This window comes from Vulpes vulpes, chromosome 12 (assembly GCF_048418805.1).
Source record: "Vulpes vulpes isolate BD-2025 chromosome 12, VulVul3, whole genome shotgun sequence".
NCBI classification, from domain to species: Eukaryota; Metazoa; Chordata; class Mammalia; order Carnivora; family Canidae; genus Vulpes; species Vulpes vulpes.
Window position 1 is genome coordinate 140,173,201 of NC_132791.1, and position 72,089 is coordinate 140,245,289.

General features: G+C 44.8%; 1 protein-coding gene across 2 annotated transcripts; it reads right to left on the reverse strand.

The window, feature by feature from the left end:
• Positions 1-21,375: 21,375 nt before the first annotated feature.
• Positions 21,376-53,660, reverse strand: PMP22 (peripheral myelin protein 22). 2 transcript variants are annotated; one of them, XM_026005532.2, is made up of 5 exons: positions 53,472-53,660; positions 49,072-49,183; positions 47,499-47,598; positions 30,143-30,283; positions 21,376-22,692 (listed from the first exon to the last, which is right to left on the reverse strand). In XM_026005532.2, the coding sequence occupies exons 2-5, from the start codon at positions 49,147-49,149 to the stop codon at positions 22,529-22,531; spliced, it is 483 nt and encodes a 160-aa protein (XP_025861317.1). In that variant the 5' UTR covers positions 49,150-49,183; positions 53,472-53,660; the 3' UTR covers positions 21,376-22,528. The 2 variants fall into 2 exon arrangements, with proteins under 2 accessions (XP_025861317.1, XP_025861316.1); XM_026005531.2 differs by lacking the exon at positions 53,472-53,660 and adding an exon at positions 50,808-50,946.
• Between the last annotated feature and the right edge of the window lie 18,429 nt (positions 53,661-72,089).

A 72,089-nucleotide genomic window follows, 5' to 3' on the forward strand; every position in this document is an offset into this window, starting at 1 on the left:
GAGAGAGAGGCAGAGACACAGGCAGGCTCCTGCAAGGAGCCCAATGTGGGACTTGATCCTGGATCCCAGGATCACGCCCCGAGCTGAAGGCAGATGCTCAATCACTGAGCCACTTAGGGGTCCCTATAAATAATTTTTGATGACCAAAACAAAAATTATAAATCATCTGATATTCAAGATTTTTTAACAGAGAAGGTAAAAGGATCTGGATGAAAATAAATTCTCCATATGTCATTCAAATGTTGAAATGTTGATATCAGTTTATATCAGTAAAAAGTTTTATGCAAATTTCAATACCCAGAGAATACACTAAAAAAACTACACATAGATATACAAACACTATAAAGATATCCAAAATAATTGAAATCAGCATCTCAAAGAGATATTTGTATGCATGTTCATTGCAGCATTATTCACAATAGCTAGGACGTGGAAGCAACCCGTGTCCCTCATGAATAAGCAAAATGTGGTATATGCATATGATGGAATATTATCAGTCTTAAAAAGGAAGAAAATTCTGACAGAGGCTACAACATGGATGAACCTTGAGGACATTATGACAGGTGAAATAAGCTAGTCTTAAAAAGATAAGTACTGTAGGATACCATTTATATGAGATACTCAAAGGAGTCCAATTCATAGAGATAAAAAGTAGAATTATGGTTGTCAGAAGTTGGGGAGAAGGACCAATGAAGAGTTATTGTTTTTAATAGGTAGGGAGTTTTAGAATTTATAAGATGAAAAAAGTTGTGAAGATGAATGGTAGTGATGATTGTACAACATTGTGAACGTATATAATACTGCTAAACTGTATACCTTAAAGCAGTTAAGATGGTAAATTTTGTTATATGTATTTTACCTTAAAAAGTTGGAGGAAAACACTATAAAAGATTATTGTTTAGATAAGTACAACAACATAATGTGAAGTTGATAATATACGTAAATATATAATGTTTAACAAGAAAACTACAGAAGTTGGGAGAAGAGAAACTCAAGTATACAATTGTAAGTTTCTTATACTGTATATGAAGGGCATAATATCAATTTATGTTAGGATATTATAAGTTGAAGATGTATCTTAAAACCCTAAAGCACTAAAAATGAAACAAAGAGCTGTAGCATATAAGCCCACGAAGGAAATAAAATCCTGCAATGGTTTTTGATGGGTCAACTTGGCTGAACTACACACCAAGGACAGGAGGAAGAACAGCAGTCATTTTGTGGCATGCACATACCTCTCCCAGTGTTCAATAAAACATTAATGGGGTGCTGCATTGAAGGAATTTTGCAGATATAATTGATGTCCCTAATTAGTTGGCTTTAAAAAAAAGAGATTATCCTGGTAAGCTTGACTTAATCAGTGGAAACCCCTTAAAAGAAAGCTTAGGTAATTCCTGAGGCAGTTACTGAACAACAGTTCACTCTATACCTGCTCTCCATTTACTGAATTTTCCTTTCTTAACTGCCTGCAGATGACAGCTTTTACCTATGTTCATGGGGTTCTAGGCTACTTATCATTTTCTCTTCTTGACTGCCGGACTCATGGACTCAGACTTACTTAGCCAAGCTCCATAATTATCTAAGCCAATTCCCTGGCTGGTCCCTAAGACCAGAAAAATACAAGACATCAAGATCAGAAATAAAGAAGTAAAATAGTATTTATTCACAGATTACATGATTGTTTACATAGAAAATCTGATGGAAACCGCAAAAAAAGCCACTAGAATTAATTAGTGAGTTTAGCAAAGTTGTAGAACATATGTGACAAATAAATCGATTATATTTTCATATACTCACAACAAATTTTTGGAAATTGAAACTAAATAATAACACTTCTTATAATAGCATTAAAAATGTGAAATACCTAGGGTTAATGCTGATAAACCATATTAAAACTACAAAATATTGAGAGAAAATAAAGACTATAGAAATAGAGAGATGGGCTTGTTCATGAGTTAGGAGACTCAATTTTGTTAAGATATCAGTTATTCACAAATTTACTTATATATTCAATACAACTCTGGTCAAAACTCCGGCAATATTTCTATAGAAATTGACAAACTGATTCTAAAGATCATATAGAAACACAAAAGACATAGAAGAGACAAAAGAGCATTGAAACAGAACATGAAGTTTGGTGTTAAGCTGATTTCAAGACTTATTGTAAAACCAGAGTAATCTAGACTGTTTTAGCATCAAGATAGAGAAATAGACCAAAGAAGTAGAATAAAGCATCCAGAAACAAACCCTTGCATATATGGACAACTGATTTTTGACACCAGGGAAATTTAATGAAGAAAAGATTCTTTTCAATAAATGATGCTGGGACACCTGGATACTCACATGCAAAAAGAAAGGAGGTAGGAAGAAAGAAAGGAAGAAACAAATTTGGATCCACATGTCACACTATATAACAAAATTAACTCAAAATGAATTATGGAACTATATGTAAAACCCAAAACTATGAAACATTTGAGGAAAATATAGAAAATGATTATGACTTTGGGTTTTGCAAAAGTATCCAAAATCATAATCCAGAAAATTAAAAAACTGATCAACTGGGCTTTACCAAAATTAAGCTTCTTCTCTTTAAAATACACTATTAGGAGAATGGAAAGGCAAACCACAGACTAGGAGCAAATATTTAAAATTCTATACAGATATTGACAAGGATACAGAGGAAGGGGAACCCTCTTACACCATTAGTGGGAATGCAAACTGGTGCAGCAAACAGAATGCAGTTTCCTCAGAAGGTTAAAAACAGAACTATTCTACAACCCAGCAATTGCAATACTAGGTTTTACCCAAAGAATGCAAAAATACTGTTTTTAAGGGTCATATGCACCCTGATGTTTATAGTAGCCCTATCAACAGTAGCCGAATTGTGGAAAGAGCCCAAATGTCCATTGACTAATGAATGGATAAAGAAGTTGTGATGTATGTACACAATGGAACATTACTCAGCCATGAAGAAGAATGAAATCTTGCCATTTGCAACAACGTGGATGGAGCTGGAGTGTACCATGCTCAGCAGAATAAGTCAGTCAGAGGAAGACAAATACCATAGGATCGCACTCATATGTGAAATCTAAGAAACAAAACAGATAAACGTAGGGAGGAAAAAAGGGGAGAGGAAAACCGTAAACCAGACTCTTAACTATGGAGAATAGAGAGTCAACTGGCAGGGGAGGTTGGTGGGCGGAGGGATGAAATGGGTAATGGGTATTAAAGAGGACACTTGTTGTGATGATCACAGGGTGTTGTATGTAAATAATGAGTCACTAAATTCTACTCCTGAAACTAATATTATCCTATAGGTTAACCACCTGGAATTTTTATATTAACATCTTGAAACTCCAAAACAAAGATACACTGATTGAAATCAAGCACATCAAGAAATGTTTGACAAAAAGAAAAAAAGAAAGAAATGTTTGACAACCCTCATATGAGGTACTACCACATAAATACTAGAACGTGTAAAAACAAAACAAAACAAAAAAACCCACAACACTCATTTTTCCCCTCCTGTATGGAGAAACACCTAGCTCTTCCTCACTGTGTGTTTCCTCCCTGTGAGTCTCCTTACTACTTACACAGAACACTATGATTCTGACACTTCTGGTCACCAAATGTGAAGTTTGTTCCACACCAAGCAATTCTCTGTGACACCGGCTGGGTGTTCCACGATTAGCTCAATTCTGGCACTGTCTACCCCGAGATAGCATCAGATCCCACAGGTTAAGGGCTCAATCCCACAAGAATGCCCCTCAACACACACGCACACACGCACACACACACACACACACACACGCACACACAGCAGACTCCAATCACAATCACTTGTGCTTCTGACCCACCAACTATAGATAGAAAGTTCCAACTACCCCCACCTCAAGTTCGCTTCATTTGTTAGAGCATCTCACAGAACTCAGGAAAAGAGTTTACTTACATTTACTCCTTTATTATAAAAGAATATGATATAGGATATGGATGAACATCCGGTTGGAAGAGTCGCAAAGGGCAAAGTATGTGGGAAGGGGCCTGAGTTCCCATGCCCTCTTTGGGTGTTCGTTCTCCCAGCACCTGCCACTCTCCCAGCACCCAGAAGTTCTCCAAACCTTACACTTTGGGGATTTTGTAGAGGCTTCCTCATATAGGTATGATCAATCACTCATTCCATTTGCAGCCCTTCTCTCTTCTCAAGAGACTAGGGGTGGGACAGAAACTCCAAGCTTCTGACATAGCTTGATCTTCCTGGTGACCAGCTCTCATCCAAGAACTATCTGGGAGTCCGCCCAGAGTTGCCTCATTAGAACAAAAGATGCTCCAATCGCCCAGGAAGTTGCAAGGGTTTCAGGAGCTCTGTGCCAGGGACAGAGGTCAAAGACCAATAGTAGAACAAGACATTCTTCTAGCGTTTGTTGTTTTTTTCTTTTTTGTATGCAAGTGCTTTATTTAAAAAGAGCTTAAAAAATAAAAAATAAAAAGAGCGTAATAATATATGCTATAACACAAGAAAACACAATATATGATACAATAATAAAATAATATCTAGATTTAATTATTGTATTTGGGTCAGCATAGTATAGTAGAAAACTTTGCAATTAGCATATCTTGGGTTTTGATGTGACACTCACTAGTTAGACTTAAGTAGGATTGCCAGAAAAAGAAATGCAGGACACCCAGTTAAACTTTTATTTTCAGATGAATAACATTTTTTTCCTTCAGTGTTAAGTATATCCAACTATTGCATGGGACATACACTTACTAAAACTTATTCATTATTGATCTGATATTTTTTTAAGATTTTATTTATTCATTCATGAGAGACACAAAGAGAGAGAGGCAGAGACACAGGCAGACGGAGAAGCAGGCTCCATGCAGGGAATCTGATGCGGGACTCAATCCGGGGACTGGATCCAGGTACTCCAGGATCACACCCTGAGCAGAAGGCAGATGCTCAACCACTGAGCCACCCAGGTGTCCCTTTTCTGACATTTAAATTTAACTGGGCTTTTTGTAATTAGTTTGCTAAATCTGACAACCCTATATTTAAGTCAACTTACCTTCTCTGATCAGATTTCCACTGAGAAATGTATAGAATTGTTGAATCCTTATACACCTGAACTAATATAACACTGTATGTTAATTCAACTTGAGTTTTAAAAAAAGAAAGATAATATAAAACTCTTTAATTTTGAGTTTTCAAGATACTATATTGTCTCATATGCTGCTGTATTGGGAGTAAAGTGTCCTAGAAAATCTGAAGTCACAGCTGCTCACAGAGTGTCTCCTGTGGTCTCCCGGGATAGCACATCATTTCACAGACAGGAAATCAGCACCCAGTGTTCTTATCACTTAGGACGTCACAAAGGATTTAGGATCCCTCTGCCAGGAGCCAGGGACAGAGAGCATTATATATTTTCTGCAGTCTCACAGAATGGCTAACACTGAAGATCAACCAAATGATGGCAAGAATGTGGAGGAACTTGAACTCTCATGCATTGCTGGTGGAGACATAAAATCACTTTGCACACAGTCTGGCAGTTTCTTAACAAATTGAACTTACACTGGCCAAAGGAGTCAGTCATTTTATTCTTATGTATTTGTCCAAGAGACAAGGAAACATATGTTCATTCAAAGACTTGTACACAAAAGTCCATAGCAGCTTAATTTGTAATAGTCCCAAAATGGAAACAACAGTAATGTCCCCTAACAACTGAATGGATGAACAAAATGTGTTAGCCATACAATGGAATACTCGCCCACAATGAAAAGAAATGAACCATGGGTACACTCGACAAAGATATTTTTAAATACTTTCTAAAGTGTACAATGAGATAGATGAAATTAATTTCAAAAATTATATTTAACCCAATATATCTAAAATATTCTCATTTCAACATATAATAAATATACATATTATATATACATATATATAAACACTGTGGTTAAAGTCAATATAAATTAATCATAACTAAATTGAAAATTCACTTCCTTGTCACACTAGCCACATTTCAAGTGCTCAATAGCCCCTAGGGGCTGACAGCTACTGTAAGGAGAATGCAGGTCTGGACCACTCAAGAATAGTCTAAAGTTTCTCTGTGGTTGGTATTTATGCAAAAACCAAAGGTCAACTTAATCCTTCAAATACTTGCAACCCACCTACAACAAATGACTGGAGCTTCCTTACAAAGCAGCAAAAAAGGAGATAGTCTTCTCTTTTCTCCTCTCCATGACTTAACACTTCATTTTTAGAAAGAAATGCCAGTGGTATGGTGAGAACAGCTGGATGTGTTCAATTGGTCCTAGTTCTTTAGAACCATTCTCCCTCATCCCTCTAAGCCTCCAAGTTCCCTGAAAACAGTCGTTTATTTTTGCAACCTCAGGTTCCCCCAGCCTTCCCACCTCTCATTCTAAGAGGGGTGCAAAAATATCTACAAAAAAAATATCTCAGGGCACTTGGATGGCTCAGTCAGTTAAGCATCTGTCTTTGGGTCAGGTCATGATCCTAGGGTCTTGGGATTGGGCCCCAAGTCAGGCTCTGCACTCAGCACAGAGTCTGCTTGCCCCCCTGTCCCTCCCCTACTCATGCTCTCTCTCTTACTTGCTCTTTTGCTCTCAAATAATAAATAAAACCTTTTAAAAACCTCATAACTTCAAAAATGCTTCCTCTTGCAAACCCTGTTTTATTGTCTTCACTATGGATGTCTAGAACCTCCTCCCATCTAAAGGGCAGACTATATAAATGGTTATGGGAGAAAAAGAGCAAAGTCAATTTTTAAAAATAAACTTTTACAACAACAGACTTTTTTCTTGCAGAATCAGAAGTATGAGTGACTCCCTGGAGAAATCCAGTGAATAGGGGTCAATGTAAGATAATCCATTAAAACTCCGAGTGCATGGATTAAAATCTGAACCTTGATGTTGAGAGTTTTGCTAATTTCTTTAGTTTGTGTCAGATGTACTCATAAGATTGCATTGTTATATGCACAATGACAAGGGCTTTTTCCCTCTTGTTTTTCCCTAATTAAAAAAAAAAAGTTTCTGGTGCCTTAAAGTGAGAACAATCATTGGAGCTGCTGTGTTGGCTTGGACATGGGGGCTGTCTTTGTAGGCTTCATTTTCTAAGACATTTTCTTCAACAACTAAAAGGAGATTTTGTGTTCATTCTCATGACCATGTCCATTCCTACCCCCTAGAAACACAAGCCCCTCAAGAGTTTTGGGAAGAGGAGAAAATGGCACAGTAATCCTTAATTCCCACTGATACTACATGATAAAAATATGCCCAATCTATGAAATGTGCAAAAATTGTATATGTATTAAGTATAACAATTGTCAAAAAAAAAAAAAAAACAATTGTCTAACTATGTTGTCCTACAGTTGCCAGTAAGCTGCTAAGGGTAAAGCAGAGCTGGTAGGAATTTGGGGAGGAATTAGAGGTCTTAAATGAAGGAATTTTGGACACCAAAAAAAAAAACCACATCTAATAAAATCAACAATAACAGTAATACCTAGCATACATTAGACGCTTGTTATTTGCCACCATTGTGTCACTTGGACTCAACACTGTGAGCTAAATACTGTTATTATTTTGGAAAGGTTAGACAATGTGTCCTAGTTACACAATGAGTGAGTGAATGACCTAGGGTCTGTAAGATCTCCAGGATCTTAATCTCCACTTCATTTGGGCTGCCTCTGAGTCTATGTGGCTTTTAGTGGCAACTCCAAACAATCCCTAAAACTGGTCACTTCGAGAATTAAAAGAACAAGTAAACACCATTGTTTGGCATCATGGAGACAACCACAGGATTGAATCTATGATGAGTAGGCATTCTTTTCCCCAACTAACTCAGAGAAATCACCAAGGAGCCAATTAGATTTCATTCCCCAAACAGTGCTCAGAATGCTCTATCCCCAAAGAGAAAGGATGAGCCCCAGTCTCTCTCTCTCTCTCTTTTTAAAGTAAGTAAACAAATAAATAAATCTTTAATAATAATAATAATAATAATAATAATAAGTATGCCTCATTTGACTGCAAAATAAATGCGATAAGACCAAAAACCCCAGAACAAATGGACAAGTCTCGAATACTCCATTATTTATGGTCAATCACCAGCCACTAAATCCAGAGTCCTGAACGTTGGGGGATTCCTGCCCTAGGGTCTAGGCACAGAAACAGTAATGTGGTTCATTTCAACCAAAAAAACCAAAAAACAAAAAAAAAGCTTGTGTTTTTTTGGGGGGGTGGAAAAAATATGAAAATGGATCCTATTCAAAATTTTTAGGATATGAGCTTCAACAAGGTAAGAACAAGTGGGAAGAAAAAGGTCCCTCCATTGTATTAGCCAAGCAAGGGCTCCCTCTACTGGAAATCTGCTTTGAAACCCATAAATTGTAATTGACTCCTTGAAATGCCTACTTGGTGGTGGAACAAGTAAAGCACCCATAATTTAAACTTTCAAGATTGGCATTCCCTGTCTACCTAGGTAATGATACCCTTTCAAATTCGTTTGAAACCCAGACACTGACTTAGTAAAGTAAAAGAATATTCATTTGCTTTAGGATGAACGAGAGGAATATAGAAAGATGCTATAAATCCTAGGAAAAGGCTCTTAAAGAATATTTTTCATTGTTGTTGCTATTCTTAATTTGGCAGAGCTCTACAATTATCCTGGGAAATACCTAATGGAACCCAAAGGAGCAAAAAAGAGTGAAGGGTATGATTTTTTACTCGATATCCTGATGGGCAATAAAGGAAATGTTTTTTGGCTGCAGTCCATCTGAGATGTGGACTTGCTGAATATTTCTCAGAGATTTAGGTCTTGACTAGTGGCGTGGGCGCGCCACACATCTCTGCTTTACCTCTCCAACTCTTAAACCTACATGCCTGCCCAATTCGAATCAGCACACTGAAGATTTTGTATGCTAAATCTCTGATGTAGCCATAAACTTCGGGTATTTAAAAATCTTATATTGCCTTTTCCTTAGCACCATTTGGAATTTTTCTAAAAAGGACCAATACAAATTCCAAACAATATCCATTTGAAATTCTAAACATGTAGAGTTAAATTTTGGAATCTACATATGAGATTATGAATGACCAAGTCTAAAAGGTACTACTGATTGTGTCGTATCATTAGGTCAATCAATTGGGAATTATCTTACAATTCCCAGCAGTCATTTGCATAGAAGTGTACATGGCATGAAAACTGCAAAATGGGGGCACCTGGGTGGCTCAGTCGGTTAAGCATCTGCCTTTGGCTCGGGTTGTTATCCCGGGGTCCTGGGATCAATCCCCACATGGGACTCCCTACTCAGGAGACAGCCTGCTTGTGTTCTCTCGGTCTCTTTGTCAAGAAAAATAAATAAAATCTACAAAAAAAAAAAGCAAAAACAAGAACAAAAAAAAAACCAGTTTTGTAAGAGAAATGTTCTTCCTCACAAAAAATATAGCCTTGTTCCCCTACATCTATTATAGTATAGTAGATAATAAATAAAAATAAGTAAAGTTGGAATAAATAGAATTATATTAAAATACTGTTTTGTAGCCAACTTTTTTCATTTTATAATGTATTCTGCTTTTATGTCCATTTTTATATTCTTCTATTACAACATTTCACTTGTAATAGCTGTCTGATACTCCATTTTATGGATGTATCATAATTTATTTAAATAGTTTCTTATTTTTCCAAGTTCTTTATTATAAACAAGTCTGAAATTAATATCTTTGAAGCTAAATAGTTGCACACAGCTGTGGCTATCCTGTCAGAGTAAAACCCAAAATGTAGAATTGCTAGGGCAAAGGATAATTTCATATGTAATAATTTTGATGTATATTGATAAACTGCCTCCCCGAGAGGCTATACCTACTTATAATTCTTTTTTTTTCCTACTTATAATTCTATACTAACTTCTCTTTTCCAGTTTAGTAGCCAAAAAAAAAAGGAGGATCTTATTTTAATTTTTTTTTTTTTTTTGAGAGAAAGAGAAAGAGAGAGAGCAGGGATAGAGGCAGAGGTGCTATTACAAGATGCTAAATGTGGGATGCCTGGGTGGCTCACTCAGTTAAGCCATCAGCTCTTGATTTAAAAATATATTATATCCAACCAATTGATGCATTCAGCCAGCAGAAGGGCATTCTGTTATTCAGATTCAGAAAACACTGTGCCCAGGTTTTCTTGAAAGTACAACAAACTATAAAATGAAGCTCATTTAAGTATTCAAGAGTGGGGAAGGCATGGTATAAAATTACTTAGGAATGCTTGGCATTCTCTTTCAGTCTCCCTTGGCCCCTCTCCCCACTTGTACTCTCTCTTTCTCTCTCAAATAAATAAATAAATAAATAAATTTTTAAAAGAAGATTCTGAATGTTAAAAATCAAGTAAAGCTATGTGCAAAGGTATAAAATAAACAAAAAAAAATGGGATGGCAGTGCTCTTTTCCTACAAAATAAAATCCAATGCAAAAAAAAAATTGATTAGGACAAATAAGGCCATGGTATATTCTAAAGGATATAATTCAGATAGACCTATATCATAATATTTCTTTATACAACAAATGTTACAGTATCAATGCTAATAAAGCAAGAAATTATTAGAGATCAAAGAAAGAACTGGCAAGAAAAAAGAAGAAAAGAAAAAGAAACTGAATGAAAGCAGGAAGGGAAAAGCAAGGAAAATAAGAGTCTTCATGAATTAGAAAAAATATGTAAAATTGATAAAAAAAAATAATACTTTTAAAGAAAACAAGAGAAGGAAACCAAAATTAAGAACAAGAAAGTTAGACATGGAGGGTTTAAACTTCATATTAGGAAAGCCTGTATCATTTTAAAAAGCAAATCAGAAATCTGAAGGAAAATATATAATTTCCTAGAAAATACTGAAATCACCAAAATAAATTAATAGTTCAAACACTTAAATAGGAAACAAATTGGGAAACAGAAATTTGAGGAAAATACCAAGAGTGCTAGTGTAGCTGGTAGGATCACTATACAAGAGCCACAGAATTTCTGCTGCTGGGGAACACCTGGGTGGCTCAGTGGTTGAGTGTCTGCCTTTGGCTCAGGTTGTGATCCCGGGGTCCTGGGATCGAGTCCCACATCAGGCTCACAGGGAGCCTGCTTCTCCCTCTGCCTGTGTCTCTGCTTCTCTGTGTGTCTCTCATGAATAAATAAATAAACCTTTAAAAAATAATGATAATTTCTGCTGCTGAATACTATCCCATCTTCCAAAAAACCATTAATATCTATATTCCAGAAGACCCATAAGGAAGCATAATAAGTCTTCATTCCTGTGACAGCCCTTACATAACCCTAAGATTAAAACTTATTTTAAAAAGCACATAAGAAACTTAAAAATCAATTTAATTTATAAGTTTAATAACTACCAAAAAAGCCTCAATAAAATTCCATTAAAATTTGTCAAAACAATTTGTCAAAAGAATAATAACCCATAAAAGGTAGTTTTTATTCCATTAACAAAATGGATAAGTCAATATTAAGAAAACTAAAGTAACTAAAGATAGAAAACATAGTATTTACCATAGTAACTAAAGGTAGAAAACAAAAAACAGGATTCTTGATTAAAACTGAAAAAAATTTGGTAACATTTAATATAAATTCTTGGTCAAAATTCCTATTGAGAGTCAAGAAATGCATACTTATTGAGATAAATTATTTTTAAATAATGATAAGCACAAGCATTCTCATTAAATTCAAAAAAAATAAGATAACAACTACTATCACAGGTCTTATTTGGCATGTTCTGAAAGTGTTAGATGATCAATAAGGTGGTCAAAAAAATTAAGAATTATAAATATGGGAAGAGAAAAAGGGGCACATTATCTCATTTTTCTATTTTTGCCCATGCATTGATTATCTATGTGAAAAGTCAAGATAATCCGAGAAATATTGAAAATAATAAGACAATTCAGCAAAGGAATCAAGTATGAAACTGGTTAGGCAAAGTCAATAGGCTTCCAACATGCCCACAATAACCAACAATAAAATACAGTGGAATGAAAACCATGCATAAAAGTCAGAAAAAGATGTAAATATCTAAAAATAGAATTCATATAAAAGTGTAGGATTAGGGGGCAGTCCTGGTGGCCCAGCGGTTTAGCGCCGCCTTCAGCCTGGGGTGTGATCCTGGAGACTGGGATCGAGTGCCACCTCAGGCTCCCTGCGTGGGCCTGCTTCTTCCTGTACCTGTCTCTGCCTCTCTCTCTGTGTCTCTCATGAATAAATAAAATATTTTTTAAAAGAATGTAGGATCAGTATTTAAAAAAAGCAAAATATGTTCCTAAAGCATAAACTAAGAACTGAGCGATTAGCATTTATTCATTGTCTGTACATTGTCAGGGAGAGAAAATTCTCCCTCTAACCAAGGTCCTCCAGCCGAACTAAGAATTAAATTTAGATGAGTCATGTTAACAACAGAAGAAAAAGCTCAAAGTTTTATTATGCATGCACGGAGGTGCAATAATGAAACTGAGACCCAAAGAAATAATGAAAGCAGGCAGTTTTTATACATTTTAGGCAGAGACAGTAAATTTGTGAGAAATGTATAAGATAAGGAAAAACACGTGTTTGGGAGTTTTAACTAGTAAGGAATTCTAAAGCAGAATTTGGGCTGAGTTAGTAGATTAGCAAAAAGGTAACAAGGTTTGTTTTTACAGCCTTCTCAGCTTTAAACTCCCTATCTGGTGATAAGGATGTCTTTTTACTTCTTAATATATGGAGGGTGTTTTTTTACACGGGAGATTTATTTCCTGTTTTCAGGGAGATGGAGGATAGTCAAGTGTCCTTCCTACATGGACTGTCTTTTAGGTAATTTCTATTTAAAATAATCAATATGGGGATGCCTGGGTGGCTCAGTGGTTGAGTGTCTGCCTTCGGGTCTGGTTGTGATCCCAGGGTCCTGGGATCAGGTCCTGCATCGAGCTTCCCGCAGGGCACCAGCTTCTCCCTCTGCCTGTGTCTCTGCCTCTCTCTCTCTCTCTCTCTGTGGCTCTCATGAATAAATAAATAAAATATTTTAATTAATCAATCAATCAATCAATCAATATGACAGGGGAGCCTGGGTGGCACAGTTTATTAAGCAGCCGACTCTTGATTTTTGGCTCAGGTTGTAATCTCAGGGTCCTGAGGTCAAGCCCCATGTTGGGGTCTGGGTTCAGCATGGAGTCTGCTTGAGATCCTCTCTACCTCTCCCTCTGACCCTCCTGCTTCTGCGCATGCACTCTCTCTCTCTCACACACACATAATTTATATTTTCAAAAAATAAAATAATCGATATGACAAAGTGGCCCATTTTGGGGGCAGCCTGGCCTTGGCCCCTACAACCTGCATGGGAAGATGTGGATTTTCTCCCAGCTAAAATTTATAAATTTCACATAAACTCTTTCAAGGTAAATAAAGAATTTTTGTTTTCAAAATAAAAGGGCCTTCTTGTACAGCAGCTTATAGAAGATAAATTCCTCTGGCTGGGAACAACTAAAAAAAAATCTGGATTAAATCTTCTCAATATCTGTTTGAAAGTGTCATTTTGACACCAAGGCCACCAGGACGTGAGCCAACAGATCAGAGAAAAGGAAACCCAGTGAGGTGAGCCCACCACAAATCCCAAATTTCCCCATTTGCCAATTAATAAGCAGCAGATCAAGAGGATTGAAAAGCTGTCTGAAAGCAGATGCTAGGGGCAGAAAGACCGTTTCTAGCACTTGGGAGGATTACAGACAAAACTAGAGTTTCGAGTTTACTAAGACATGAAGGTACATGATCCTGGAGAAAAAAGAAATTGGAACAAGCACACCCGCCGCCCTGAGTTGCGATTCCCCTCCCTGCATTTGTGGTTCTGTGAATGTACCCTCCCCAACCCTGAGCTCTCAGCAGAAAGCAGTGGCTAAGAGGGTGGTTTCTAATCAAAACTCCATTTGTATAAATTCCTAAGATTGAGATATTTCTCAGAAGGGCTCAATCCCCTGGGAAACCCCGAGATTATTTTAGTGAAGAAAGATGTTAACTGTTCGTCTTCAACATACTGTCTTGCTTTTGATTGCTCAGAAGGAATAAGAATCTTGTCCCATAAATAAATAAATAAATAAATAAATAAATAAATAAATAAACAAACAAATAACCCAAACCAGGAGAATCAAAGGTGTATTCCTTTTCAAACAGAAAGAACAGGCTCTATGAGAGAACTAGGAACAGCTGGAACAGATGGCAATCACTTTTCCTTTTAATTAACACCTTTATTGAGATGTAATTATCACAGCATACAATCACCCATTTATTTTTTATGATATGAATAGCATGCCTTTTATCTTTTATTTTTTATTTTTAATTTAAATGTAATTTGCCAACATATAGTATAACAGCCAGTGCTCACCCCATCAAGTGGCCTCCTCAGTGCCTGTCACCCAGCTACCCTATTTCCCCTATCCACCTCCCCTTCTGCAACCTTTTGTTTGTTTCCCAGAGTTAAGGGTCTCTCATGGCTTGTCTCCCTCTCTAATTTTTCTCATTTAAAGTGTATAGTTCTTGGGTCACCTGGGTGGCTCAGTGGTAGAGTGTTTGCCTTTGGCTCAGTTCATGATCCCGGGGTCCTGGAATCGAATCCCACATCAGGGTCTCTGTAAGGAGCCGGCTTCTCCCTCTGCCTATGTCTCTGCCTCTCTCTGTGTGTCTCTCATGAACAAATAAATACAATCTTTACAATAAAATAAATAAATAAATAAAGTGTACAATTCTTTTTTTTAGTATATTCACTTCTGTGAAAAAATATGCAACCATCAAGACAGTCAATTTTAGGACACGTCTATCACTTCAACAAGGATCTGTGAGCTATGAGCAGCCTACACCCCCAACCCCCTTTCCCCAGCCTTAAATAGCCACTGATCTGCTTCCTATCTCTGCCTAGTTACCCACTGTGGACTTTCAAAGAAATTGCTTTGTTTAATATGTAGTCTTTCGTGACTGACTTCTTTCATGCAACAAATTCTCCAAGGTTCGCCCATGTTGTAGCATATAGCAGGACATCCTACCTCTTTGTGGACAAATAGTGTTCTGAAAAGTGGATAAATGACATTTTGTTTATCTGTTCATCAGTTGATGGACATTTGGGGTGTTTCTACCTTTTGGCTGTTATGAATAATACTGCTATAAATACCTATGTACGAGTTTCTGCAGTTTGCATGTTCATGTCTCTCAGCTATATTCCTAGAACAGAAATCACTATGTCATACGGTTTAATAAACACACTACATCCTTTTAATCCTTTGAGGAACTCACAGAGTGAGTTTAATACTTTGAGGAATTCACAGAGTGTTTCCTAAACCAGTTGAGCCATATACATTGCCACCATCAGTGTATGAGGGCTACAATTTCTCTATATCCTCAACAACAGGTGTAATTATCAGACTGTTTGATTCTAGCTAAACCAGTGGGTATAAACTAGTATCCCATTGTGGCTTTAATTTTCATTTCCTCAATGACTTAGAATGCTGAGCATTTGGTGAGGAAGGAGTAGTAGTGTTTACGTGCCATTTATATTTATTCCTTGGACAAATGTCTATTCAAGTCCTTCACTCATGTTTAATTGGGTTGTCTTTTTTCTTATTTAGTATAAGGCTTCTCTATAAATATATTCTGGATACAGGTCCCATATCAGATACAGGGTTTGCAAATATTATCTTCTATTTAGTGGTTTATCTTTTCACTCTCTTGATGGTGTCCTTTGAAACACAATAGCTTTTAATTTTGATGATGTCCATTTTATTGAATTTTTATTTTTTGGCTGGTGATTTTGGCATCATTTCTAAGAATCTTTGCCAAACCCAAGGTCATGAAGATTACTCCCAAGTTTTCCTCAAGAGTTTTATAGTTTTAGCTCTTAAATTTAGGTCTTTCATCCTTTTTGAGCTAATTTTTATATATGCTGTTAAATAAAGGTCCAACTTAATTTTTTTTGCATGTGGATGTTTAGTTGTTCCAGCCTTGTTTGTTGAAGAGACTATTCTTTTCCTCATTGGCTGATCAGTTGATCATAGAATGTGATCAAGTATATGTGGGTTTATGATATACCATCACAGATATGTGGGTTTACTTCTAGATTTTCAAGTCTATTCCACTGACCTATATATCTATTGTTGGGCTAGTACTGCACTGTCTTGACTTCCATTGCTTTGTGTAGCAAGTTTTGAAATCAGAAACTAGGAGTTCCTCCTACTATGCTCTTTCGCAAGATTGTTTGGGTTATTTTGGATTTTCTGTCATTCTATTTGAATTCTAGAAACACTTGTGAGAGGTGCCTGGGTGGCTCAGTGGTTGAGCATCTGCCTTTGGCTCAGGGCATGATCTCGGGGTCCTGGGATGGAGTCCTGCATCAGGCTCCCTGCAGGGAATCTGCTTCTCCCTCTGCCTACATCTCTGCCTCTCTCTCTCTGTGTCTCTCATAAATAAATAAATAAATAAATAAATAAATAAATAAAATCTTAAAAAAAAGAGAATAGCTTGTGAATTTCTATAAAGAAGTCAGCTGGGATTCTGATGGAAATTGCCTTGAAAATGTGAACAATTCAGGAGCATTCCATCTTACCAATGTTAAATTATCTGATCCATAAACATGGATATTTTTCCAATTATTTAGATTGTCTTTAATGTCTTCATCACTGTTCTATAATTCTCACTATAAGTTTTGTACCTTTTTTGTTAAATTTATTCCTAAGTACTTTATTATCTTTTTAAATGCTATTCTAAGTGGAATTGCATTCTTAATTTCATTTTTGAATTGTTCATTGCAAATATAGAAATACAATAGATTTTTGTACATTGACATTTTGTCCTCCTTTTGCTAAATTCATTTATTCTAAGAGCTTTTATTGGATTACTTAGGATTTTCTGTATATATGATCATTTATTTGTAAATAGAGATAATTTTAGTCTTCCATTTTAATCTCGATTTTTTTAACCTAATTTTCTTAATTGTCCTAGCTGAACCTCCAAGGTAATGTTAAATAGAGGTTGTAATCACAGTCAGGCATCCTTGTCTTGTTCCTGATATTAAAGGGGAGGTATTCAATATTTTTCTAATAAATAGGATGTGAAGCATGGGTTTTTTATAGATGTTCTTTATTAGGTTGTGGATATCCTCTTATTCCTGTTTTGTTGGATTTTTTTTTTTTTTATGATAGTCACAGAGAGAGAGAGAGAGAGAGAGAGAGAGAGAGGCAGAGACACAGGCAGAGGGAGAAGCAGGCTCCATGCACCGGGAGCCCGACGTGGGATTCAATCCCGGGTCTCCAGGATCGCGCCCTGGGCCAAAGGCAGGCGCCAAACCGCTGCGCCACCCAGGGATCCCTGTTGGATTTTTTTTATCATGGAAGAGCATTGGATTTTGTCAAATGATTTTTCTAAGTCTATTGATTGAGATGTCATGATTTTTGCATTATTGTACTTTTCAACAACATAATTCCACTTGTTCCTTTTTCATAATTTCCATCTCTTTATTGATATTCTTTATCTGATGCAAATTGTTATCATACCTTCAATTACTTCTTTAATCATGATTTCCTTTCATTGTGTGAACATGTTTTGATGACTACTTTAAAGTCTTTTTCTGATAAATCTGACATCTAGTCTCTCTCATGGACAGTTTTTCTGCTTTTTTTTCTGGTGTATGGGTCATATTTCCTGTTTCTTCACACGCCTCATAATTTTTTGTTGGAAACTGGATATTTTAGATAATATATTATAATATATGTAATATATTATAATATATAAATATATTATAGCAACTCTGGATATGGCTCTCCCTACTCTGCTACTGTTATTCGTTTATTTAATTACAAGCATACCTCATATGATAGGTCCTATTTCAGACCACCACAATCAAGCAAATATCATAATAAAGCAAGTCAAGTGGGGTTTTTTGGTTCCCTGTGCATATAAAAATTGTGTTTACACTACTGTAGTCTACTAAGTGTGCAATGATGTTATACATATGAAACCTAATGGATACACTTTAAAATACTTTCCTGCTAAAAATGCTACCATCTGAGCTTTTAGCAAATCATAATCACTGGTCACAGATCACCATAACAAATGTGATAATGAAAAAGTTTGAAATATTGCTAAAATTATCAAAATATGATATAATGACACAAAATGACCCAATACTGTTGGGAAAATGGTGCTGATAGACTTGCTCAACACAGAGTGTCACAGACCTTCAATTTGTAAAAAAATTCAAGATCTGCAAAGAGAAGCACAATAAAATGAGGTATGCTTGTATTCAATAACTGATTAGATTATTTTAGTGAGATCTCTTTCCTCCCCAGTGTTTAGCCTCTGATGTTGTTTTTCAGGGAAGCCCAACTTTGGAATGTTCACTGTCACTCTGGGATGTCAAGAGATTCAGGAAGCTTCTCTTTCTCTATTTTCCAGACCACATCCCACTGTTAGACCCCATTGATTTACTGCTGGCTTCTCCACTGTTTTCAACAATGTCCTGGGTCATGAACTAATCTACAGGGATGCCTGGGTGGCTCAGTGGTTGAGCGTGTGCCTTTGCCTCAGGTCATGATCCTGGAGTTCTGGGATCAAGTCCCACATTGGGCTCCCCACTGGGAACCTGCTTCTCCCTCTGCCTATGTCTCAGCCTCTCTCTGTGTGTCTCCCATGAATAAATAAATAAAATCTTAAAATGAATAAAATAAATTGATCTACAAACTAATCCAGTCAATCCTTACTCCTTTAAAGGAATAGTTTCTGAAGTCAAGGTTTGATTTTTTTGTTTTGATTCCAGAGGGTTCCTTCGATCTGTAGGGTTCTCTTGTTCTCTCCTGCAAACCAACTAGCCTACGGTTTAGAGTGTCTTGAATCTCCTCTCACAGTCTTCCCCCAGCACTTCCATTATTCTTGAGAGCACCTTGAGGCTTGAACTTCTTCACTCTTTGGTACAGATGAAGTCTATTCCTTGGAAGGAGAGTAGAAACTATTCTACCCAGGCAAAAATCTCTGAGCCAAGGCTCAGTAAGGTTGGTATAGCTACACAATAAAATACTAATGCAGAATTTTGAAAGAATTAAACTGAGCTCATTGAAAATAATAAAGTATATGCTGATATGAAAAGAACAGCATGATACAGAACAGCATAAGTAGTTTGATCCCTTTGGTATACATTATTTTTTTTAAGTAGGCTCCATGCCCAGTGTGGAGCCCAATGTCAGGCTCAAACTCATGATTCTGAGTGCAAGACCTGAGCTGAAATCAAGTTAGACACCTAACCAACTGAGCCACCCAAGCACCCTCACTTTGGTGTACAGTTTTTAAATACTTATGGATTTCTATATATGAGCATTGTCTTTTTTCATGGAAGACATCATAAGCTATGTTTTATAGGTTATCTTTGGCAAGAGACTAGGGAGGGCAGAAAGAGGCTTTCACACATTATTTTCCCCCTAGATGTCTTTAGGATGTTACAATACTAGATATATATTACCTTTTTTATGCCAAAGTATTACTTAGGTGGGGAGATTTGGGCCACTTTTGATTTTCTTTATTCTTACATGTATACATTTTTAATTTTTAGGTAAATATTATAAAGGAAGGTTTATGAAATGAAAGTATACTTTTCAAGGTACAAGCTCCTGAAGTCCCTAGTTTTCCCAATTACTTGTCTCACATGCTCCTGTAGCAATCTGTGCCACCTGACCCCATCTCTCCAAGTCACAAGCAGAGTTAGCTTATCATCATTGAAAACCTGGAAAGGGGGAGGCCTTCCCATCATAGATGTTCAAAGACACAAGAGCACGAGGTGCCTGAAGGTGGCTTTATTCTGGCGCTTGCTCCTCAAAGAGTGGTCCATGGACCAGGAGCATCAGCATCACTTAGGCACGAATTGGAAATGAAGAACCTCAGTCCCCACCCCGGACCTACTGAACCAGATCTGCATTTCATAGGATTGCCAGGTGATTCTTCAGCATACTGAAGTCCTGAAAAGCACTTGACTAGCTCCTGGCTGGTCATCCTGGCTATGCACTGTAATCACCTCCAGGGTCCCTTAAATCCATCAAGGCAGGGTGAGGCCTAACACAGACAGAAGGAATCCAAATCTCTGGAGTGGCCCCTGCATGGGAGATTCTAATGTTGGGCCTGGAATTGCAAATTTCCCAGAACAATCAACGTCTCCTTGTGATACACCTCAAACATTGCATCTCTGATAACCACTGATTTCTACCTACTGCTCACTATACTAAGCACTTTATATATTCCATCTCTTTTTAATCTCTACAATCCCATAAATTTGGCACTAGCATGTTCATTTTACAGATGAGGAAATGGAATCTTAGAGTTTGAATAGCCTTCTGCAGTTGGTAAGGGGCAGAGAGCAGGTTCAAACCCAAGAAGCCTAATCTATATGTTCTTCATTACAATATAATTGTTTGCCTATGCCTCTCACTAAAACATTACCCTTTGTGATTAAGAGGTATATGATTCCAGGGGCACCTGGGTAGCTCAGTCAGTTAAGCATCCGACTCTTGATTTTGGCTCAGGTCCTGATCTCAGGGTCCTGGGAGCGAGCCCAGTGCCAAGCTCCATGCTCAGCACACAGTCTGCTTGAGATTCGTTCTTCCTCTCCCCCTGCCCCTCTCTCCACGCATGGTATTTCAAAAATAAATAAATCTTTTTAAAAAAGTGTATATGATCCTTTCTCGATCCCTGATGCCCAGTTCAATGTAGGTACTCAATGAGAATTGGATCAACGTTGAGTGCATCGTGAGCTCAATGTTTTACACACGTGCAATATAATGTCAATGGGTAAAAACATCTACGGGTGAGACACAGCCCAGAAAACTAGAGCTAGATGACACAGTTGGCCCGTGCCCTCCCTCAGGACCACATCAGGCACTTAGTTGATGCCTAGTAACCTGAAAGTCTGGCCTTAAGTCATCATCACGTAGACTTTTCGCCAAAACATATGTCCCCTCCTTTTACAGGCCAGGGGACTGTGCTGCTCACACCAACATTCTCCATAGGTTAGGCAAATGCATGACATGCCTCCATGGTCCCCACGTGGCTCATCACAGAAAAGACCATGAAAGAGAGGGCTGAGCTAAACGAACACTCAAGTCCCTTCCAGCCCATTTACAGTTTGTTTCAGCTGCAACTCCCAGGCCTCCCCAATTAGCAGACATCTTGCATAGGCTTATGGGAGGCATGACATGCTCCCTGTAGTCTGTAAAGAAAGCCAAGCCAAAGTGCAACCTCGACCATGAGCTCAACCTTGTTCTCTGCGGCAGCTCCTCTCTCCACTCTGAAACGCACGTCCCACCCCCACCGAGGTCCCCACAAAATCCCAGGAGATATCAGTGAGTTACTCTGATGTTTATTTTAATGCATCTTAGTCCACACAGTTGGTATAAAATCAGAAAAAGCAAAGCCGAAAAAAAAAAGGTCTGGAGTCTTAGCATCAGAAGGGCACCGTATATACATCTACAGTTGGTGGCCAATACAAGTCATTGCCAGACAGTCCTTGGAGGCAGAGAACAGTCTAGACCCAGCTGAGCCCTGGGAATGCGCTGTCCCGGGGGGTCCAGAGGCTTGTCCTCATGCTCTGACCGTAAGAAGAATGTAGGAGCAATGAAGGCTGTGTTTATTATTCATTTATTATTGTAATAACTGCAGCCTAGCTAGGTACAAAAGCAGTTATAAACCATTTATATTACACAGAATTATTCAGGTCTCCATTCTACTTTATGTCATAAAATCGTTAATTGAATTTCCAGTGAGTAGTTTAGATGATTAGTGATAATAAGGAATGGTAAATACATAGCACCATTTCATAGGTTCGTTGTCACCGATTTCTCATCTAGACGTGTGACTGAGACACCCACCGTCAAGGGCAAGTATTCCAAAGCCACAAGCCATTGTTTTTGCCGAGGGCTCCAGTTTGGGGGTTTTATCCATGTGAGTGGGAGGCTTTGCACGGAGGCCTGGGCAGTGCCCGTCTCTGTGCACAATGCACTGGGTCCCCCACAGTTTAAAGGGTTTTGGCCATTCAGGGGTTTCTACCCACACTTCGGTTTTCTGAATGAGGTGGAGCGGAAGGGAGGTATCTTCTTTCAGATAAAAGGGAAGGGGCAAGATGGAGTTATTGTATGTCCGGGCAAAACAAAAAGAACAAAACACAGAACAAAACTACTGAGCTTGATTATATGGTTAAGATGTCAAGTTCCTTAGCTACGTCTTTAAGATTCAACACAAGGCTGATGGTCAACATAAAAAGCAAACAATACTATGTACATATATGTAAAAAGTGTTATAAATAGGTTTTATAAACCGTAGATATTATATACATCTTCAGTCAACACTAACCCCCCCCCCCCCTTCGACTGCTTTCTGTTTGGTTTGGTTTGAGTTTGGGTTTTTTGGCTAGCTCTTTTTTTTTTTTTTTCAGGTTTCTGGTTTCCTTCCTCCCTTTCCCTATGTATGCTCAGTGCCTCAGACCAACTGTCTGGGCGCCTCATTCACGTTTCCGCAAGATCACGTATATGACACCGCTGAGAAGGGCCAGCGGGAAGGCCACCCAGGCCAGGATGTAGGTGAAGCCATAGGCGTAGTCAGAGTTGAAATGCCATTCTGGGTGCCTCACCGTGTAGATGGACGCTGCGCTCATCACGCACAGACCTGCCGAAAGAGAGGGACAAGTAGCATGAGGGAGAGGTCACAGTGAGGGGTCACTGTCTACCACCCCCAGTGCAGACTCCACAGGACCCTTGGTACCTGCCCCGGCCCCTGTCTGCCCTGGACTCTCTCTCTCTCTCTCTCTCTCTCTCTCACACACACACACACACACACACACAGACCATATCGCCCAATCTTTGGCAGACAACACTGTACAAGAAAAGCATATCCGGTTCTGGAAAGAATCTGCTGCCAGATGCAGAATTGAGAGGAGGGGTCTCAAAGATATAGGAACATGGGAAGCAATCTGCTCTCTGCTTCTGACCTACGTGCCCCAGACTGGCATCTCCAAGGTGCCTTGTCATCTTTTCGGCCCCATTTCTGTGCCTCCAACTGTTACCAATTCCTAGTTGACAGGAGGAGGTGGCCAGCAATGATGTGGGTTGCAAGATAAACCCACCTAGCTCTTTCCAAGGAGATTTGGGTGGGGGAGCCCCTGGAAACCCGTGAGTCGCTCTACAAATGGGTGGTGGCGTCATCTGAACCAGTAAGGTGAAATGACTGCCATTATTTGAGTGGTGCCAGGGCCAGAGCACTGGGCTCGGGGCAGAACCCAGGGCTGCTCAGCAGGACTGCCACGTAAATGATTGAGACAAAGGAATATGGAGAAAGGAAAAAAGGTGAGGAGGAAGGACAGGATATGGGTGGGAAGCAGAGAGAGTAAACTATCATTGCACTTGATCCCTTCCAATAGTTTCTGGTGCCCAAAGGTTGGTCTGAAGCCCAAAGAGGAGGAGAAGGTCATCGGATACACAGATAAAATCAGGCCCACCTCTGCAGCTGTTTGGCATTAAAAGGACAAGAAAAACCTCCACCTAGGGGCTCTTGAAGCAGACAAGTTCAAGAGTGATGGTCCATGCCCACAGTGACAGTTGGCATCCCCAACAGGAGGGGGCCCGGTGATGTCAGCACCCCGCCCGGAGCTGCACAAAGCCTGCTCTGTTCACTCTGTTCCCTCCTTGAAAACAGGGTCTGTGAGAGGCTCTGAGTGACTCTATTATAAAGCCAGCATGTTATGTGGGATGCCTGTGGTTCCAAAGCTCCCAACGCCCGAGACCACCTACATCTAACCTCGCTGCTATTTGGGCTGCTATTCCACGGGACACTGCAACTTTGTTTGAACAAAGTGCCTAAGTGGGAATACGTTACATTCACCACCCCGATAAGACTGGCCTTCTCCAAGTCAGAGGAGTGAACTCCCACCGGGTTGGCCCCCGTTGAGAAAGCCACACAATAGTCCTGGGACTATGGCGGGATAGGATCCAGGACCTGCCACCTACAGAAAATGCAGGAGGCAGCGAAGACGCCTGTGTTAGAAGGGAAACCACAGCTGGCAAATTGTCATTGGAGAAAGACAGCCGTTTGGATCTGCCGGGGACAGGCTTCGTTGGGCCTCAGGCTGTGATCCCCAATTCTTTTTCCCCCACAGCTCCAGGCTCACCTCTGCAGAGCGCAAATTTGTGTCTTTAGGAAAGATTGAGACTATCTCTTGGGCTAACCTCATGAGAGCAGGGCTATGGAAAGAGAAATGTAACCAAGGGAAAAGCATCTAAAAGACCAGGTGATGCTTGTCATGCTGGCAAGGCTTCCAAATGGGCCATCTGGAACGAGAGTTGCATCGACCAGCTGTGCCCAGGTCTCACTGGCAAAGAGCAAACTATCTGTGACCCAGAGGGACAGAGGGAGGCAGGATTCAGAAGTGTGGTGACTGACCAGGTGGCCTAGTTTATATGATATTCGCTGCAAGAGAATCTCAGCAGTAAATGAATTTAAACTTCGCTGCGACAAGCACTGAGCTCAGATCCTGACAAAGCCTGAGAGTGGACACACGCCTTGTAATTATGGTCGTCAGGAGACTGATGTTTTAGGGAATACGTTATTACCAGGCTGTCTGCATGTACAGCACGAGAGGTGTCCTGGAAAATAGGGTAGTTGAGGCCACACGGTAGTCCCTCCAATGTCACACACCTGTCCCCGTAAGTGGGCTTCCTCAGCCACTAGCAGGTGGGAGCGTGGCGATGAAGGCCCCCACGGGGAAGGTGAGTAAGGTCCTTTCTTCTGGAAGGACCAGAATCTGTTCCCTGGCAGTGATGGGGATGCCCTGGTAGGGGCCTGAGTCCCAGAGGGCAGTCACCTGTAAGTGGTGGCCGCTGACCCTGTCCAGACAACATTGAGCTGCATCTGCAACCACCAAAGCCCCTTTTAAGGGGAGGCCTCAAGTCTCCCTTAACAGCAATAGTCAAACACAGGTGAGCGATCAGACCCCAGAACCTTTAGAAGGGAACCAAAAAGGGGCCAAAGGCAAAGGCAGAAACGGAGGGAATTCTCGACACTTCCTTATCTCCATTCTGTCTGGTTCAGAACACATGTAATGAGTCCCTAGTGTGTGCAGCACTGTCCTAGCTACTGAGGGCGGCACCAAGATGGACAGGACATGGCCCCTAGATTCAGAGGGGAGTGTCATTCAGAAGCAGCCATGCCAGTAGAACCTTCCAGTGTCGTCTGACATGATTTCAAGAGAGTGAGAGAGAAAGGCACTAGATGATGCCCTGAGAGCATGGACAGGCCCAGAGTCCTAACTGGGGATCCCAGGGAAGCCTGGTGGGGGAGCTGGTGCATGACCTGAGTATACAGGGTGCAAGAGAGTCAGCCAGGTGAAGAAAGGGTGAGAAGGGGGTGCCAGTAAAGGAAGAACATGGGGGAGGCAAGGAAGACAGAGAGGGCTGGGTGGGAACCACCAGCAGGAAGAACCACCAGGACAAAAATCTCCCAGAACAGAGCGGGGGCAGCATAAGGGGAGGCAGGGGAGCCCCCCAGGCCTGGCGACAGAGCCCTGAACCACACGCTGAGGAAGTTGTGGTGGGAAGCACATCGTTGGCAGAGGGGAAACATGATCTGGTGTGTGTTTTAGGAAGATCACTACAGCAGCAGCAGGCGAAACGGATTTAGGGGCAGGGATGAGACAGGGGGCAGGAAGGCACCTGAGTTGGCTTTTGCACACCTGCGGTGGTGTTAGTGAGTGCAAGAAGAGAACAGAAACAGACACAATATCTACCCAGGATGCTACACAGTGGGGCGGGACTCAGGGCTGGACTGGATCTGGGGTGAGGGGGAGAGGGGGACCCTGGCTTGGGCCCACCCCCCCGGTGGGCTAAGTGAGCTAACTGGGCAAACAGTGGTCTTGGAAGCCACAGAATAAACAGTTGGGAGCAGTGAGAGGTCAACAGAACTGAAAGGCATGCAGGGGCCCAGCAAGTGACTTGAGCAGTTACATCAGCGATCTCTGCAGAAGCCGTTCATTCAAGAACCTGGAGCACAAGCCAGGGTGAAGTTGGCTAGAAAGTAAATGGTGGGTACGAGGTGCCTCATGGCCTTGGATAGATGAGTGAGCACCTTGGAGGGTCACAAGGTGGGGCAGGAAGAGGCCGAAAGGTCCATTCCACTGAAAAGTGTTGCGCTCTCTATCTGACCTACACAGAACCATCTCTGCACTGCTGGCCCCATTTCCGTCTTCAGTGTCCAAGTGACCCCTGCTGCCTCGAAAGCCACCCACAGCATTCCTGGATTCTGACCTGGGCATGGCCAGGGCAACATTTGGAACAGTTCACCCCTAACGGGAGGGGGGGGGGTCTGTAAATGTGGTAACTGGCCGCCACTGCCTTTGAGCCCCGCAGAATAGGGAGGGCGCTGTGCTTTTATTCATCCCCCAAAGTCTTTCATGTTAAAGCCCCAATGTCTGTATCTATTTGATAGAAGAAACAGAACAAACAGAAAAACTCACTCAGGAGTCTCTTTTTTTCTGTCTTTTCTTCTAATCACAATAAATACTAACTACACATGTGACCCGCGTTTGATTCTGCCAAGGGAATACAATTATCCAGTCATCCAACAAGTGGGTTATTCAGGGCCTTCTACGTGGTATGCCCGGAGCTTGGTGCTGGGTGTTAAGCAGTGAAATACAGATCAAAACATGTGGCTCTGTCTTTCAGGTCTGTATCTCTATGAATTTCTTGATGCTTTCCCATCGAGTGGAACCCAGCCCAGTGGAGCTAGGGCCAGGGTAACCATTGTCTGAGAACAGATGGGTATCAGTTCTAAAAATAAAAAAGACTCCAGGGGGCAACTGGGTGGCTCTGTGATTGAGCGTCTGCCTTTGGCTCAGGTTGTGATCTCAGGTTCCTGGGATTGAGTTCTGCAGGGAGCCTGCTTCTCCCTCTGCCTATGTCTCTGCCTCTCTCTCTGTGTCTCTCATGAAAGAAAATTTTTTTAAAAAGACCCCCAAATCCATATAGAAGATACAATGACTCTTCTCTAAGAAAGAGGTTTAGAAGAATCTACGGCTCATGAATGGGATGAGCTGTCAACAGAGAAATTCTTTGAAGACCTTATAGTGGAATTAGAGATGGTTTGATGGTTTACATGAGTCATTCCCAACCCTGGATGAACATGAGAGTCACCCAAGGAGCTGCCCCACCCAAGAGCTCTTCAGGGATGAAGGCTGAGCACTGGTATTTTTTTTAAAGCATCTTCTTTTTAAAAAGGTGATTCTTTTTTTTTTCTTTTTGAAAAAGATTTAGTTGAGAGAGAGAAGGAGTATATAAGCAGGAGGAGGGGCAGAGGGAGAGGGAGAAAGAGAATCTCAAGCAGACTCCTTGCCAAGCGCACAGCTGGATGCAGGGCTTGATCCCACAGTCTTAAGGTCATGACCTGAGCCGAAACCAAGAGTCAGACACTCAACTGACTGAGCCACCCAGGCACCCCTCAACAGTGATTCTGATGTACAGCTAAGATTGAAAAGCGATGAACTAGATGAAGCCTCTTGACACATCTCCAGGAAGCAGCCAACCTAAGAAGTATGTAATCAAGGGAAGACAGCTCTTAAATGTGAGGCTTGTGGCTTATTATGAAAAGCAGAAGGGGATGAGGCAGCGAAGCAGGCAGACCGATAACCACACGCAGAGGTGTAATCTAGAGCAAGCAGAGACTGCTCCTAAAGCTACAGTCGGCCTGAGAGCCCCCCCACACCTCAGTCCTGCCTTTCCCACATGCTTCTGTGCATGATCTGTGAAGACTGAAGCTGAGACCTCCAAAGAGAAGCCAGGCAGAGACAGTGCAGCCCCAAACAGCCACCTGGGAGACTCAGAAGATCTTCCAGTGGCTTCCACTCAAAATACTTTGGTGCTTTGAAGAAGCACGGGAGTCTCTAAAGGAAGCCCCTTCCTCCTTTAGTCCTCAACTTGAGTGGCAAGGCCCTACATGGCAAGTTCAAACCCAACATTCTGGAGAGCCTGTGGTTGCCAGTGGACTTGCTTTCAGCTCACGTTAACTGGAGCAAACAGGAACAGAACATTCTCTGGGCTTAAAAATTATGATGGCTACTGTGGCTTGACGTTCCTAATTCATGACAACTTCCTCTTCCAACATGGGCTACTGGGTTGACGAACAGATAAACTGAAAATTGGGTCCCATGAGAGATAAGAAGTGATATTTGAAGGGGAGAAGTGAGGAACAAATCATGTGCTTTTAGATATAGAGAGGTTTTTTAATAGCAGAATTCTAGCAGGCATGAGTTGAGTTCAGAGGAGATTCAAAACAGGACAGATTAGCATATTCACTTTGGAAAAGCCAAGTTTCTGCCTTGGATTTTGTGTTCTGTAGCAACTTTGGTGGATTCTGTATCTCTAACTATAAGGATGTTCCTAAGTGTATATTGAGTCCATGTGGAATGAGAGGAAGTAGAAGCATTCACTTGTTCTTGCATGAGCTGGGTGCTCTTGGGTACTCATTATCCTCTCCTGGTCTCAGTTTATTTATTAATAAAATAACACTTATATAGGTCAGATATAAACATTTTGTGAAATATCTGGTTCCTAAGTCTGGCATGCATCCATTGATGCAACAGATATGAACATCATTTGACTTGATATCAAACCATAAATAGTGAGCCAAAAAAGAAATCCCAGAATACATTCTAGTTTTGTGTGCTACTTCTGGAGATGGAGTGACTAATGATAGCTCGGCTTCTAACATACCTAGGAATGATACCTTATTCCATAATTAGTGATCTAACAAAATTGGCAACACTCCAGGAGCTTGGCTCAGTATAATAACACCTACGCAAGGAGCAAAGCCCTATTTGGTTTTGAAATCCTCAAACGGTGTATATTGAAATGTATTTAGTATTTAATGATAAGTAGCTGTCCAGGCTAATTCCTTTTTCCAGGAAAAGGTAACTCTCTGGCTTCTAGAAAAGGTCAACATTCAACCTCAGGCCGTGCCTTATATAGCCATGTGTAAACCATTCTATCTGCACATCCATCCACCCACCAAGGACATGTGGGCTGTTTTCAACCCTCTGGCCTCCTGAGCACAGAGTGGTGATTCAGCACCATGGACATTCCAACAACCAAGGAAAATAAAAGACAATAGAATAGCCCTTTTGCCTACTCAGATAGCCAGACACTAGAACATCTCATAGTACGTAGATGTACTCTGGTACATATGGAGTTTGTGACTTATTAACATGGACTATAAGATCCACCATATCTGCCTCTTATTTCTCTCCATTGTCTACTGACTGAGTCAACTAGTAGTCAACAGACAGAAGGATGAGAGTCAATGAAGGAAGATGTCTGTCAGAATCTAGAGACAAAGTTGGAAGATGTCACCTTCTATAATAGAAGCTTCTAGGACTCTGCATATTGTACATATGGATAACCTGTACAGTGGGGGAACTTGAAGGTAATTTTAGGAGGAAACAAAGGAAACCTCCCATGTGCTGTCACGGCCCCATATTTGGAAATAATGGCATGTTACCCAGGAGTGTCAAAATGAAGACACATGAGGATGACAACAGTAAGTCAAATCACAGTGGAACCCTGGAGGGAAAATAAAGGAGAGTAAGAATTTGCCATGGCTTCGTCACTGCTCAGAGGGAGGAGATACATACCTGAGAGCAGGCTCAGCAGCACATCGGAGCCACTTTCCATGCCGAAGCAGGGATGGCTCCTCAGGGCAGAATGTAATCTATGGAGATACACCCTCAAGACTGGCCTTTGCTCTACTGATACTCTTTGCATTTACCTCTTATATGTGTCCCAATTGTAGCTTCGTTCCTGGTGATAGGTCTGGCTTGGTTAGGGACCTTCCTTCCAGACTCCCTAAGTCCTATTCCCTATGGATCTCATTCTGTGGAACAGTGGAGAGTTCCCAAATCCTAAGGTGTAGGTATGCACTCAACGCACATAGTCACCCACCTGTATTTTATAAAAACCATCCAAGGTACACTCAAATATCAGTCATTCTGGGGCCGTGTCCCTTTACTAACTGATCATTCCCCAGCCATGGACATGGACAGGCACAGTCTCCCCCATGAACTTGATTTCCAACTTACCAGCAAGGATTTGGAAGACTCCAGTGATGTAAAACCGACCCCCCTTGGTGAGGGTGAAGAGTTGGCAAAAGAACAGGAACAGCGACAGAACACTAAAGATGATGGACAGGATCATGGTGGCCTGGACAGACTGCAGCCATTCTGGGAGGGGAGAGACATCAGGTTAGGAAGAGCTGGCCAGGACCAGGGGAGGTGCTGTGCCACGAGGAGCATGGCGCCTGGCGCACTATGACCCCTGAAAGCCACAGTCCTCCCAGGGGGCAGAAGCCATCTTGTATGAACAGAACTCAGACAATTCACTTTTATAATATATACTTAATTATGGCCATTTTTAAGGAAAGGCTGTAGGGAAATAGCTCTAGTTCCTTCCACTCATAGGAGTTAAACTCAAGTTAAAATATGTCGAACTCCTTCCCAGGCTTTTTCCCAGTGTACACATGTTAGAGGGTCCTAACCCCACCCACTATCTGCTCTCTTCTTGCCCCCAAGAGGTTTTAAAGGGCTTGCTAAGTGGAACCCCTATATTCCAAGAATAACTTAAAACCACTCTTCAAAATATCAACATCCATCAAGGATGGATGATTTCGTGAGGATGGCTGGGAAGAGCAAACAGTATTGAGGCCAACACCAATTTTGTAGTAAATTGGAAGAAAACGCAGATGGAGAAGAGGAGGCTATGAAAATCCATTTGCTCGGCCAAGCTGTATCTTGGTATCTTAACCCTAGTCCTTAGCCTCAGCACAGAGCAGTCTGTGCTCAGTCAAATCACAGGTTTGGGACACTGGGTTCTACTTCTGTAGATTCATTGAACTCCCAGGTTAGATCAAATCTCCAAGCTTCCAACTGATATTCAGGCAGAAAAGAGAATTCTGTAGTTCACCTTCTACTGCAAAATAATGTCATTTCAGGGAGGAAGGGAGAAGAGGACAGCCTGGGTTCAGCACTACGGAGGGAACCTTTGGTGTCCAGCTAGAGGAGCTGTGTTTAGCTCTGTCCATCTGTCACCCGCGTCCTTTCTTCCGAGTGCCAAAGAATCACTGGGGTGAGTGCTGCTCTAAACAAGGTGAAGCAACTGGAGAAGCCACAGGGCTTTATCCTCTCAGCCCAGTAACTGGCTACCATGTAAAAGCTTAGAGAAACACATCAATGCTCAACATGGTACTCAAAGCTATGAAATCTGCATGGCTTATAATCAATCACCAAGTAAGATGAACCTGGTATGAGTTGCAGGGAGATCACGACAGAATTTTAAGGGCACCGGTTGGGTTAACTGTCACCAGAGTTTCATGGAAGATTTTTCCAGACACAGACTGGAAGCATTTTACAGTTGGGAGAAATGTCAGAGATCAACTAATCCAGCTCCTTTGTACTGAAAGGGATTTCCGGAGATGTTTTGATGAGCCCAACTGGCACAGCCAAATCTGGGAGGCCCTTGATTGCAGTCTAGTATCCTTTTCACTGTGATGGAACATATGCTCCTTTTATGTTTTCAATTTCTTTGTCAATTAAGGTAAGAAAATGATGTCCTACGTTGTGAGCCATCCTAACTTCATTTTTTTATATACCTCTCCATTAAATCTGTTTGTCTTTCTCCAGCCTAGTAATTCCTCCAGGGGAGCAGTCTGCAATAAAGTTAATGTTGCCATAATACTATTTTTTCAAAAGTAAATCAATTATCCGGTACTCTGGTAGATGAGGCTGGAAATATCAATATATGTGAGATCTAAATCCAGAACTGAAACAGTGATGGGAGTTTTGCTGGGAAATGTTGGGTGTACACCCACCCAGGCTGGGGTGGTACACCCACACCAGCATGGCTGATACAGATGACAGCCTGGATTACCTCCTCCAATTCTAAAAACTTTACTTACTCTTTACACCCCACTACCACTAATAACAGACCTCACATTTAGAGAAAACTCAAAATCTTTGTTTTTTTTTTTCTTTTTTTCGAAAACTCAAAATCTTTGATGTTAAATCTACATGAATAGGAAAAATCCCTTAGACTTAAAAATGTAACTAAAAGCTTCTTGAAACTTCTTTTGCCAATACTTTGGACTTTAGTCCCAACCCCATTACAATGGAGTTATTTTCCCATAATCTGTCAAATCAGATCAGAATAAAGGGCTCAAGGAAGTTTTCATCCAATGAGCATTTGCTGAACATCTGCCGTTTTGAGGCCAGCCCCCTGGTTGGCTCTGGGAATACAATGCTGAAGGTTTTTTTGCCACAGGTACAATAAATAAAACACATAGATAAACATAGTAAGTATAATAACATCATCAATCACAATATACATAAATGGATTCACATCCCTTGTTAGAAGATGTAGAACTTCACCTTGAATTACATAATTCCTATCAATAGTCTGATACAAGAGATAGACCTAAAACAAACAACAGCTGAAAAATCAAAAGGTTTTAAAAAGAGGTGCCAGGCAAATATTAACAAAAAGAAAGTAAGTTTAGTAATAATGGCATCAAACAAAACAGAATTTAAATTGAAAAAGACGAAAGAGGCCAAACAGGGATACTTCATAGTATGGAAAGATCCAGTTCACCAAGAGGAAATAAGAGTCATAAACCTTTATGCATATAATAACATGGCCCAGAAAAGGTATAAAGCAAAGGACACTTAGAATATGAGAAGAAATCGACAAAATCACAATTATAGTGAGAGACTTCAGCATACCTCTTTCAGAATAGACAAATAAAGTAACTAAAAAAAAATTACTGTAGCAGAGAGATTATTGATAAAAGAAATTGTGTCCATATTAAAAAGATCATAAATTATTTTCAAACTCAAGGAACAGCCTTACACACTACACATTAGGCAACAAGAAAAGCTCAATAAATCTCAAAGGAAACAGAAGTGATAAAGGCACAACTGGAGGAGAACAGAAAGTAGAAATGAAAAACAAACTGGCCAAAATAAGATTGGAAATTTAAAAAATAGTATTGGGACAAGGAAATCAAGATGAGAACTAAAACGTTCTTCAGCAAGGATTGGTATTGAGAGTAGTAAATGCCAAATCTACAGGTGGTGGTCCAAGCAGTACTCAGTGGAAAATGTACACCCTTAGAGCATTTACTAAGAAATATAAGTATTGACAAAGAATGAACTAAACTTTCAACTTAATAAGTTAGAAAAGGAATAATTAAATGAATCCAAAATTAATGGACTCATTTACTAGTAAGGGCAAATTTTAATAAAATTTTAAAACGACAGAAATACAATCAATTAGAGAATCACTTTCTTTGGTGGGAGTGGTGCTCAATAAGGCAGATAAATTTTATTAAAGCACACAGAAGAAGTGTCAAAGACACAGAAACGTACTATGTTTCCAGATAGAATCACTCAAAATCTTAAAGACGCCACTTACCCCAAAGTAATGTACTAATTCGATGCTATCCTAAATAATATCCCAACTGGAACTTGACCAACACTTTAAAAACGTATCTGAGTGGAGCCTGGGTGGCTCAGTGGTCGAGCGTGTGCCTTCAACTCAGGTTGTGATCCCGAGGTCCTGGGATCGAGTCCTGATTGGGCTCCCCACAGGGAGCCTGCTTCTCCCTCTGCCTGTGTCTCTGCCTCTTTCTCTCTCTCTCTCTGTCTCTCATGAATAAATAGATAAAACCTTTAAAAAAAAAACATATTTAATGGTGCTCAACCTTTTAGTATCTAGGAAAATGCAATGAAATGCACAAGGAATGTGATGCCAATGTTTATCTATCAAATTGGCAAAAAGCAAAAGGGTTGATAACATCAAGAGAGTACACGTACAATAGATAACCTCTGTACACTGTTCAGAGGAATGATAATATGATAATCCTGTGACTGGCAATTTGGAAGAATACATTTTAATCGTTAAATGCCCATAATATGAGTCCACAATGTAATTACTATATTCTGGATAAATACTTAAACATATACTCAAAGAGAAATGAATAAGGATGTTCATTGTACCATCACTCTTATGAGTGGAAACAAGTTAGGGTAAATGCCTACAGTGGAGTATTTTGCAACAGTTAAAAAAATCATGACTTCGAAAATGAACAACCTTTGAAAGATCTCCAAGATGATGAAAAGATTAAGGTGTACACACAACATGATGTCACTGTGTAAACACACACCCAAAAACTACATAAGGAGGTGTGAATATGCATACACACATAATCAATGTGTGTGTATGTGTGTGTGTGTATGTTCATTGGAAAAAGAGCCAAAGACGTGCCAGAGTGATTTTCACACTGTCTCCACGAACTGGAGCTGGAATGGAGGAGAGTTTGGTTTTTGGTTGAGATCTCTATCATTTGATTTATTTTTAATAAGGAGAATGCTTTCATGTAATATTTGAATAATTAAAACTAATTTAAAAGACCCCAAGGTACACTAGACATCGCAGGTCATAACAGGCAAGGATGCTAAAATTCGAAGAAGAGTTGGAATCTGGACAGGATTGATCTTCCATTTGCAGAGAGGAAAGACACTTCTCCTTCCCTCAAATGCTATCAAATCAGAAGCTGCACATGGGAAGCAGGGGTGGGGGAAGAACAGCAACGCTGAGCCAGAAGGGAGCAGCCTCCGCTCCAGCCTCAGGAGGCTGCCTGGGTAGTCCAAAGGCCTGTCACTATTAATCAGAAGGAAGCCCAAGATGTCCTCGCGGCTTCTGCACTGCAGAGGCCACTGCTCCAGACCCAGAATCCTTCACCTGGACTGGACTAGGCCAGGAGAGCAGGGAGGTATCCCGGCTCAGGACACGGCAGGTGTTCCATCCCATGGGAGGATACGCGAAGCCTGACCACCAGCAGTCACGCGCTCCAGTTACAGTGGTCCAGGGGATGGCTCTGTCACCTGCTTCTGCAGACCATCGGCTTAACTTGCCACTTACCACGTGCCTGGCCTTGAATTTCTCTTCTCTGACCTGGCATACTGACTGGCTGGTCGGCCTGATGCAATGATCAAACACGCTGATATGAAAGCTCTGTCAAAGGATGATGCCAAGTACCTCATTTAAAAAGCTGATGTTAGGAGCACCTCGGTGGCTTGGTCGGTTGAGTGTCTGCCTTCCACTCAGGGTGTGATCCCAGGGTCCCAGGATTGAGCCCCGAGTCGGGCTCCCTGCTCAGTGATCAGTGAGGAGCCTGTTTCTCTCTCTCTCTTTCTCCCCCCCCCACATTCTTCCACCCCCATACATGCTCTCTTCCTCCCGATCTCTATCTCAAATAAATTAAAACATTTTTAAAAAAAAAAGCTGATGTTGAGGACCAGAGTAAATAAGCATTTACAGACTGTTCCAGCAGACGGTTTGCTCCATCTGCGTCACTCCCGTAATGATTGATGGGGACCACAGTGCTCACACAAGCCACCATATCGTTGAAGCACCAACCAGAACTCCAGAAGTATTTGGAAGTATTTGCAAATTATCTGTAAAGAGTCAGACCCAGACCGTGAATATTTTAGGCTTTGCAAGTCACAGGTCTGGTGTCCATGGCAACTATCTGGTTTTGGCATCTTAACACAAAATGGGTCTTAGTCAATATGTAAATGAATGGGTGTGGCCCACTCCCCCAATAAATCCTTATTTACAAAATCGGGCAGTGGGCCAGATTTGGCCTGCAGGCTTCAGTGGCTAACCTCTGCTATGGCAAAGCAAAGCAGATGTACCAGATATCATTATTAGGGTAGAGAGATATCCGATATAAGGGACAGAGCTATCGATGACAAACCTGCTCTGTACAGAGCGAACCTAACAGGCCACCACTCCAAGCGGCAGATCTGAGCTCCTCTCCCGAGCCCCGGTGCAGAGACACACTTTCGCTCCGATTGCAAGTTTGCCATCATCCACTGAGCCCATCACGATCACCCAGGGTCATCCTGCAGGCCCCAAGTGGATGCCTAGGTAAGTATTTGTGGAATTGCTCGTGGCAGCGTTTTAATCTCCAACCCTGGTGCAGAGCACAGGGATCAGAAGGCCTAAAACTCTCCGCAGACTTGGTTCTAAGCCCCCCCCCCCAGGCCCGGGAGCTGCTGACAGCTTTGTGACAGGCCGGCCCAGCTCCCCCTGCAGACAAGGGCAAGCTTGAGTTACTCAGTGATCAAAGCTCACCTCAAGGTCAGATTCCTGCGGCCCTGGCAGCTTAGCAGTGAAGGAAGTACATGTTCCCCCGCAGCTGTATTCTTAGCCCGGCCTGCAGTCCAGGGAGCTACGGGCTCCGAAAGGATGAAGCACTTTTAAATGTACCAGATCTTCTGGGCCCTTCCGCACCTTTCATTACAGAACCACCTGCCCCTCCCATCCCCGGCTCTGCCTGGAGTCCCCTCTGGGGAATTCAGAAAAGCTTCCTGACTCAGTCAAGAGGATGGGTTTTCTTGGAAGGGAGAGGAAAGGGCAGATGCGGGAGAGTCAGAGCAAACACAAGGGAGCCCAGGAGAGAATAAAATCTCCAAGAAAGAGGCCATCAGAGGGGATGGATCCCAAGGGCAAGAGATCAGACTGCACAGTGGCGTAACGCTAGGCTGCTTTCAAAAGCATGTGACGAAGGGACGCCTGGGTGGCTCAGTGGTTGAGCCTTTGGCTCAGGGTGTGATCTCAGAGTCCCAGGATCCAGTCCCACATCGCTCAGTGGTTGAGCCTTTGGCTCAGGGTGTGATCTCAGAGTCCCAGGATCCAGTCCCCTGCAGGGAGCCTGCTTCTCCCTCTGCCTTCTCCCTCTCCCTCGGCCTCTCTCTCTCTCTGTCTCTCTGTGTCTCTCATGAATAAATAAGTAAAATCTTTTTTAAAAAATAAAAAATCATGTGACCAAAAAATAATAATAATAATTTAAAAAATAAAAGATTTTTTTTAAATAAAGCACGTGACCACCAAGGCCTGGCTCTCCCCACCTGCCCTCCCATCACACCCTGCCATTGTCCTTCCTTCTCCATATGAATGCCATTCCAGGAATAGCTGAGTTGCCAAGAGGTCTCTATCCAGGCTTCACCCACTAGCTGCAGTACACGCAGGGCCAAGCGCTTGGGGCTCTGGCTTCTCCTCATCCAGACCAGCTGATGGCTTTGAAAGAAGGTTCAGGTCTCAGGCTGAATGCAAGCCAGAGGAGAAAGCTCTGTGCGGGCCCTCAGCCCACAGATCTGGGCCCAGAGCTCAGAGACCAGGAAGGCCACATGGGGAGGAGGTCCTTTCAGAGTCTAACTTTTATCTATGGCTTAATATCAACAGTCTTCTGCTATGGGAAAATAATACAGCACAGAGGTACCTGAAAATATGAAGCTGTCAGAGGCTTCCTTTATTTCCGGTTGGAAAATTCTAGTAACTAGAGGATCAGGTTAGGCTAGGCTGTGTTTGTTTCTCAAAGAATTGTTGTGGGACCACTTTTTAATCAACACACCAGTTGATTAAAAAAACAAAAACAGGGCACCTGAGTGGCTCAGCGATTGAGCCTCTGCCTTTGGCTCAGGTCGTGATCCCAGAGTCCTGGATTGAGTCCCGTATCAGGCTCCTCATAGGGAGCCTGCTTCTCCCTCTGCCTGGGTCCCTGCCTCTCTCTCTGTGTCTCATGAATAAATAAATAAAATCCTTAAAACAAAACAAGAGGGGATGGGTTCCATGGTCAAGTCCATTAACCTCCCTCCTTGGATGTTAATTCCAAGGTGCAATAAAATATTAAAGGCTCAGAGACTTCTTGCCATAAAGGAAGAAACCTTCTTAAGTTTCAAATTTGTGTGTTTTTCAAATTGACTCATCAGAAAACCTTTTTTGTTTCAAGAACAGACCACTTGGAACTGTTGGGTTGGGTCAGAGAAATGGCAGTCCAGGACAGAAATGCATTGTTTCTGAGCTGTACTCTCTGAGAGTGTACAGTGGATGAGGGGGGACGCCCACATTATTCTCAGGATCTTTGGGCCTGAAAGGCATTTTCCACATAATAATAACCCGAAGCCCCCTCTCCTCTTAATCCCAAAAGTATTTTTGAAAAGGTCAAGCACCATGGTGATTAAGAGCTAGAATCAAAGGACACCCGAGTGGCTTAATGGTTGAGCGACTGCCTTCGGTTCAGGTTGTGATCCCAGGATCCAGGGATCGAGTCCCACATAGGGCTCCCCACAGGGAAGCTGCTTCTCCCTCTGCCTGTGTCTCTGCCTCTGTGTGTGTGTCTCTCTCATGAATGAATAAATAAAATCTTTATTTTAAAAAAGAGCTAGAATTGAGCCCCTACCTCACTGGTCACAATAATCCCCCCTTCCCCTAGCACAATGCCCTAATCTCCCTTGCACACCTACTGAAATTCTACCCAATTTCTAGGGCCCAGCTCAAAGGCCACCTCTGCTCACGACTGTCCCCCACGCCATGTCAAAATTATATCCTGAATATGAAGAGGCCCCACGACATGATGTGGAAGGTGTCAACTCCAGGCCCTACCTCCGTACTCGTTCTACTGGGCAACCAGGGCACCTGCCCCAGGGTCCCAGTTTGTTAGAGGCAGGCCCAGTGCAAAAAAGCAAGGACTCCTGGTGTCCATTCTACTGGGTTTTCCACCACAATACACGGAGGTAGTGGTGATGGTGGTACTGAGAGGTTCAATGATATTTGAAATCTGATGAATTAAATGATCCTGCCGCTCTGCTTTAGGTTTAGAATTCACAGGAGCTGGGGAGGGAGGAGGGCAAGGTCATGAGGTCCCCCTCATCTCTGCTCATGGACCCCTGCAAAGCCAAACCAGCACCCCCCCCCATCCCGCATCCGAGGGGCAAGAGGAGGCTCATGCCTGCTTTCTAGAGGCAGTACTTGACACCAGAGAAGCCACTGAGAGAAGGAGGCATCACCCAGACAAGGGAAGACCCTCCAATCTGAGTATTTGAAGTCAGCCTAGGGACCCTTCATGGCTTGAGGATGAGCCATGCCTGGCACATCATCAGAAATGACCGGACATAAGAGGGGACACGCTTAGGTCCAACACAGTCACTGCTTCGTGCCAATACCTCATGGCACTCCTCCCATCACTGACCAGTCTTTCCCAATCCCTTCCACTAACTCTGACCCTCACCCCGTTTAATCACTGGAGTATCCCGACCCTCAGCTCTGGACTCTGTTCCTTTCTTCCTAACCCCCCGCCTCTCAACTCCCTAGGTAAGACCATTCAGCTCTAGACACAACACCCTCCCGTAGGGATGAGTGACTCCCATATTTGGATGTCTAGCGGAGGCCTCTGCCATGAGCTGCCGACTTGTGCATCCCAGTGCTCTGCTCCCATTCCATAATCTCAACATAACAGCCAGATGAGCTCTCAAAACATGGATGGAATCATCCACTCTTCTGCTTAAAACCCTTCACGGTGTCCTGATCATCCTCCTCAGTCCAAAGCCTTGCAATCCGGCCCCAAACCCCTCAAACCTCACCTTACGTCTTATACCCCTTCCTCCAGCCAGCACACTCAGCCACACTGGCCTCTTTTCATTACCTTCCGGAATATTCTTCCTGTGATCCATCACAGGATGGATCCTTCCCATCTCCATCCATAAGACAGGGAAAGAAGGATGACACCTTCCATAACCGGCTCCCCCCAATATGGTGACTTTCCATGTCATCTCCCTGTTTCCTGCAGAGTCTTTTCCACTGCCTAATTTGAGTATTTATTGTATATCCTTGTCTCTGCCAAGTAACCGTGAGCCCCACTAGAGCAAAGGCTGGGTCTTTCTGGTTTGGCTCTGTGTGGTGAGTTTGTGGAGCAGTGCCTGGTATATCAGATGCACTCAACATATTTGAGGAATATAAATGAAAGGACTGTGCTATTAGCTCTTCGAAAATGAGAGGCCCTCTTTAAAGGTAGTGAGTTCCCCATCACTAGGAGGATGAACATGGGGTGGGCACAGTGAAGAAGGGTCTGAGCTGAGATGTGGCAGGAGAGGGATGGACCTAATGACACGCCCAGATCCCTACCAACATTGAGAGTCTATGTGTGTGCCCGTGGAGAACACTCAGGAGGCTTCATGCCAGACATCCTTCTCTCAAGCTCTGAAAAACCAACGCCCACAACCTTGGGCCACATTATGGCCAATCCCCGCTCCTGAAATATAAGAGGTGCTTTCTTGACTCTGTTGGAACCCTGGAAACTGAAATTCTTTGAAAAAGCAAAGACTGAGCTTCAAGGGCCATGTGGTTGAGACTCAGGTTTGAACAAGCGTTCAGAATTAACTCCTGGATGTTGGCATCTGATGAGAAACTCTGCGGGTTGAAACATTAGCATTATGACACCACATCCCATCCCCTGTACCTCCCTCGCCTGCCAGGGCCTCAGCAAACCCACAAGGGCCTGTAAAATCAAGAGCCATCACTTGGGTAGAGATTGTGGGTTGGCCCAGAGAGCAACGGAGATTTTAAATTGCAAAACATGAACTCATAAATGCAGAGGGCCTCCTGTGTTCTCTAAAGCCTGACCAAGAGCTGAGCCACAGAGGAGGAAATGGTCTGATGTCCTTGCCGAAATGACAATGCCACCAAATGGATTAAAAAAAGAGAGAGAAATCTGGAATCTTGGAAGACATAGACAACAACTGACCGCTGAGGCTCAAGCTAGGGGCTCCCGAGATTGGCAAGCTTTATATTTCTCTAATTTTCTATCCAAAGCGTCAGTCTCATGCTGCCCACAACCTGATTGCCATGAATTTGTTGTTGCCATTGTTGCGTAGAACAGAAAGAAAAAGCATCAACTGCTCATTTTCTTGGCTTGGGATCCTGGCTCTAGCCCACACTCTGGCACAGCAGACCTGCCCGGCGTCACTGGGAAATGGGGGTGCATGTGTGCAGCTGCCCTCACACATGAGAGGTCGCCCTGGATGTTCTGGGGACAGACTGGAGGAGGGCCTTGTTTTTTCCTTCATGCTTTCGTGTTCAGCATGGGCCCTCTCTTTTAAAATGAAGAGAATTCAAGAACATACACATTTTATGTGCGGACACCTTGGTGTGAAAAAGTTTGTGAGCTCTCTTCTGAGACAAAGGAGGACTTTTTCAGTTGGGGCAGGGCACAGGAGACAGGTTTTATGAAATATGGAGTCTGTGAACCCAATGAAGACCAGGCCACGCAAAGGGGCAGGCAAGGTCAGGGCTGGGCCCGTCCAGCGCCTGGGGTCCCAAGCAGCCCAGGGCCTGAGTCCAATACTCCGACCCACTCGGCTACCCACCAGGTCCACGCAGATAAAACAAAGAGTGGGAGAATGCATGTGTGTATTTGGACCTAAAACGTGCAGACTATGGAGAATTCAAAACAAAAAACATTAGTTGGGTCAATGCAAGGCACAGGTCTTGTGGAACCTTCTGGGTCGGTAGATTTTAAACTCACTCACTGTGTAAGGGCTTCCAGGACTTAGCGAGAAGGTTCAGTGCATCCACCCCGACTCCCCAGATCCCAACTAGAGCTGCTCAGATCTTATTAGTTCGAAAACCAAGGCTCCAGGAACTGGCCTCATCTGTCTCTGGATGGATGTCTGCTCGTGTGGACGCTGCCCCACGGGCCTGTCTGCTGTACCTCGAGGCTCCACTGTCCTACTCAAGGCAGAGAGAACCTATGTGTTACCTGATACTAATTTCCTATCAGGAAATAACATTATGGCTATATGGAAAATTAGATGTGAAATAGGTAGATTCCTAGGGGATTCTGTATGAAAATAAAAAATCCCAACGAAGAAGATGAGCACGATGGCGGAGGAAGGGCAAGCAATGATGAAAGTGATAAGAATCCCACGTCTCAGGGCAATCACCAGACAGTCATCAGTGCATTTCTACTACCAAAGATGTCTCATATGTTCCTCCCCCTAAATGATCCGGGCTGCCACTCCAACTTGGAGTAAAACGGACAGCTGAAAGACGCATATAAAACATAGCAGGTCTGGGTGTCCGAGCGGCTGGTTTGGTTGAGCCTCTGCCTTCAGCTCAGGTCATGATCCCAGGGTCCTGGGATCTAGCCCCGCATTGGGCTCCCTGTTCAGCGGGGGCCTACTTCTCCCTCTGTGTGCTCTCTCTCTCTCTCTCAGATAAATAAATAAATATTTAAATCAATCAATCAATCAATCCAGCCAGCCAGTCTAAATGAGATCAGAAAAAGTAGAAATGCACCTGTATGCACCAACTGCCTACTAGGCTCTAGAAGGACCTATAGACAGGCCTACTCTTCTGCCCCTCGGCCTCTGTCTTCCCACACTCTGGCCTGCCCTCCAGCCCTCCTCGCTGCCAGGCCCCTCCCCTGCCCTGAGGCCCTGCATTGAGTGGCCCCTCTGCCTGGAACCTGCCCCAGACGTACATATGGATGCCTCCCAGTCATCCTCAAGGGGCCAATCTGACAAGAAGCCTCCCACCCCCAGCCCCAGCTCTCATTACACATTACCCAGTCTCACTCTCTCTGCACTTCCCATCCTTGGCCCCAAATTATCCATGTTCTTTGGCTGTTTTTATCGCCCAGTGAAATGCAAGCTCTCGTTCACTCTTGTAACCTGGGCGTGTATAACAGTATATGGTCCTGGTAGGCATCCATGAGTAGCTGTGCACCAAAGAACAGGAGAAGGGAGAAAGGGGGAGGGGAGGACCTTAGGATGGGAAGTTCATGGTCAAGGAAGTAAGAGGAGGCTAGAGTTCCAAGATGATGGGAGAGAAGAGATGGGAGATGAGGGTTCATGGGAACAGATCATTCAGGTAGATTCCTATGCCATTTGGTAAAGATCTCCATCTGAAGACTGAGACCAAGGCAGGGACTCTAAAATGCTCCAAGCCCAGAGTCCAAGGACTGGCTTTGGGTTTTTAAAAATATCACCCTGGGGATCCCTGGGTGGCTCAGAGGTTTAGCACCTGCTTTTGGCCCACGGCATGATCCTGGAGTCCCGGGATCGAGTTCCACATCGGGCTCTCTGCGTGGAGCCTGCTTCTCCCTCTGCCTGTGTCTCTGCCTCTTTCTGTCTCTTTGTGTGTCTCTCATGAATAAATAAATAAAATCTTAATAAATAAATAAATAAATAAATAAATAAATAAATAAATAAAATAAAAATATCAACCTGGATTCGGTATGAAAAGCAAGTCACAGGGCAGCCTGGGTGGCTCAGTGGTTTAGTGCCGCCTTCAGCCCAGGGTGTGGTCCTGGAGACCCCGGATCAAGTCCCACGTCAGGCTCCCTGCATGGAGCCTGCTTTTCCCTCTGCCTGTGTCTCTGCCTCTCTCTCTCTCTCTCTGTGTCTCTTGTGAATAAATAAATAAAATCTTAAAAAAGAAAAAAAAAAGAAAAGCAAGTCACAAATAAACAAGAGAAAGGTGGGGAGTTCAGGGGCTGCCTACGGGGCTCTGATAAGTCCTGCAAGGTATGGCGACCCACAAGGGAATGACCAATGGCCAGGGGCTGCCCTATGATGGCGCTGAGGAGCAAGGACAAAATGCATGCAGACATTAGCAGCATTCACTAAAATCCTGAACCCTGTCAGAGAGGTGGGTTTGGTGGAAGACACAGACTAGTTTGGGGATGCCCATGAGAAGCCCCGTGGAAATGTCTAGAAGGTAGGTGGATATGCAGATCTGGAGTTCACAAGAGAAGTCTCAGCTGGAAGAAAAATAACAAAGATCCAAACCAGAACAGTGGGGTGGTGTTTCAAGCCAGGCTTACTGGGAGGTGCTCACTATTAAATTTCTAGGAATTAAGAAGCCATGTTTCTTACAAAGCCAAATGACTACATTCTCAGCCTCCCTTGTTAAAGAGGTGTGGCCGTGTGACTAAGTTCCTGTACAAGACAGAGGCAGAAGTGTGTGGTCTATTTGGAGACATTTCATAAAAAGGGAAGGGCACACATTTCTTCTCCTCTCTTCTCCACCCTATTGCCTGAAGTGTGGATGAGATGGCTGGTGCCCCAGCAGCCCTTTTGTCCATGAGGATGAGGACCAAATCCAAGGGATGGCAAAGAAATGAGCTAGAAAGTGCCTGGGTCTCTGACAACTTCATACGAGTGCCATAAACTATCTTATTTAAGCCACTGCCCCTTGAAGATGTTCTGTTATATGCATTCAGTCTTAATCCTAACCAGAATATTAGCCAACTGGCCCAACACGTCCCTGGCATCACAGTCCCCTTGCTGTTGGTCACGTCATTGCCTTGATAGGGAATATCCTCCTCCTTGCCTGTATTTATTTAAATCCTGCCCATCCTCTGGAGGATGGATCAAATTCCACCTCCCACACGAGACCTCCCTTCCACTTCCTCCCCTGAACTCTGGCGCTGCCTGCCTGCCCCCACTCCTTGGGCATCTGGCCTACACTGCCTTCACAGTGATTCATCCCTCCGCACTTATCCCCTGGCTCCTCAAAGAGGCTCGGGAACCAGCAAATAAATTGAGAAAACAAGAAGGCAGGCAGGATTGAGGGCGGCCAGTAAGAAATCTGAAACCACTTCCAGTATCAAGAGGTAGCAAGAGGGAAAGATGTGACATCTCTTTCAAACTATGTACCACAGCTGTTTGACCACCATGAGGCGAGGGTCACTGTTCATAGAGATGACAAAGGCCACAATGACCCCTGGAGGGGGGCCAAGGCCTGGCCCCACAAACCTACAAACACAAGCCCCTTCAGGAAAAAACCAGCAAGTCATCAACCAACCTGTTCACCAACAGGTGAACCTGATCAACCAACCTATGTTCACCAGACACACTTGTAACGTGCTCTTTGCAAATCAGTATCAGTAAAGAATTACTTGGATACCTTCGATACCTTTGGATATCCAAAGAATTACTTGGATACCAGTGTGTTTGGAACATCCTGAGAGCAAACTCACAGACCAAGGTAAGTGGCTCCCGACTTAAGATAGTTCATTCGTAAAAACCGTCTCATTTTGTAATTATATGTTTTTGCGTCTACTGTTCACCACAGAAATTGGTCAACCGGATCAGCAAGGTGGAGGAGGTCCAGAGGATTCCCCTCTATCAGATCTGACATCGCAGCTCACGCTGACCCACCAGGGAGATGTCGGCAAGGTCAACAGCTACTGGAGAAGTTTCCATGGAAACTTCTAACTTAGAAGAAGCCCAAATCCAAACCAACCCAGCTTACTTAAGGGCGTGTCCAGATTCCCTCAACACATCTGAGAAAGCAGATGTGGAGGAGGGAGACCCCACGCTCCAGGGTCCCCCCCCACCCCGCGTCACCGAGCAACAAGAAAGACCCCAAAGTCATTGTCAAGGAACCCAAGGAATGAGCTTGGCGCATAAAGAGCCAGTTGAAAGATGAGAAGTTTCCTGATGCAAGTGACACTGGTGCCTCTTTGAGATGGGCTGCTGGCCCAAGAACAGCCCGACACAACCACGGCAGGTGCGGCAAGAAGGGTCACAGACCCCCCACCTGAGGACCACTCTCCTTCCGATACACGGTTTGAGCACAACTCAGACGGCTGCTCCTCTGTCCCCTCAGGACCTAAGAATCTAGGATTCCGCCCCAACCCCACGTGGCCAAACGCCTCTAGGGAAGGGTAACTGTGGACACTGCCCCTGCGCCTCAGGGAAAGCCACTCACCCTCTGGGGCCCGGTCACCACTTGTGACCACCAGGTGTCAGCAGTGAGCGGGGCGCCTCCCATCCTGAGGCTTCAGGGAACTTGAGCCAGACCCTGAAGGGGGGTGGGGGGGGACACCGGATGCTGTGGCTTTGGGGCCAGGCAGGGTTCCGGCCTTGTTCTCAGGCAGGCATGAGTACTTCATTCCATTTGCCAGCTCACCGTGCAAACTCATGGTGCCACCTCGAGGATGTTTTCAATGCAGCATCTTTCACGCACTCAGAGGAAAGATTTGGGACTGCTTGCTTCGGTAAGGACGGAGGCCTTTCTTTTTTTGAGCCCCAGAAAAGTGACGACATTAAGTACGGTTTTCTACTCCTTGCCTCTCCTCCCCACATAAGCTCCCAATAGCTATTCTAGAAGTTTCTCTTTATACTGAGGTTCGAGAGGCTCTGTTTGTAATGCTTCAGTGACAGCTTGCCTGTGGAACCCACAGGAGGCAAAGCCCAGCAAAGAAACTGCACTGTGGGAAGCCAGAATGGAGGGTCCCTTCACTGCTTTACTGTGCTGGATCGAAGCTGCTCTCTCTCACTGGTTGTAGCATCTTCAACAGAAATACTGGATCGGGGGGCACCTGGGTGGCTCAGTAGTTGAGCCTCTGCCTTTGGCTCAGGTTGTCGGCCCCGGGATCAAGTCCCACATCGGACTCCCCACAGGGAGCCTGCTTCTCCCTCTGCCTGTGTCCCTGCCTCTCTCTGTGTGTCTCTCATGAATAAATAAATAAAATCTTTAAAAATAAAAAAGAAATACTGGATCATGAGCACCTTTAGCAACAAGGCAGGCAGTCCGTATTTTATTGGTCTTTTAAAACCCAGGATGACAAGAAAGCTCTGTACGTCCTAAAGCTACTCCCCTCTCCAGGCTGAGAATACATGCTTTGAAACAGGAGACCATGCCAAGCCAACCCCACTATGTCCTCAACACCAAGCACTACAGCTCCTTCCATAGTGGCTCCTTCCATTTAGAAGCCACTAAACAGCACCTGGCCACCCAAAAGTGGCACCCTCCTTCCTTGGCCTCTCCACATCCAAAGACACAGGGCTCCCTGCTGAGGACTGCTCTCTCTGAGTACTTGAGATCTCTAGTGGGTGCTTCACTGCCAATTATCCCCTTAACTTGGATCCAAGTAAGCCTGGTTTCAAGTATCTCACAAGCAATGGTGCTGAGGACAGAGGAAGGAACACAATCCTCTGGATGAAGGGCCCTCCCGGGCTCAGTTAACATTCTCCCAATAGCTTCAAGTTCCTGTCTTGCCACAAGGAAACACTCAAAGGTTTTGATGCTAAATGGCACCACGGAGGCCCACCACTTAGAAAAGCAGTCTTGTAAAATGTGGGATCAAAAGCTGGCCCAACAACCCTTGGGACTGTCACTGAAACAGGACATTTCTGGATAGAGACAGCCACCAAAGCAAAGATGCCAGTTGGATCCAAAGTCCGACTGGGGTCTGCCTAAAGTCTTGCCATTGTGCCACCCTGACTGCTTGCTTATCTGTGTCTGCATTTCTTTGCACACAGGAAGCATCACACCAAGTGACAAGAGGGCCCTCCAGGGCATCTTCCCAAGTACAGATGAAGTACAGTAAATACCCAGGGTCTTGACTTAACCAGCCCAACTTCTGTTCCTCTCCTCTTGTCTTGGATTCCTGGTCCCCTGTTGCATTCTGTGCCCCACCCCAGCGACGACTTTGGAGCCGTGTCTTCCAAGAACAAGCGTTTCCAGGTATGGACTGAGAAACATGGCACCAACAGACAAGGGCAAGCATGTAGAGCAAAAAGCCAGTCTCACCGTTTGCTGATGATGAGTGACAGTGGTGAACGTTGCCTGCCGAGGACGTGCTACAGTTCTGCCAGAGGTCAGTGGCGTGTCCATTGCCCACGACCCATTGCTAGAAAGAACCAGACATCTTAAGTCAGACGAGCCCGGTGAGGAACCAAGGAAGGGGGAGGTAAGAGCAGCCTCCTCCACTCATCTAGCCAGCCTGCCCCTGCCCTGCCCTGCCCAGTATGGCCTGGCCAGAGGTCACAGTTATGCTGGAGAAAGGAGAGACGTGGTGGGCTGGCTCAGACATGGTGTTGCAGGGAGCCCCAGGGTTTACAAGTAGAAAGCACACTGTCATTAGAAAAATAGCATGCACGTGTCAGCTAGTACGTGCAGAAGTATGTACTCCGGCAGGAGCCATGGCCTCGGCCCAGGGCACCTGCATGGGAGCCAGCTCTTGTCCTGGATCCCCTGAGTGTCTGTCCCACCTCTCTGAGCCCATCTCTTTACCTATTAGTATTCCTATTAATCCGATAAGAGTCTTTAAGATGTTGTAAAGGTGCTTATAAATGATAGAACAATCCACAAGTCCCCAACATCAATATTTCTCATTCTGACATAATTATCTCTCATCCTTTGAAAGGCACGGGAAAATCATGCCTGGGATTTGCCTTATATTAAAAAGTTAAAGCCAGAGCCACAAGACAGCCTGAGTCTGTGCTCATCCTCACAGCCAAGGAAGGAAGTTTCAAATTTAAGGTGCTTGGGATGCCTGGCTGGCTCAGTGGATGAGTGATTGCCTTCCACTCAGGGAGTGGTCCTGGGGTCCTGGTGATCCTGGGGTCCTGGGATCAAGTCCCATATGGGGCTCCCCACGGGGAGCCTGCTTCTCCCTCTGCCTATGTCTCTGCCTCTCTTTCTTACTCTCATGAACAAATAAATAAAATCTTAAAAAAAAAAAAAAAGCTAAGGTGCTTAATGTTTGAAGTCTCTGTGACCCAAGAGACCCTGATGACCTGTTCCTATAGTGGAGGCTTCTCTGATGGTGGAAGGTGCTGTGTCCACATCATAAAACAGAACAGGGGGCTGTGAACTCTTTTCTGGAAGAACCCATTTTAACTTTTCAATCTCCAGCCCTCCAGGGTGTTTTATGAACCAAGTCACCCATCTGACCCATGACACGTGGAGAAAAACAAAACTTCATAAATACTCTGCTTCCTTCCTCCAGGAATCTACAGCGGGGGGCGTGTGGGGGGAAGTAAACGCTAAGCAATCTCATCAAACGAAAGTCGGGGAACCCTGGCTCTGTTCTGGAATTATCTGGCACGCGTGGAGGCCTGCGCAGCTAACCTAGCGCGGCGATTGCTTCCCTCCTACCCCGTGAATCTGTGAATCTGCTCGGGTTTTCTCAAAACAACTGAAAGGCGGCAGACTGCCCGAAACTGCAAAGACGCCCCGGGACGACGTCTGAGACCTCACGCTGTCTGCAGATAACGGCGGGCGCCGACGGCGAGGCAGGCACCCCGGGACCTGCCGCCCGGGAGGCCGAGCCCCGGCTAGGGGGTGCTGGGGGGGTCGGGGTGCCCCGCCCGCCACTCACGCTGACGATCGTGGAGACGAACAGCAGCACCAGCACGGCGACGTGGAGGACGATGATACCCAGCAACAGGAGGAGCATTCTGGCGGCGAGAGGTGCTCAGCGGAGGTCCTGCCTGCGGGGACACGGAGCCCGGGCGGGGCGTGAGGCCGCGCGAGCCGCGGAGGAGGAGCGCGGGGGGCGGGTCCCCGCGCGGGCGGAATGCAGGGGCCTGGCGCCGCGCCCGCCCGCCCGCCGCCGGGGGCCGGCCGAGAGAGGGCAGCAGCCGCCCGCAGCAGCCGCGCCCGCAGCCGCCCGCCCCCGAACAGCCCCCGCTTGGGGAACAAACAAGGGGTACGCACGCACGCACGTCTAAGTCACCCCAGGAGGAGGGGCGTTCCCGGCAGCCCGGCGGAGGCCACGCACTCCTCCACCCACCCGGGGTTGCCTCCGGGCACAGCCCCGCGTGGGGAAGGCGGCGGGGGGAGGGCAGGGTGCCCCCTTCCTCTACCGAGGTGGGGGGGCGGGTAGGGGCCAGGGGGCAGGCGCCCGGATTTCTGCCCGAGGCCTGGGGACCCGGCGGCACCCGGCTGGTTTCCCACCCCCGCTGCGCTCCGCACTCCGTTAGTTCCCAGCGCCGGGGCGCCGTCCTGGCCCCCGCTCGGCCCGTTAGGGACGCGGGAGCTCGGGAGAGGAGGCGCGCAGCCGGGGGCGCGCGGGCGGGAAAGAACCGCCGCCCGGAGAGTGGCGGGGTCCCCCGCTTGCCGCCCACCGCGCGCGTCCCCGGAGGCCCCCGTGGGCCGGGCCCTGCGCTCCCCTCCCCGGGCTGGGCCCTGGGCGGTTCGCCGGGGTCCCGGCTGCCCGCCCCCCGCCCGGCACGCACAGCCAAGACGCAACCCCGTCCAGCTCCAGCCCCGGCGCGCCGGGACGCGCGCCCAGAAGCCTGCACGGAGGGGGCCAGACGTCGGGTGCGAAGGGACCGCAGCCCGCCAGGGCCGGCGGGACGTCTTCCCTCCTCGGCGAGCCCCTCCTGCCGTCCTAGCCCCTCATTTTACAGTCCTTGGGGGAACTGAAGACCCGGGTGACCCGTTAGGCGGATACGTGTGGCCCCGAAAACCCTGCTGCTCTTGAGGGGGCGTTTCAGTACAAGGCCTTGGGCCAGGGGGACGACGTTTCAATAACTCAGTTTTAATGTAAAAAGTACCCGATATACCGGGCCCCTCCGTTGCTCTGCATAAGCAACACATTCAACGGGAAGAAATAAGGTTTTCTGATGTCTCCCAGAAGGTTTAAATTAAATCCAGTGGCTCCTAGAGCCGGGGAGGGACACGAGAAGGATAATCGGGGCGAGGGTATGTGAGCAGAAGTTGGGGTCCACGGGAGTCCCGTAGCGCCCCCTCCCCGGGGTCCACCGCAGGGACCGCTTTGCCAATGAGTCCCCAAGTAGGCGCCTCTCCAATGAGAAGAAAACCGCTCAGCCCCGGCTCCATATCCCGACACCACCACCCGCGCGCCCTTACTTATGGACCATGGACTTACGGACCATGAGGCAGGCCGCACCGTGTCCCTAGAAGCCCCGTAAGAACTATTCGAGACAGATCGCGGTCCGTCTGTCTGTCTGAGCTCGGAAAAACAGCGGGGAGACCTGGCCAACCCAAAGCCCGCGCCTGCCCCGCGCTTTCTGGCACCATCGACGGGAGATGCCCACGATGCCCACGTTTCTCCTCCATCTCCTCCACCCAGCCTACCAAAGCACTTACAGCCCAAAGGGATAGCGGTCCCCGATCCTCCAAGTGGCCTCTGGCACAAACTCGGTGCGTTTGCTCGGCTGCTGGCGTCCCCGAAGACTCCTGCGCTGCCCGGCTGCGCGCGCGAAGCGAGGGGCCAGAGGGAGGCTCCCGGCGTTCCCCTTTAACGGGAGCAACGCCCTGTCTGCGTCGCTGCAACAGGGTGTGTCCCTGGGTCAGCGTGTGCAGGGGGGCGGGCCTCAGGGAGGAGAGAGGGCAGGAGGGAGGGGGGGAGGCCAGGCGACAGTTACTCGGCCTTCGGTCCGCCCCGGGAGAAAGTCGATCTCTGCAAAACCGCTGCGGCGACTTTTACTCCAAACTAGCGGCAGCTGAGCTTTGTCACCTCCGCTTCCTCTGGCTCCCCGAGTTCCTGGAGACCAAGGACTGGCCAATAAACTGGCCTCCCTCCCCTCCCGCCCCCTCGGCCACGAGGGAAAAGCCCTCCCGGGGTCACCTCCGCCGGTGCCGGGCGCTGGGCTTGGGGGGCGCACGCACGCGGACTGCGCCCACGCGGGGGCCGAGCCTGGATTCCTCTCGTCCGGGTAGGGGGGAGCTGGGGAGCTGGCACTTAAGGGCAGAGGACGCCCCTGTCCTCTCGGGTCCTGGCCTGCCCTGGCGTTTCAGCCGGGGGCGCCCCTGGGCCGCGCCCGCGCTGCGCTGTCAGTGCCTGCGCCTAGGCCGTGAGCCGGGTTCCCCGGACTCCAGGGGACCCACCTGCGGGGCCTGCTTGGGTGAGGATTAGCTGGAGGAGGGAGAGTCCCGTGGACTACGGAACAGCGTCCCCCCGGGGGGTCTGGGTGCTCCTAGCCTGGGCAGAACCGGACCACAACCCGGTAAGCTCCAGACGAAGCTGACCTGGCCTGGCTCCCAGCCTCCGCCGGCGACCGGGCCATCGGGTGGGGAGTTGGCCATTGGAGGTGGGGGAAGAACAGCCAGGGAAATCCGCTGATTCATAGTCGCCTGAACGCGGTCCACCCAGCGTCCCAGCGAGAGAGGCTAGCCCTTCTGGGCGTGGTGCAGGTGGACCCAGATGCCAGGATGCGGGAGCCTTGATGCACAAACAGGGAGCCCTAACGTGGGTTTTTAATGCCTTTGCTTACTAATGCAGCACTTGGCGCACACACCCCTCCTGCGAGTGTCCAGTGTCATAAAACCCTATGGCTCTAAATGATTCAAACAGTTCCATACGATTTTACTCCTCAAAGTAGCTGCTTAGGGCAGCCCCATTGCATATTCTTCTCTTTAAGTACATTATCTGAAGGTTTCTTCGAACTGTCTTTTAAAGATTCAGAAAGATTCTTCTGATAATTCTATTATCAGATTACAAAGATGACATGTAAAAGTTTGATTCAATGCCCATGGTGTGACAGGCACTTTAGCAGGACTTGACACACAGTCTGAGAGAGGTGGGGTGGGGCAATGCTTAGGACCTCTGGCTCTGGACTCAGACACACGCCTGGTTCCTCAGGGTTGTGAATCTGAGTAAGTAGCTAAAGTTCCATGAGCTTCCATTCTTTTCGTCTGCAGGCAAGACTGGTAATGCCTGTTTTACGGTAGTGAGTAAAGGGGCCGAAGTGTGTGAAGCTGTTAGCACAGTGTCTAGAACATAGGGACCAGGAGCCAGTAAATTGTCACCAGTTATTATTGTATCACCTTTAGCCCTCAAGGCAAGGCCGACACCCCCCACCACTCCACCCCCAGCTAAAATAGCTTAGAAATCGCACAGGTCGGAAGTGCATATGCCAATAGAACAACCAGCCAGAGCAATGGCAGTATAGCCTCTCCTCCTGGGTCATTTTATTTTATTTTTTTCCTGGGTCATTTTATAGGTCAAGGCTGCCCCCAGGAATTATGGCCTCACTTTATGCCATTCAGACTCTTATTTATTTAGCCAACGTTTATGTGGTCACTGTGTCCCCAGAACTATTCTAAGCACTTTACAAATATTAGCATATTTAACTCAGGATTTTCTTTCTCTTCCTTTCTTTCTGTTCCAAGTAACTTTTTAATGAGGTATCTACCTCCAGAAAAGCACACACATTGTAAAGCACAGCTTGTTTCTTCCTCTCCCATGAACCCGATATTTTAGTCAATGAGCAGGTCACACCGTGCTGTGACTTTTGGACACGGGAACCTAAACCCTTTGGTTCAGCCCTTACTGCCTTGCCCATGTCTCCCACCTGCCCTATTCCCAGGATAGGAAAGGAAACACTGCCCAGGGAAGGGTCGACCAGGCTTGGCCACACCCAGGGCCCAGCCAGGGCTTTGCTACAGGTGGAAGCTTCTCCCTGACCGGCTTCCCAAGCCTACGTCCCCTGCCAGCTGTGCATGCAGAGCTGTCTCCCATCAGGGAAATAGCATCGGGTCCCCTTGCTCCCTTCAAACCTGGATGTGCTGGGGTTTCTAGTTGCTCTCAGATAGTCCTTCTCACCTCCCCAGCCAGTATATAGCCAGCTCTTAATCAAGGATTAAAAAAAAAAAAAAAAAGCTCCAACTCTGTCGGTTGCAACACAGAGCACTGTCTCCACTGCAATCCCTTCCAGTGGTGGTTTGCAGGGGGTGGGGGACCGGGCACCTCTCCGAGAAACATAACCATACACTCACTATGCAGGGGGACGATTTGCCAAGAAAACTCACCGGGCCAAATGGTGTAACCCCTTCCTCCAGGCGGATTTCTTTGCAGTCAAACACAAGGGATGCCACGGCAAGGCCCTCCCCACAGGGCGGCAGAGAGACCAACAGCTGGCAGACTGTGAGCCCCACTGCTTCCAACCAGGCTCCCTGAGATGTTCCCTGTTGGTGCTCCCTGTAACTGAAGCCAGACCAGGCGTCTTTCCAGTTTATTCAGGGGCTGGTCCAATGCTGGGATATGTCATGGTGGCCTGAGAGCTTCTCAGCCTCTACTACTTAAAGAGACAGCACCCAGCTTTTTGTACTTGCCAGAGCATAGTGATCCCAAGAGGCGTTCCAGGGTATAGAAAACCTGGGGTGAACAGGGAGAGGCCTTTTGGGTTTGCCCACAACCAGGGAAGGCAACCCTAATCCCACTGCGGTGTCAGGCTGTGGGACAGCAGAGCGGCCCCAGCAACCAGTGTCCCTCCTCTCCCCGCTCCAGGGAGTTCCTCAAGGAGGAAATACACCATGTGAAAGGTCTGAGTGTGTACTGTCATATGTGTTACATACAGCTTAAGTCTCATTTTTAGTCGACATCATCATTTTGAGAAGTTCAAACATTGCACAGATCGCGTTGACCTTCAAGCCATGATCCAATTCAAGTAAACAAGCCTCTGTTGAAGACATTCCAACCTGTCAGGCAGAACAGGCCGGGAGAGCAGTTGGAAAGCTATGGGGTAGTAGATGAACTCAAGTGCCACCTTCTTCAGGCTCCTTGCACTCTCTGCTCCTTCAAGCTCTCAGAAAGGGTCCTCTATCTCCAGCAAGTTCTCCTGGGTAGAAACCCCAAGACAAGGGCACTTGGTTTTACTGAAGGAGTCTCTTGGAATTCTGGCACCTTCCCCACCTCTTATGTCAGGGGTGCCAATCTGTAGTGCTCTGTAGAGTTTGGGGAAGTCTTTCTCTGCCACAAATACTTTATGTTTTATTGGGCTTTGTGATCAGAAGGGGGTCCCAAAGGCACTCTCCTTGTTCTGCTACCAGCCAGGATCTTTCAGGCCCAGTAGAACAGCCTGACCCATCCTTGGGGCTCATTAGATCTGGCTGCTACTTAAAATGACCAAGAGCTTTGCATACCACCTGGCCTGGGCCTGAGTGCAGAGTGGCTGACTCAGTGCTCTGGGATGCGGCTCAGGTGTGGGTAATTTTTAACACTCCTCGAGATGCTTCAGTGTCCGGCCAGGTTGTCGTAAGTTGTCAGAGGGTCCCTGGTTTCCTGCTCACTGCCTTCCGTGGTAGAGCCCGAATGGTAGTTAGGCCCAGTGTGGCCTGCAATGTTAGACAAGTTATGGTTCCGTCTTACCAGGTAACACACAGGGTGTGTGTGTATTATCTGGAGTGTGTGTGGGGGGGTGGGCAGAGAGAGAGTGGAGTTCCCTCAATCCTCTCCTGACATAGGCAGTGAAGGAGGACCCAGTGAGCATGGCTTTGGGCTTCCCCAGACAACCCCCTTCCTAGATACCCCCGTGATCCCACCTGAAGGCTGCATGACAAGGTTCCTGCCCCTTGGGCTGGACTAAGCCAGAAGATATCTGAGACCATTTCTACTCCAAGAGCTAAGAATTCAGAGGAAGAAGGGTGGGCCAGGGTACAGGTAGGAAGCATCTCTGATCAGCCCTCCAACCTTCCAAGAGCTCCATGTTTGTTTTTTTTTAAGATTTTATTTATTTATTCATGAAACACACCGAGAGAGGCAGAGACATAGGCAGAGGGAGAAGCAGGCTCCCTCTGGGGAGCCCAATGCAGGACTTAATCCCAGGACCCCAGGATCATGCTCTGAGCCAAAGGCAGACGCTCAACTACTGAGCCACCCAGGCGTCCCAAGAGTTCCATGTTCTAGGACCTGCTCCCTTGGCCTCGTGTTTCCTTTGATTGCTCCATCAACTGCAACCAAGCCCTAAAAACTTGCTGGCTTTGGCTGAGACCTGTCTGATGACTCCCAGAGCTGGTCCCTGCTGTGCTCCCCCACTGGCCCACCCATCAGGCATCAACACACTTATCTCTACCCATCTGGGCCAGGCTCTCTGCCTCCTCCTGGCCCTTTCTCTCCCCTATTCTGGAGACCATCCTCAGTCAAAAGAAACCCCAACCCATCTGTGTTGAGCAGATCCTTAGACACCTGGTGTATCCCCCGGTGTCACTCGTCATAATGATGACTAGCATAGTGACCAAGTCATATTTTACTTCTATTATTTCTACCCATTACATAAGTAGGGACGACGAGAGTCAGGTAGACTTCCAGAGGAGACACAGTTAGGTCACATCAGATGGGCTCATCCCAATGCCTGAGCTTCTGTGCTGTGCTGTGCCACCCCAGCTTGGGAGCAACAAGTCATCCACAAGTCACTGATAAATGTAATAATCACAATCATAGTTCATGCTTACTTGGCACTTTCAGTGTGTGAGGCATCATTCTGAACATTTTCTAGGAATAATAATCTCTACAGCAACCGTTTTTTAAAAGATTTTATTTATTTATTTGAGAGAGAGAGAACACAAGCAGGGGGAGTGGCAGGCAGAGGCAGAGGGAGAAGCAGGCTCCCTGCTGAGCAGGGAGCCCAATGTGGGACTCAATCCCAGGACCCTGGGATCATGACCTGAGCCAAAGGCAGACTCTTAACTGAGCCACCCAAGCACCTCTCTTTACAACAACCTCATGAATAGGCTCCCCTTTCATCTTTTTTTTCCATATGAGGGGAAACTGAGGCACCACAAGACACTGAGCGGCTTTCTCAGGACACCTCATGAAAAAATCGCAAAGGCCAGATGTGAAGCAGGTGTCCCGGCCACAGAGCCCATGCTCCATACCCCACGCTATCTTGTACCCTAATTTCAGCCTTCACAGAACATCTATACTTCTTCACCATACTGCCCTACACATCGTATAATCTAATTTTCTTGTTCTGCCAATGATACTGATACATTCTATTTCTACATCCGCATTTCTTTTTCTCCATTAAAAAAGCAGAAAATATCCTAAAACCTCCACTGCTTGCACCAGTCCTGTGAGTTCCCCTCGAAGGTGTCCTGTCACCTTCTAGGGCACGGTCTCTGTGTCGCACACCCATGCAGCCCTGGATCCTGCACACTGGACAGTTCGATCTTATAAGACCATTGCTGTTGACCTCATGGTGTGGGATCTAAACAGGCTCTGAAGTGGGCTGCAGCCCCACTTTCTTCTGCCTTTAGAGTTGCAGAAATGCTGCTGCCTGTAGTATCTTATTCAACGGCGGGGGGCCGATTTTGACCATCTTCTCTAGGTGAAGAAGGTTGGGCTTGGAGAATTTGTCATGTTCCCTCCATCAGCCAGGGAAAATGTGCCATGGCTGGGCCCCGAAACCAGTTCCTCTGACTTCCAAACCTGTGATTTTTCCATTATGTGGACTAGCCCCAAGGGGGGGAAAAAAACCAGAGGTGAGTCTTAATTGGGCATTTGTCCCATGGATGAAGGTGTCGTCAGAGCGTCAGTCTGGCCCGGCACTGGGTCAATATCTGGGGAGTGTTTACATGACAAATGAAGCCTTTCCTGTCTCACTGCAGCCAGCAGCCTGTGTGGGCGTTCTTGGCCAGGCCTGGGCACATCTGGTCTGAAAAGGTCCTCAAAAGGGGAGGTTATTGCCTCATCGAGACTCCTCTGACTCTCCTGAGCAGCTTAGTATTAAAAGCTGGAGCACGGGAGGAAAAGAAGAAGGGAGGGAGGACAAAGAAAAAAAAGAGAGAAGAAAGAGAGAAAGGAGAAAAGAAGGAATGTAAGGAGCCACTTTGACTTCCTTGAGCAGATCTCTATAAATAACACACATTTGGAATGATGGCAAATCTAAGCCCCCAGAAGACATTTCCTGGGAACAACAGAAGCAGGTAGAAAGCAGCCTGAAGACCCACACACACCTAAATTGGCACAGGGCAGATTCCCGAAATTATGTCTTTAAAATTTGCAAATTTATTTCGGGGTAAATTGCATCTTTAGCTCCCTTCACCTATGGGAGCAAGAAAGCACAGAGCGATTATGTTGTGCTCTTGGAAGGACACAAAGTACAAAGAATTCTTTGTTCCCCAATGTTTGTTGCTTAGGAAAGCCAGATTCCATAGATGCAAGCGGAGGGTGAGAAAGCGGGCTTTTCTAGAAGGGATCTGGGAGCAATTTAAGCAGGAGAGGGTCTGAAATTGATGTAAGCTAGAGATGGAAATGTTTGAAACTTTCCTCTAAGACTTCTTACTCCTCAGGGACATTTTTCTGCTCCTGGCCGGGGAAAGGCCCATAGAGCTGGGGAAGGTGATCCATCCTGCCACAGGGCTGAGGCTGGAATGGGCGGAAATGGACGAATCTTCTGGGCCCCACAGGCCAGATACTACAATACCAGGGAAGGCAGCCCAGCCTCCATGTCAGAGGTTGTCTTTTTTGAGGTAGATGCATAGGAAAGTCCGCTATAAGCCAAGGGAGTGTTCGATTCAGGTAGACGAGGCCACACCAAGCCATGGGACATTAATCTCCCACCAGAAGAAGGAAGTTTGCACCAACCATCCTGGAAGACACCCCCAGTGAACAAGCCCCAGAGTGCATCGTTGCACAAGTGCCTCTGAGCCGGAGGAACAGCAGTTGCACTACACACGAACTTGAACACAGATGTTTCAGTCCCTGAACCACTTATCAAGTGTGAAATCTCAGCTCGAGCCAGGGAAGTTCACGGACAAAGGTCAAAACTCCCTGTGAGAGGTTCAAGGCAGAAGTGGGCAAAGCTTCAAATATGTTTACTTTTCCTTGTTGAAGATAAGGGAATATCTATCCAGGGGACTTCAGTGGCACCCCGGGGTCTCCTGTAGCAATTAGCTTAGAATTCTGATCCAGAAATGAAAATTCTAGAAATGTGCCTCACGATAGTGATGGACATGCAACCATTTGGCCTTTGTAACCCTTTTTACCGTGAAGGAAAATGTGAACATCCTATGTCTCAAACAATGGGGAATTGACTGGAGAAGTTTTGGTGCAGTCCTAAGATGGAATATTATGTAGATACTAAAAATAACATTAAAGAAGTTTATTTCATGGAATGAGGAAAACTCAGCAATGCATGCCTAGTGTGGGAAAAGTTAGGAAATAATAGATCTGTAATTTATTGGGTGCTTACCAGGCACTGCACTGACCCTCTCATTTAATAGCTACAACAATCCTAGGAGGGCTGGACATCTCTGATCCCTAGGGCACAAAGAGGTTAGTGTAGTGCCAAGGGCACACAGCTGCAGTGGTAGCACCAAAATATAAATGCTGACAATCTGCATTCTTAACCACTAGACTCCCACAAATGTATACTTTCAGACATATCGCAAGTTCCACGGTGACAACAATGAAAGCAAGATCTGAAAGCCTGCGAAGTCTGAGAATGCAGCACAACACTGGGCTTCCGAGTTCAACATGAAATGGGGAAAATGCATTTGCGTGGAACTGAACTTATCACAGAGCCAATCGTGATTAATAATCACACATCTTAGTCTTGTGCCTCCACCAGATGAATCTGTGATTCTCTGGCTAACGTGGAGGAAATGGGCACTGGGCCTACCCCAGGGAGGGGTCAGGAGAGCCATGGGCCAGGCCTTGCTTCATCTCTTGTACTGTCTCCAAATGGAGTCACAATCCAGACCCAGATGTAGTACAACAGAATTGAATTCAGTTGTACCTCTTACAAGGAAGCACGATGTTGACGGCATACCAACAACATTGATGGTATAATGTCAGCATTGTATATGGACTATGAGTTTGGTAACCTTATTTTATGCTTATTTAAATACATCAGGAGACTCAAAGAAAAAAATAAAGTAAGTATCCGGGACCCTTATTGATCTTGAGGGACCATGAATGAGCCAACAGCCCATCAGTCTAGGTATGTGACTTTGAATTTGAGAAACCTCATGACTCACTACAAAAATATGATCAGACATAGTTGGGATGAGTAAAAGTGCACTGACCAGTTGTGGTCCATTGACCAAAGGGGAAAGTCCTACATGGTTGTCAATGCTCTATCACCTGCCACATTGTCTTCTCACTCTTTCCCTCTCTCTCTCTCTTGCCACCTCCATCCATTATATTATGCAACCATAATGAAATCAAAATATCATTACTGGGCAGCCCGCATGGCTCAGTGGTTTAGCGCCGCCTTCAGCCCAAGGCCTGATCCTGGAGACCCGGGATCAAGTCCCACGTTGGGCTTCCTGCATGGAGCCTGCTTCTCCCTCTGCCTGTGTCTCTGGTGCACTCTCTTTCTCTCTCTCTCTCTCTCTCTCTCTCTGTCTCTGTCTCTCATGAATAAATAAATAAAATCTTTAAAAAATATGTCATTACTATATGAATTTCACCACTTTATGAGCTCCTTAACCATTGGGAGGCCTCAGGACTCTTGAGTTTTTTTCCTTCCAAGGAAGGTATTTTCAAGAGACTTCCCAGGAGGTGGTCTACTTGACATGGTCTCGTGCCTCGCTCCTATATGATCTTGGGTCATTGAATATACAACTCAGTCTTGGAAACTCTTAGGCAGGGACTAGATTATAAAGCATTTTTTAAATTTATTGGACCATTGAACTTTTATTCCTAGATTCTCTCCAAGATGTAGGTTCAATGGAACTCACTCTTGGAAACACTTTTATTGGAACACTGAGATACATGACGTTTCCAGCTCTGATGTTCTCATCTTTCCCAGTGGGGGCAAATAGAAGAAATGGCATTCCTTCAAACTGTAGACATTTCCGGAAATGAGGGGACAGATTCGAAGACAGAAGGCTTCGCTAAGAATGCCAGGCCAGCTAACTTTCCCCAAGCAGGTAAGAGAAAACATCCTTGGAGACCAACTGAGACACTTGTCGCTGTGATTCTGAGAGAGGAATTGGGTGGATGGCCTCCGAGGTCATACCATGCCACATCACTCCGAGTGGCCACTCAGCCCCTCCCTTGTCATATGTTTTTTCTCCTTTTGGAGAGACCACAGTGTTTAAACTCAGGGGGTGGTCTCATCATGGTCTTTGGGAGAACACTGTAGAGAAGTCAATTATGATGTTATTCAAGTGACCCAAAGGTGGTCTCTATGTGTTGGTCCCAAGTTGTGTATTTCTCACTGCAGACTGAGACCTTTTAGCTCAAAAGCTTGCTGGTGTCTAATTCAAATTTTTACATGTTAAACTATTCTTAAAAATAGCTCAAACAAGCAGATTTATAACCTGTCTGCTTGCACCCCATGAAACCTCACTGCACATCTGCAGGCCATTGATGACATAGAAGCCTGTGGTTATGAGGCTCCAAGATGCTATAGCCCTTCACAGTTCCGACCCAGAGTTTCCCCATGTTGATAAGCAACATTGCCTACACACGCAAGCCCCCTTTTGGAATCCTGTCTTCTAAGGATTTCCTTCTCCCTCTTCCTTTTGGATGATAGCCATTCGCCAGGCTCATGCTGAGAGGGACGTCCCCTCTCATGTAACCCTACCCAAGCATCACCTAATGAAGTGTGTTGCCTGTTACTCTCTCTCTTGGTCATATCTTTTTTCCCTAGATCAGTCCCAAAGTCCATCAAATAAACCCCCACATATACATGGAGAGATGTGAGACATAGAAGAATCCTGGAGCCAGCACACAGAAAACCAGCCATGGCCCTAGGATTCACACACACAGAAAATCCTCCGGAGAGACAGAAGCATCCCAGAGGTCTCATCACACACGCCATTCCAGCTTCCTCAAATAGCCAGCGTAATGGGTTGTTGTTTGTTTGTTTTTCCAGAGAGGCCAAGGTGCAAGTAGTTGACATGGATTGCCAGTGGTAAGCTGCCAATGGGAAGACCCTTCTCAGTCTCAAGCTGAGGGAGAACACCTGTTATGAGCCTGAAGGTGTGAACTACTCCACTATGTAGCTATGGAAAGAAGAATCTGGTTCAGAAACCTGTACGTAGTCTGGTGGCAGCCCACAAGGGCCCTGCACCCAGACAGCATGCCATCAGGTGGACTCCTGCTTGGGCAACTGATGGACTCATTGTTTACCCATCAATTTCAGCAGCCGATCCTTATCCACTGGGCTATGTGTGACTACCTGGTAGGGCTGAAAGTGGCTGGTGTGGTCTTAACAACCATACAACCAAAGCATTTGTTCCCAGTCAACACCAGTGATTGCTTCTATAAAGGAAACAAAAGCCATATAGTTCCTCTCACTAAGGTCACTGGACTTGGCTGGCCTCTTCCATGATGAGAGAGTAAACAGAGGATGACTAAATGTTCTTGGCATCCAAAGCCATCCACAGACAGAACCAGACTTTGGGCGAAGTGTATTTTGACCATCTTAACCTCAACTACGTGAGGAGAATGGAAACTAAAAGCTCCTCACAACTGTATTCACTCAACAAGGATTTATTGAGCAGCTACCATAGACCAGAAGCAAGCAATGTCGCTTGGCCTCTTCATCTCCATGAGAATGCAAAAGATTCCCAACCCTCTAGATGTGCCTCGTTGCAATGTAGCTTTCTTATTTTCTCCATCGAAAGTGTAGTCCATTGCTCCACTCTTTGAATCTGAACCTGGCTGTGTGACCTGTTTGGGCCAACGGGATGTTCTCAGCAGAAACAGAAGCTTCCAAGAGTGCTTGCTCATTGGGTCTTGCCCTCTTCCTGCTGGAGACTATTCTCTCATCACCTGAACAAGCCTGGGGAATCTTGCTGGATATTGAGAGGCCGGCCATTCCAGCCATCCCAGAGAAGGCTCCAGAAATGTAAGCCACCCCAGACGAGAGCAGCTGAGCCTGGCCCAGACCATAAGGGATGCCACACAAGCAAACTAGCTGATATATTAACAATCCTAGAATTGGGGTTAAGTGCCACATATATTCTTTAGAAACAGTACTGTATGCCAGCAGGGCAGAGGCAGCGGCTCCTGCAGTAACAAATTGACTTACACTCCCTCCTGGTACTCTGAGGCCTGGAAAACTTACCTTAATACTTGGCTCAGCTGATTCTCTGAGGGAGGAAAGTAGTAAGGTCAGAGAGATTGAACAGATTCCTTGGGCTCTGGGGGAATCACTAGGACTCTCTGGAAACCCCCTGTATTTTCTGAGAATCTTTTAGTTCTATGGGGATGCTATGAGTCTGTAAAGAGTCCTGTGGATTTCTGGGGTGTCCTGAAATGCAGAGTCAAGCAGGACTGCTCAAACTAACTGTGGCAAAGAAAGTTTGCTTTTTCTTTATATCTGATCCATTCCAGTCAGCTGCATGACCCCACTGGACATGCAAGATAGACATGCCCACTGATGGTGTACTTGGATGCCATGCAGCATAAAATTGCTACAAAAGGGGCACCTGGGTGGCTCAGTGGTTGAGTGTCTGTCTTCAGCTCAAGTTGTGATCCCAGGGTCCTGGGATCAAGTCCCATATCAGGATCCCGGCAGGGAGTCTGCTTCTCCCTCTGCCTATGTTTCTGCCTCTCTCTGTGTCTCTCATGAATAAATAAAATATTAAAAAAAAAGAAAAGAAAAGACATTGCAACAATAGTTTCTAAATTCTGACTTTCAATTTCTGTCTTGGCCTCACAGACACCCTGTAGCAATTTGTGAGCTGGCATTGATCTGGTGTGGGAACCACGCTTTAGTAGAATTTCTGCAAAGAGGGCTGTGGCTGGCCCTACAGTATGCACAGCCCCTGGCCCAGAACCATGAACTCTCATTTGTGGCGGGAGGTTAACTATTAAAGTTTCTCTTTGGACACCAAGCCAAACGGCATTTCTTCAATCACCAATGCAAGGCCTATGGAAAGTCAAATAATAGGACAACTTTTATAAAGAACAGAACTCTTACTTGGGAAAGGCACTGAATAATAAAATAATAACTCTCAACATCCAGCACCCCATTGGCCAGAAGACGCAGCTGTACTTAGAGCACTGTTCTGTGACCATCTGTGAGTCATGGTCTTGACAGCGATGCCAATCTGTGTGCCAGCCCTACCCTGAATGCCAGTGCAGGGACTGCTGGGCAGAGTCAGCTCGGGGGCTGCAGAAACAGCACTCCAGCCAGTGAGATGATGCGCCCCACCTCTAAACATTCATTCCCTTCAACGGAGTCACCATTTTCTTAATCTGCAGCCAGCAGAAGCATAAATAAATTCCAGAAAAAAAATCTAGAGTGCATTCAGGAGTGTCTCTTTGAGCATCTTCCTGGGGGAGGGCCTTGCAGCATTGCATAAGAGTACCAGGAGCATGCAGAGGGAAGATGCTAAGGACATTTAGTGAGCACCAAAATGCACCAGGCCTGAAGTGCCTGACATACTATTTCTGTGTTCTTCACAGCAGCCATACAGTCCCAAGCTAACTGGGACTTGGAGAAACTAAATGAGATGCCCAGTCATGCAGGTATCATCTGCTTATATAGAACTACAATCCCTATGTCTCCATGAGCCCCCAACAAAAATGACTCTTTTCTACTGATTGATGGTGCAATTTTGGAAATTTTTCCCTTTAAATCTCTTTTATGCCTAAAGTGGACAATGTTGGTGCTCTACCAAAATACCATCAAACCCTGTCTTATCACTTCTGTGCCCCTGCTGGTCAACCTCCCCCATCATTGTGTTTCCAATGGCCAGTACCTGCAATCTCTTCTTTGAAGGGCTGCCCTTGGGCTCCTGGAATGCTGTACCTGCAGGCACAGAGAGCCAGAGGTGCCTGGGAGTTCACATACTGGCCTCCCACCCCCATTGTGGCCATTAACCAGACTGCCAGGTTGGGGAGAGTGAAAACTCAGATTTCTTGCTTTGGGTTGGGGCAACCCTGAGGTGCATCTTACCCTCCAGTATTTCATAGGGTGAGGATAAAGCTACCCTCCACACAATGTTGCCGAAGATGGTGGTGCCTTTGCTTGGCTCCTCTCAACTACGCTGCGTCCCCATCCTTTACCAGTCTGCCTTGGGAGTATCTGCTTAGTAAATCACTTGCTCACAAATCCCCATCTGCATCTGCCTTCTGGAGAACCTGATGTAAGGCAGTGAACGCCTCACCTCTTTCCTGAAAAGTGGCAGAGAAAGAAAGACAGGAGAGAGTGGGCTGAGTAGGAGAAATACTTTCGCTTTGGGTTGTCCTCCATTGGCCACGGCGTTGTACATTTTAGCTTGAAGATTCTGAGACATTTATGTCCATAATACAATGTCCTGAAGTTACAAATGTAATAGGACACTAAATTTGTAAAATACTTACATAGATGAAAAGGGACCTTGGAGATCGGAAATGAGCCACTGATAGGCTGAAGCCAGCCCACTGACGTCTGGTCTCCACACCATAGGGCCATGATGGTTTCAAATTGAACTCACTGCCACCATTTCCAACCTGGAGTCACGTGAAAGTCTCTATTTCGGGCTGGCCTTGAAAAACTGGGACACTTGGCAACACCCAGCCCACATTACTGCGTGGCAGCAACCACTTGCAGCCAAATAGTGGCTCCAACTTTAAATAGTGTATTAACAAAGAGAGAATGGACCCTCCTGAAATAGAAAATAAAATCCCAAATCTTAGTGGTTTAACCCAACAAAGATTATTGGCCATTCACTCCAAGTCCAGTTGGGGTCGGTGAGGGCTCTCATCCAAGATATGATTCAAGGATCCAGGATTCCTGCTTCTTCTTATGACACATCCATATAAATAAGTAACATCCAAGGTCACTGTGGGAAGGCAGGAGAGGTGGAAAGAGGCACATGGCTCTGTACTACTCAGCTTGACATTTTTCTTTAGCATCATTGGCCAAAATGAATCAAATCAACCCAACTGAGACACTCAGCCTTGTCTCCACCACATTGCCAAACATCCACAAACTATTACCCCATGGACACTATCATTAATTATCTCATACCTCTTCACTCATCCCATTACCCTGGGTTAAAAGGAACAAGATCGAATTGGAAAGGCTCCCGGTCTGTAAGGACACCCCAGCTCCTGCTTCAGGACTGACACTGCCGGAAGTAGCCAAGAGCCTTGGGCAGGCATCCCCAGGGAGGAAAAAGCCCTCAAGCCCTTGGACAAATCGTTCACCCACTGACCAAAACACACCCATTACTGAGACAGAAGTGACGCCCAGCTGTTCCCAGACGCCAGACCTGTCACCCACACCTCTCTGTTTCTATTTCAACAGACACCTGGCAGCTGGTAAAAGGATTTTTTGAACAAACACGGTTTCTTTTCTCTACCCATCACCCCACATTGCTCCTTGGCCAACAATGTATAAGATGGTGACTGTGTCTCAAAACAAGGCCACACAACCTACTTAACACAGAATGTAGTTGAGATTTACCCCCTGTGTGGCTGAGACAGGCTTTTGTGGGTTAGCTGGGAATGAAACTTCCAACCAATGCTAGGGGAAAAGACATTTCAAGGGCAAGCCACCAACTTATGAATGTTTCTTGCTATGACTGCTTTACAAACTAGAATTTACCTGTGTTGAACAATCCGAAAGTGGTTCATTAAGGGTCTGTTTTTCCCACTAGTGCTCTATATTAAAAGTAGAAGTCTCCTTACCCTCAGCACCCAGTGAGTATCAATCAAAAGATGAAAAGCCATTTTCTGTCTTCTAGAATTGAAAAAAAAATCCTCTAGGTAATACTGTCTAGATCAGTACTGCTTATTTCGCTCAGTTCCCAATACTTTCTAATTTCCTTTCTAATTTATTTCTGGACCTATGGGTTGTTTCGAGGTCTGTCTCTTCTTTCACAAATATGTGAGGACTTTTCCCGGATCTTACAGCTAATTTTTTATATAATTCAATTGTAGTAAGAGGATATACTCTGTCTGACATTAATCGTTTTAAATTCATTGAGACTTTTTTATGGTCCTCACATGGCTTATTTTGATTAATGTGCCATGTGCTCTTGAAAAGTTTATGCATTTTGCTGTTTCTGGATGGAGAAATGTTCATTATAAATGTTATTTAGGTCCCTTCATTGATAGTGTGGCTCGAGTCTTCTGTATCCTTCCTGATTATCTTTTTTTTTTTTCTGTCAAATATTGAAAAAGGGTGTTGTAACATTTAACTTCTACTGGTGGCTGTGGCTATTTCTTTTTGCAGTTTAATAATTTTTTGCTTAATTTACTTTGGAGTTCTACTGTGTGCATAGACATTTGGAATTGTTATGTAGTCTTGATGGATTGAACCTTTTATTATTATAAACTGTATCTCTTTGCCGGAAGTCTGAGAGTGACTGTCCAATATTTATCACTCCAGCTTTTTAAAAATTAGTCTTAATATATCATATCTTTTTCCCTTCTTTCCTTCCTATTCATGTCTCTTTATATACAGGGGATGAATGTTCTTTGCTGCCTGATGTCTACATCCAGTTTCTGTGTATTTTGTCTGGTTTTTGGCTTTTTGTTGATTTTTTTAATTCTTTCTAGTCAGAGGGTAAATCCAGTCTCTGACATTCCTTCTTGGCCAGAAATTAAAGTTGTTTTGTTTGATTTTTTTTATCAGTACTTTCCAAGCAAGCAAAGATCCTCCTCATTACTGGTCAGAATATGACTTATCTACCAAGAATCTGCTCTAAGATCACCTCCTTCATGAAGCTTCTTTTGACTTTCCCCCCCACTGTTGTACCCTTTGTAGAGAATAGGGCTTTTATATTGACAGGAATACACTCCAAGGGCCTCATGGGTTCCCACAATGGGGTCCACCAATACAGCCTATTTGTTTTTTCTAAATGCTGTTTCCTGGATAATAACTACTGCTTCCTTAGACATCTTTGCTTCTTGTTTCCATCATTGTCATAGCAGCTGGTTTCTGTCTCAAGATCATTTTCCATGACAGTACTGAGATAGGATTTTATTGCACTCTGAAGATAATCATGCTGGAGAAACTTCCCCCCACCCCATAGAGAACCAAGCCTTTCTGAAAAGTGGGTGATGGGTGATCAGCTGGTCTCCTCACTACTTTGATAACTTGTTCCTGACCATACATTTTACCCTGTGCTCTCAGCAAGATTGAAATCACAGCATGTCTAAATAAGCTGTGATACATCTAGATAATGGAATGTTATTCAGCACAGGAAGAAAATGAGCTTTTAAGCCAGGAAATGACATTGATGAAGGGCACCTGGGTGGCTCAGTGGGTTAGGTGTCTGCCTTTGGCTCAGGTCATGGTCTTGGGGTCCTGGAATTGAGCCCCGCATCAGGCTCCCTCCTCAGTGAAGAGCCTGCTTCTCCCTCTGCCCTTTCGCCTGTTTGTGCTTTCCCTCTCTCCCTCTCTCTCTCTCTCTCTCTCAAATAAATCAATAAAATCTTTTTAAAATTTTTTTAAAAATGGCATGGATGAAACTTAGCTACATATCACTCAGTGAAAGAAGCCAGTCTGGAAAGGCTGCATACTGCATACTGCATACTGAAGGATGCCAACTATATGACATTCTGGAAAAAACAAAAGTATGGAGACAATAAAAGGATCAGTGGTTAACAGAGCTTGAGGGAGATATGGGGGATGAATAGGCAGGGGGGAAAAAAGATATTTAGGGCAGCAAAATTACTCTGTATGATACTATAATGATGGACCCGTGTCATTACATATCTGTCCAAACCCATAGAATGTTCAACACTGAGTAAATGATGATGTATCAATGTAAGTTCATTAATTGCAATAAATGTACCCCTCCGGTGGGGGATGTTGTTAATGTGAGAGGTGGTATATATATATATATGGAGAGGACTACATGGGAAATCTCTATACCTTCTTCTCAATTTCTCTGTAAAACTGAAACTTCCCTAAAAAAGAAAATCAAGTTCTAAAAATCATGTCACAGATCTGTGTGACTACTTATAGGCTGTTGACACCATGAATACCACATCCAGCTGCTAAAATCTAATTATACTTTATTGCATTATTTGTCCATTTATTTCCTTACCATATTCCTCCTTAGTCTATAAGCCTTGGAAGGCTGGGTCTTGTCTTACTGTTTTCTGATCCCTATGCCTAATTATAGTCCCTGGCATAAAATAAGCACTTTACTAATATTTGTTGAATGGATGAATAAATGAGAGTATAGTTAGAAAAACGTATAAATCCCCAAACATCCATGTATTTCTAGAATGCCTGCCCCGTCGTGACCCCATGTTTATATGCACCACCCGTTGGCTGCTAAACATTGCTTTGAGCTCTTTTACAACTCATTTATGTACATTATGTCAAACACCTTAAATTTCTAACCCTTTTGCCTTTTGCTTTTCAATTGGATTAAAAACATAGGAGCCATGCATATGAAGACACACTCTTACCAACATTCCTTATTTATGCATGAAGAAAATGAAGTTCAGGGTATAAAGACACCTCCCAAGTCCATTAGCCAGAAAACCAGAATTGGACGCTCCTGGGGAGCATGATGCCCCTCCACGAGCTCAGCCTAAAGCTTTCACTTTCTCACAAGTTCATTTTATCTCAAAAAGATGAGCACTTGACGGTGCTGGGTCCCCAGAACAGTGGATCTGATAACTCTTAACCAAGCCACAGCTTGGAATAGGATCAGGATTTTATGTGAACTATTTGAAGACCTCTGATGAAAGGCTGTTCGCTGAGAACATTCAGTCATGCTCAAAACATCTGAGGGGCTGAACTATGTTTATCCAGACCTGGCAATTCCTGTGTTCAGAACTATTTTCCTGGAGCACTCTAGAGGACTGAGTCTTTGCCAGGGAATGTTCCTATAATGTTTCTCTCCAGTCAGAGGGAATCACCACCCCTCCTCTGTACGTGCAAGAACAGCAGCTGCCGGTACTACTGCCCTCTCAGGCAGGCTTGTGGTGGGGCAGGGGTGAGGAGTAGGAACACCCAGTTTTCATCAAAGCTTAAAAACACTTTGTTCATGGTAGAGCCCTCCCAGCAAGTGCATGGGGACACCATAGGCCATATCGATCCCCAGAATGTCCAGACTGGTTTGTGGACAAACCTGGAGGCTGTGATGTCGGATTCTATTGCTCTTTTCTTGACCACATGCCCCACCACAGGCCACCTGTGCTCTGAGTCTTAACCCCTCTTTCAGCACATGGCTCCATGACAAAATGGCAGAACAATACTGTGGCGGCTCCCCCTATGAATGCAAGAAGCAGCAACAGAATCCAAAGGCATCTATCCCTGGATACATCCTTTTATGAATGGGATGGGTTGCTAAAGTCTTAAAAAGCCAGCCATTTCAAACAAGTTTGATTGCCTAGTTTTATCTTGGTTTGTGGATTTGGCTCATCTTTGCTGTCTCCCAAACTTTACAAAAGCCTATGTTAAATGCCTTCTCTCAGCTGTGCTCTAAAACATCAAGTGAAGTCACTTCCCTTACACACTGCACTGGTTTGCTAGGGCTGCCAGGACAAAGTAGCACAAGCTGGTTGGCTTGAACAACAGGAATTAATTTTCTCAAGGTTCTGGAGACTAAAAGTCTAAAATCAAGGTGCCTCTTCTGAGGCCTCTCATTGGGCTTGTGGATGACCATCCTCTTCCCATGTCCTCATATGGCCTTCCTTCTGTGCATGTCTGCACCTAAATTTCTTCCTTTTATAAGAACACCAGTCATATTGAGTGAGGGCCTGCCCTCATGACCACATCTTAACCTAATTGCCTCTTTCTCCAAATATGTCACATTCTGAGGTACTGGGATTTAGGACTTGGACTCATGAATTTTGGGGAGATCACAGTTCAGCCCACATCACATCTTTACACAGAACAGTGTGGTGGGGCCTTGGCAATTATTGAGGGATTTCCAAAGGGAAAATAAATTTGAGAGAAGAGAATAGCAGCTTCAAGTCCATTCACCCCCTCCTCCAAAAAAGATTCCCCTTCCAGAACAGGCTTAGAGTTTCTGGGTTTCTTTCTTCCTTTCAATCAGTGAAAATTATATTCCTTTGCAGTCCATCTCTTAACCAAACTCACTTTTGGCCAAACCTTATCCCACTCACCACTAACTCTACCATTGCCCAGCCCTCCCCTCTTCCACAGACCCAACGACTATGGGCAATGCATCTTCCCAAAGCACAGCTCAAACCCTAATGTCTCCTCATGGACTAGTCAATAAAGTTCAAATTACTCTCCCAAAGGGCCACAATATATCTTCCTGGGCATGTCCTCCACTACTCCCCTCACAGAGTACTGTTCCAGCCAACCAGAAAGCACATTCTTTTTCTATACCTTCATTCATTCTATCCCCTTGACACTCTGTCTGTCACAATTTATCCTATTAATCTGTCTCCATCTTTAAATCCCACCTCCTGTATCAAGCTTTTCCTGATCCAAAACATAAGAGCTCCTCTATTTCCACCCTTACCTCCACACACCACTTACTTTGTCTCTCTTGAATTGCACTTAGCCTGTGTCACAGGTTACCTTCGTAGGAACTACCTCCATGATCCCTTGAGCATGAGGTCAGCCCTGTTTCCTCTTCCCATCACTATAAAGTGCCTGCTACATGACCTGGCCCATAAGGATCCAATACAAGTTCAATTGCATAGAGTTGCTGCTCCTTCTATGTGAGCCCTACCAGCATGCTCATGTTCTTTGCTGCTACTGCTATTATCTGAGACAATGTCTTATATAAAATATCATAGACTGGTAGCTAAGGAAAAACTGAAATTTATTTCTCAAGTTCTAGAGGTGAGAAGTCCAAGATCAAGGTGCCAGTAAATTCAGTGTCTGGTAACAACCTGCTTTCTGGTTCATAGACCACCACCTTCTTGCTGTGTCCTCATATGCTGGAAAGGACAAGGGAGCTCTCTAGGGCCCCTTTTATAAAGACACTGATCCCACTTAGGAGGGTTCCACCTCCCAAAGTCCCCATCTCCTAATACCACCACCTTGGAGGTTAGGTTTCAACATATGAATTTTGGGGGACATAAACATTCAAACCAGAGCAGATAATAAACATGAGTGCCAGACAGAGGGACATTCTTCTCTACTTTTTTCTTATTTTGGTTCATAGAAGATGGACTTCACTTTCTCTTCCCTATGGAAGAGTGTTGAAGAGAACACAGCTGACCCTTCTCTACCCCCTTCCAGGGTCCTTCCTCAGGGAGGGATGATGACCACTGATTCATTGAGATTCATCATGTTATTAATTTTAAAGTTAAAAGAGGGGGGATCAATTAAATAATTGATATGTCTCTTACAATAAAGACAAAACAACACCTCAAAACCATTTGAGGGTATTTGGAAGGACATTGTCAGGTAGAATGGAGAGGGGGAATCACATTCTCTGAGATCACAAGCTTTGAATTTTTCAGATTTTATCACTTTCTGAAAATCAAAGAGGTAGGATTTTCTACTTTTATCTGTCTTTGGGGATACAGAGTTCTGCCTATATCGTTTTCACAAGTCATCTAAATACAGGCTTTCTAGAGCACGAGTTATCCATCATCCAAATACCTTACTCAAAAATACTCTAAACTTGGGATGCCTGGTGGCTCAGTGGTTGAGTGTCTGCCTTTGGCTCAGGGCGTGATCCAGAGTTCTGAGATTCAAACCCCCATCGAACTCCCCACATGGAGCCTACTTCTCCCTCTGTCTATGTCTCTGCCTCTCTCTCTGTGCCTCTCATGAATAAATAAATAGAATCTTTTTTTTTTTT

Coding starts and splice junctions, on each gene's coding strand:
- PMP22 (XM_026005532.2), bottom strand. CDS start 49,149: ATGCTCCTCCTGTTGCTGGGTATCATCGTCCTCCACGTCGCCGTGCTG. Junction 47,599..49,071: donor TCGTCTCCACGATCGTCAGC/GTGAGTGGCGGG, acceptor GGTTCTTTCTAG/CAATGGGTCGTGGGCAATGG. Junction 30,284..47,498: donor TCACTCATCATCAGCAAACG/GTGAGACTGGCT, acceptor CTCCCCTCCCAG/AATGGCTGCAGTCTGTCCAG.